General features: G+C 41.2%; 1 protein-coding gene across 2 annotated transcripts; it reads right to left on the bottom strand.

Moving 5' to 3' along the window:
• Positions 1–34,395: 34,395 nt before the first annotated feature.
• On the bottom strand, positions 34,396–70,597 carry si:dkeyp-34c12.1 (uncharacterized protein LOC570187 homolog). Of its 2 annotated transcripts, XM_017713200.2 has the most exons (13): positions 70,207–70,597; positions 68,816–68,909; positions 67,764–67,885; positions 65,385–65,483; positions 64,251–64,447; positions 61,495–61,558; positions 61,346–61,408; positions 60,935–61,063; positions 60,783–60,845; positions 59,187–59,447; positions 59,033–59,083; positions 55,226–55,414; positions 34,396–34,753 (listed from the first exon to the last, which is right to left on the bottom strand). In XM_017713200.2, exons 1-12 carry the CDS (start codon positions 70,366–70,368, stop codon positions 55,235–55,237), a joined length of 1,485 nt encoding a protein of 494 aa, XP_017568689.2. In that variant the 5' UTR covers positions 70,369–70,597; the 3' UTR covers positions 34,396–34,753; positions 55,226–55,234. The 2 variants fall into 2 exon arrangements, with proteins under 2 accessions (XP_017568689.2, XP_017568690.2); XM_017713201.2 differs by lacking the exon at positions 60,783–60,845.
• Positions 70,598–72,089: the final 1,492 nt, after the last annotated feature.

The following is a 72,089-nucleotide window of genomic DNA, read 5'->3' as shown; positions in this document are numbered from 1 at the left end:
CAACATTTGTTCATTTTTGTACATTTGTTTTTCATCCGCGCATGTGAACCAAAGTATTATTGATATGGCTAAACAATGCTGTAGCCTTTTTTTGTCTCCAGGCTCTTTCATTCTCCAATGTCAGACGGAGAAAACTTTTTGCTGTCGACTGGGTTTCTGCTTCTGTGATCCCTTCACGTTGTTTCCATTATGCTGTTGCTGGATGGATTTAGAAGACAAAACATTTTTTACACCCTTTTCTTTCTCTGCCAGAGGTAATGTCTCTGTACTCCTTCATTTTCACACAGACAGGTGAGACTGGGTGCAGAATGTAAAATGAGGTACCTTGGGAAAGATGACTGGGAACATGGCCTTACACTCATATTGAACTCCTTACTCCCTGTGTTCTCATGTCCAACAACCTGTAACGTCCTGGGGTTTTTTGGTAGTCCACCAAAACTTTTGCTCACAGATTTATGACTGACTTTTAATGTTGATCACTGGCTTATCTCACAGTTCTCTCCCCCAAATCCAAGCACCAAATGGCTTGGTGAAAAATTATATATTATACAGTCTTACCCCTACAGTGGTCAATCTGCCAAGACATGTCTAAGGTTTGCTTCTTTGGATTTAACTGGAGCTATGGTGATAATGTAGTTAACAATTAATAGAACCTTACATCCCACCAAACTGGACATACATCTAGACAAAATTTTGACTCTCAAGAATGTTGCTGCTACTGTTTTTAGCTATGCATAACATTATGCCATGCCATACACTGTTAGAAAGTGCACTTACTGCCAACATGAAAGTTTAACCATGCATTTGTACCCGTATAATCTCCATAGAAATGCACTGGCCATAGAATAGGATACTTTGGTGCAGCCGTACATGGGCCTATAATGAACATGTCCAATGCCAAGCACTGGCTAAATGGGTATAAAGTGGAACTGTGTTCTCTGGAGTGTTGGAGCTCCAATACCTTTGGGATAAGTTAGAGAGATGTTTGTGGTCCAGAACTAATCATCCAACATCAGAAACTGACCTCACTAATAATCTCATGAATGAATGCAAGCTAGTGTGAAGGCTCCACAGAAGAGTACAAGCTGTTACTTCAACAATTGGGGGGCAGACCCATTAAGAATACCCTTGATTTCAGGAGTCTACAACCTTTTGGACACATAGTATTTGGTTTGACTGGCTGTGGTACTTGCTAAGTGCCCTATAGGATGGCTTTCCTTTTGAGTTTTGGAACCTCTCAGAGGTTCTTCCTAATGTTTTTAGGTAGCTTCTCTTTGCGAATCTCTTGTCGCTGTTACTGGTTCTTCATGCTCTAAGGAAGGTTTCGTTTTGAATCCTGGTTCTTCACAGTGTTTCTACCACATGTTCTTAGGGAGATTTTCCTTTAGAGTCCTATATTCTTCCCAGTGATTCTTCCTTGTTCTCTTACAAACAGTTGGCTTCTTTCCATGTTTCTCATGCTGACCACCATTACCATATGAATACAGGGTCTGGAAGACATCTTTCTCCCTACCAGTCAATCCTGTCACCATCTTAAAAGAGGGGACCAGCTACTTTTAACATCACTCATTTTACTGGACTCATTTTCACATGGGATTGTTTGGAGAAATACATGTTTTAGTGGTGCTTGAGGATGAAAAAAATATTCTGAAATATTCTTACAGAAAAACACCAATGCTGACTGCATGAAGCAAAGGGTTCACCACAGAACAAAGGCCAGTTTTTAGGCTTACCATCAAGCCAAACTGCCACTCTAAAATGGTCAATTTGCTGTCAGTGATGTTTGCTAGTACAACCAGATACTGGGTTTATGTCCCATCTGTGAGCAAGTCATGTGGAAGACATGCAAGGGTTGTCTCAGTTCAAAAAGGACAGGTCATCAGCTTGTCCAACATGACACACATTAGGAACTTATGATGTCATTTTACCAAACACCAGTTGATCTATGAGGCCTGCAGTGTTTTTGAAACGAGCGGACGACTCCAAGAACCTAGTAGGAAAAAAATGCACAAAAGACCTCATCTGTTGGCAACTTTCAGTTCCATGTGTTCTCTGAACTGTTCTGAACGAAACCAGCTTCACCATATTATTGTGAACTGTCTTGACTGGAAGAACCACCTTGGATATTTTTGAGGCTTCTAAGAGTGAGAGTGAGCAGGGCCGTAACTAGGGACACAATTGTAATGAGGTCCATTTTCCAGAAATGTGACCTACACATCATAATGAATAAATTAGCTGCCGAATATTAGTATTACACCAACCATAAGTTTCTCCTTTAGGTTTTTTCCCTCTTTTAACCCATCCATAACTATTATGCACCCTTTCTTTTCATTTGTCCCTAGTTAACATTGAACTTTCTCATGCTTGTTGTTGTATGCTATGAGTAGGTAACACAGTACAGCTTTAATTTCTCATCTAATCGCTAATGTAGCCTATTAAGGAGCTTGTAGCCTAAACTGAGCAGCTACTGTATCTAGATAAAAGCATGCATTTTAAAAGCATAATCTGTTAATTGCACTCATAAACTCTTAGCTTTTCACCAAAAACGCTATATATTAGTCTACAGCATGTGTGCTGCATACCTGAATATCTCAAGAGGTCAAAATTACAGGGCTGTGTAGCATCTCACACAGACAGAAACAGAGTGGTTTAGTCTAGGCCTCAAACACAGCTGCTCTGATGTCAGCTGCTAAATTTCCTTCGGGATCAATAAAGTATCTATCTATATCTCTCGACCTATCTGAGAACCCGTCACTGCTCCCTGTGTAGTTGTGTTGCTTCTCCCACATTTAATCTCATAAAACCCTGTAAAACTCCTGAGGACCTCAGTGTCCTGATGCTAGAAGGTTAAAAAAGCTTTCCGAAACCGTGTACTGTTGGAAAAGTCTCTTCAGCCCACTTCCAAATCCGAAGGTGCCCGTTGTCCACTTACCATCGGTTCCAAGATATGGACCAAAGTTCCCAGAACCGACAACCAACCCTTTGCCTTGGGGCTACTTTGCTCCAATCCCAACCCATTTTGCCCCAAAACAGCCACCTGACCAAATTTTAGACACACTGTAATTTTTCTGAGCTGTTTTTTTAACCGCCATTTTCCCCAAAAACAGCCAATTGGGCGAATTTTGGGGATTTTGTCATTTTTCAACGTTTCTCAGCCTCAGGGAGGCCAGACTAGGCCAGGGGAGGTCCCTCCCAGGACCCCGGAGCAAAATCTCGCCACTGACTTTAAACCCTTATTTCTATTCGATGCAACCACCTATCACCCCGGGCCTGGTATCGTTTGGGTCTGGCCTTTCTAATGACACCAGTTCCAACCTCCTAACCTCCAGGAAACCGGAGTTATAAGCTGTGGAGCCTGAGGAACCGCATGTTCCTGACTTCGGGGGCTAATAATTTGGTGTTCTCATAGCTAGTTACAGCCATGAGAATGAGGATCTAAGAAACGCTTGAGTGTAAAGCCTCAACTTAAGGATGTCTCGAAAAAAAAGCCTAACACATTCATGACTTTTATGCAGGCCTTCACTTTAAAATGAAGCACTGCCAAGAAAATCTGATCTTGACCACATTCCTTTTTCTGATACGAACCAACCTGCGTCCAGTACTTTATGCTTCTTTAAGGGTTCTTTATAGAACCATGAACACTCCTTGAAACCATGAAACTGCATGATTAAAGGGTTCTTTGCATGGTTTTGAAGGGTTAAAGAGAGGTTTCCATATTTAACCATTTTAAAAAAGGGTTTTATTGTTATAATGTCATGCCCGTTACAATAGAAGAACCCTTTTTGGTGCTTTATAGACCCCTTTTCAACAAAGTGAAGTATAGAGCCATAACACACTCTCTCTATCAATCTGAAGAACACTTTCACGATGCAGAACCCTACAGAGCAATGTTAGATTGGACTACGTTTAAAGTTAAACTAGAAATCCTGCTTTTTGTGGCAGTGACTGCCTCATTCAAATGGCTAGGGCTGTCCAGGCCTTGGGTCCCACAGCCCTGCTCTGCAAGGATATTCCTTAAGGGGAAATTCCACTAGTGTTTCGGGATGTCTGCATAACTCAGTGATTGAGATGTAAACAAAGCTATTTAGAGTGGTTTGATGTGAAATAGTGCATTGTACTCGGATTTCCTTACAGTGGTGGTGATTGGAAATGGCTCACGGTGCCCATAAAGCAAATATAGTTATTTTATTTACTATCCTAAGCCAACACTGACCCTACAGGTTTAATGTGTAACATTAACAATTCTAGAATGGTGCTAAATCTGAAAAGAAAAAAAAAAGTTTAACATGGGTTTTATATTTGCCTTACAATGCCCTGTGTGTACATCTTCACCATTAATGTATGTTAAAATATATATTTTAGGCAAAATCTTTATCTTAAAACTATAGTAAAGCGATCAATGTATCTGAATGTATTTCATCTAATACCGTACTGTGAGACTTCTAGGGGCATTAAACTCTTTACAACATCAAAACATTCTGAATTACTTTGTTTACATTCAAAAGTGTCAGACCACCAATGATGGACCTGACTATTGAGAGCCCTTCCTGAATGGGGGCCCTCCAGCCTCTAACTGTGATGACTGCATTTTCTATAGCATATATTATCTACTTATCTACCTGTTGTTTCCATTATATCCCCACCTCACCTCAAAATAAAAGTCATTTGAGCCTCTGGTGCGCACAGCTATTGTGTTATTTCTACGTTGTTGGTCGAAGATGGCAGTTAGTTGCTGTTCACCAGTTTAGACCTGGGTAAATTAAACCAATGAAGGGATTTCACAGACAAAAGCAGTGGAGAGAGACAGAGACCAGGTTTCCATTCAAACATTTCACAAATATCATTTGCGTTTATAAATTTCTGCAGAAAAGAAATGTGAATTAAGTTGTGTTTCCATCGACAAAAGTTAGGCAAAGAAACGTTAGATGACATAGGCTACCATGACAAGTTGTTTTTGCTTTGAGTGGAAATGTCTTTACGGTCATGTGACATCTTTCTACGGACGTGTTGTTTGCAGCTCAAGCGCCAAGCAGGACGAGCAATGGCCCACCTAATGAAGGCTGAAATCTCAGTGCCATCCAGATGACCACCTTGCATTTGGGAAACAATTTCAGAATGTTGAGCGCAACCTTCGAAAAGCTATGCGCCATGATCGGACCATCCGTAAGGCCAGTTGCTCAGTCCACTGTCGCTCCCATAATCCCCCATGCAGGAGTGCAATAAAACACTATTCTAAGATTAATATGAGCGAACATGTCCACTACTCATCAGTTTGATAATCTATCATCACAGTGATTCAATCAATTAATTAAATCGATGTAATGATCAGTTACTAATCTCAGTGTTACTGAGCTCTGCTAAAGCCTGAGTAGACTGATAAATCAATGTGATCAGTTACTAATTTCAGTGTTGCTGAGCTCTGCTAAAGCCTGAGTAGACTGATAAATCAATGTGACGATCAGTTATTAATCTCAGTGTTACTGAGCTCTGCTAAAGCCTGAGTAGACTGATAAATCAATGTGATCAGTTATTAATCTCAGTGTTTCTGAGCTCTGCTAAAGCCTGAGTAGACTGATAAATCAATGTGATCAGTTATTAATCTCAGTGTTACTGAGCTCTGCTAAAGCCTGAGTAGACTGATAAATCAATGTGATCAGTTATTAATATCAGTGTTACTGAGCTCTTTTGATAGATTACACTATGTAACACAAGTTTTGTTCCCAGCTTTTTAATGTTATATTCCAATTGCTTATGTCTAAAACAAATTAAAAATTGCTTACATTCATCATAAACTTCGCTTTTGTGACCACGGCAACGAAAATTATGAATTTCTATTATAGAAACAGATGATTTTGCATCTTCTCATTTATACAGTCAGACTAAGAACACTATAAGCATTGCAAATTTACACAGATTACCAAAAACTGTTCAGAAGTGTGTGGTTTTCCGAGATTTATGACTATACTGCAAATCAGATTCACGAATCAATCCCCAAATATAGTCGCCCATCAAGTTCTCGTTATATTGTCCTTGGTAACGACATTCAAAGTTCATAATGTCCTGGTGGAAGCACTCGCCTTGCTCCTCTGAATAAGCTCCCATGTTCTCTTTGAACTTATCAAGATGAGCATCAAGGATATGGATTTTGAGTGACATCCTGCAGCCCATTGCAGCATAGTTCTTTATCAGAGTCTGGACCAGTTGTACATAGTTTTCATCTTTATGATTGCCTAGGAAGCCGTGAACCACTGCGACAAAACTGTTCCAAGCCGCTCTCTCCTTCCTATTCAGCTTCTTGGGAAATTCACTGCACTCTATGATCTTCTTGATTTGTGGTCCGACGAAGACACCAGCTTTGATCTTTGCTTCAGACAGCTTAGGGAAAGGATCTTGGAGGTAACTGAAAGCTCTCGACTCCTTATCTAGAGCCCTGACAAATTGTTTTATGAGCCCCAACTTGATGTGTAGTGGTGGCATCAGCACCTTGCGTGGGTCCACCAGTGGCTCCCACTTTACATTGTTCTTCCCCACAGTGAACTCTGTCCGCTGAGGCCAGTCCCGCCTGTGGTAGTGCGCTTTAGTATCCCGGCTGTCCCAAAGGCAAATAAAGCAAGGATACTTAGTAAAACCACCTTGGAGGCCCATCAGGAATGACACCATTTTGAAATCTCCAATAACTTCCCAGCCGTACTCATCATACTTCAAGGCACCTAGCAACATCTTGACACTGGTGTATTCCTCTTTCAGGTGCACCGAGTGAGCTACAGGAAGAGATGGGTACTTGTTCCCATTGTGAAGCAGCACGGCTTTGAGGCTCTTGCATGAGCTGTCTATGAAGAGACGCCACTCATTCGGGTTACAGGTGATACAGTGCATCCGGAAAGTATTCACAGCGCTTCACTTTTTCCACATTTTGTTTTGTTACAGCCTTATTCCAAATTGAATTAAATTAATCTTTTTCCTCTAAATTCTACACAAAATACCCCATTGTGACCATGTGAAAAACGTTTTCTCGAGAGTTTTGAAAATTTATTAAAATTAAAAAACAAAGAAATCATATTTACATAAGTATTCACAGCCTTTGCTTAATACTTTGTAGAACCACCTTTGGCAGCAACTACAGCCTCAAGTCTTTTTGAATATGATGCCACAAGCTTGGCACACCTATCTTTAGGCAGTTTTGCCCATTCTTCTTTGCAGTACCTCTGAAGCTCCATCAGGTTGGATGGGAGACGTCTGTGCACAGCCATTTTCAGATCTCTCCAGAGATGTTCAATCGGATTCAAGTCTGGGCTCTGGCTGGGCCACTCCAGGACATTCACAGAGTGGTCCTGAAGCCACTGCTTTGAGATCTTGGCTGTGTGCTTCGGATCGTTGTCCTGCTGAAAAATGAACCGTCGCCCCAGTCTGAGGTCAAGAGCGCTCTGGAGCAGGTTTTTATCCAGGATGTCTCTGTACATTGCGGCATTCATCTTTCCCTCTATCCTGACTAGTCTGCCAGTTCCTGCTGCTGAGAAACATCCCCATAGCATGATGCTGCCACCACCATGCTTGACTGTAGGGATGGTATTGGCCTCGTGATGAGCAGTGCCTGGTTTCCTCCAAACATGACGCCTGGCATTCACACCAAAGAGTTCAATCTTTGTCTCATCAGACCAGAGAATTTTGTTTCTCATGGTCTGAGAGTCCTTCAGGTGCCTTTTTGCAAATTCCAGACGGGCTGCCTTGTGCCTTTTACTAAGGAGTGGCTTTCGCCTGGCCACTCTGCCATACAGGCCTGATTGGTGGATTGCTGCAGAGATGGTTGTCCTTCTGCAAGGTTCTCCTCTCTCCACGGAGGAACGCTGGAGCTCTGACAGAGTGATCATTGGGTTCTTGGTCACCTCCCTGACCAAGGCCCTTCTCCCCCGATCGCTCAATTTAGACGGCCGGCCAGCTCTAGGAAGAGTCCTGGTGGTTCCGAACTTCTTCCATTTACGAATGATGGAGGCCACTGTGCTCATTGGGACCTTCAACGCAGCAGTAATTTTTCTGTATCCTTCCCCAGATTTGTGCCTCGAGACAATTTTGTCTCGGAGGTCTACAGACAATTCCTTTGACTTCATGCTTGGTGTTTGCGCTCTGACATGCAGTCAACTGTGGGACCTTATATAGACAGGTGTGTGCCTTTCCAAATCATGTCCAATCAACCACAGGTGGACTCCATTTAAGCTGTAGAAACATCTCAAGGATGATCAGTGGAAACAGGATGCACCTGAGCTCAATTTTGAGCTTCATGGCAAAGGCTGTGAATACTTATGTAAATATGATTTCTTTGTTTTTTAATTTTAATACATTTTCAAAACTCTCGAGAAAACTTTTTTCACATGGTCACAATGGGGTATTTTGTGTAGAATTTTGAGGAAAAAGATTAATATAATTAAATTTGGAATAAGGCTGTAACAAAACAAAATGTGGAAAAAGTGAAGCGCTGTGAATACTTTCCGGATGCACTGTAACTATAGCCTCGAATAGACCGGCCACATTGTTGCAGAAGCACAGTCCGTCTTGATGACTGAAGAAGGTGGAATAAACTTGGTGACGCTTCCTCTGACCTGTGACTTGGACGCTTTCATCTAATAAGTTCCATTGCTTGAGCCTTGATGTCAGAAGCTCAGCATTGGACTTGGTGAGACCAAGGTCTCTTATCAGATCGTTGAGGTCTTTTTGGTTAGGGTAGTATGGCTTCCGCTCCTCATCTGCACATGAAGAGAAATCGTGATCTTCAACATCTTCCTGGGTGTCTGACCTGCTGCTTTCTTTTGAAGGTGGTGTTGTTCTGTCTGGAGGTGTTGGTACAGGAATTTCAGGGCAGTGTGGTACTGGGGCAATAGATGAAGGAATGTCAGGATATGTTACAGGCTTGCATTTTTGCCAGTGCGACGTTTGGAAGGGTCCACCATGCAGAAGTAACAATTTGTTGAGTGATCAGTCGGTTCACGCCAAATTCTTGGGACAGCAAAATGCATGGCTCTCTTCTCTCCCCTGTACCAACCTATAAGCAAACAAAATAAAATTTGGATTGAGAATTTGATTTAGGCCTATTTCACACTAATGACTAGTGGTATGTGCGATATTAACACAGTTTGAAATCTGTTATATATCAAAGAATAAAATATATCTGTATATATTTGATATATTTAACTACGACATGTGAAAAGGTGTTAATTAAAGCTCTTTTAAACTTTAACTGATTTAAAACTTTTGCAAAATAAAAATTTAAATCTGCTATTTAAGAGAGTATCATTTATCCGCTTACCTTCAAGAGTTTCTTGCAGTGCTCACATGTGAAATGAGGAGCCCATGGTTTGTCTTGGTCACCAACAGGCATGCCGAAGGATGCTTTGTAGGCCTCACACATCTTAGCAGATGCTTCCACAGAGTACTTTTCGCCCTTGTCTTTATAAAATGGCCACATACATAGCAAAATGCGTCTGCTGGATGTATGCAACCTCTTGATGCCATCTAAATTGACTAAGTTGCTGTGTACTGTAAGGAAAAAGGATGTCTCTCCAAACTCGATAAAAATGGTCAATCTTTATTCCATGCAGTATCAAAGTACAAGAGTGTACTGAGGATTCAGCAGAGCAAGACTGATCACCCGGTAGCAGAGTAACACACAATATATACATTTGAAAGCAGTGGTCCTTCCTAAGCTCCTCCTGTAATGGTTGTGGGGTGAACTGTGCATACTGTCGTTATCAGAATCTGAATAGAGAATGAATTCACACCTGTCTGTCTAGGTCAATTCCCCTTTGTCTGTGATGGCTGTTGCCCACTTACTATGCAATCCCAATCAATTAGATCATGTCTCTCCGTCTCTCAGGAAGGGCTATAGTGGCCCTATATAACTGTAGTTATACAGCTACCTACAATTCTGTACAGTCCCAGAAAGTTCTAGATAATTCTGGACAGTTCTAGAAACTTCTTGATAGTTCTCACAATTCTAGAAGCTTCTTAAGTATCTGGAAATATGGCGAATATCCTTAAAAATAGATCAATTTCAAAATATCATTGTGCTGACCACAAAAGCAAAGTTTACAGGGAATAATAACTTTTTTCTATTCATTTAGGGTACAAACAATCAGGAAAACACACTTAACAACTGGGAACAAATTTTTTTTGAAAATTGTTACATGGTGTTATCAAACTGATGGTAGTGGACATGTTTGTGAGTATTAAGCTTAGCATCAGTGTTGTATTGCACTGCATGGGGGATTATTGGAGCAACAGTAGACTAAAGCAAATGGTGAGAAAAAAATCTGAATTTTTGTAACTTCTGTTGAATTAGAAGCCATTTTTTCCTAAAAGATATTAGCAAAATGACTACCTGAAGAAAACGTCCAACCAGCAACAGCGTGGAACAGTGAATTAAGTATTTAAAAAAAAAAAGATTTTCCCATGCGCCACGGTGTCTCATAAATATATTCCAAATATTTTCTGAATGCATCACCTTTTTATGTATTGTATTGAAGTACATTTAGCCGTCATCACTTTTCAAATTATTTTGCCCAGCACTGTCCGCTGTTTAACGCATACCAACCAACCTCATCAAGAAATACAGCATAATAACTACACAGTATGTTTTTCCTTTCCTTTATTTACTTGAGGGGGGGGGGCTTGGCACACTGGGCCCAACACGTGCTACGCCCTTGATTACATCCTAACTATTTCATTACTCGGAGATATTGAAATATCACTGGAATTCTTGAATGGCCAAAAGTCGACCTAAGTTCGGCCCTCTTCTTCTGAGAAACATTACAGCGCGTTCACAAACGCTCCAGGAACACGGCCTGGGAACTGCTCTGCTACGCGATGCTAGGAATATTTCTAATCTCATCAGCGTTTCAGAAACTGAATTATCCTTTCGCTGAGGGCAGAGTTCAGCGAAATGGAAACAGGTCTGCAATTATGAATTCTGGCCAGGGGAGAAGTAACCGTGATCGTTCACGCTAATTTACTGAGCAGCACTGCATGAGTCAGTCGTTACTGACGTCAGTGCAGCTGTTCCGGCACGCAGGTTCACTTAACTAATGCACGATGGGGATGAACAGGATTCTTCATGTGGCAGGACTGAGAGCCAGGGGTACGTCCATCTTTAAGAGAACAGTTTGCAGCCTAACCCTATTTTAACCCCTACAAATACCAGGCTTATTACATACGAAGCCTTATTATTCGGTAACAAACTGATTGAGCTATTCTTAGGTTATAGAGGTGCGTAGTGATACGTTCGATACTCTGGAGTTAAGGACAAAAGTACTGGCAAACGATTCAAGGGCTGCTACTACCATTTTTTAAGATTTTACCGTACGTCTTTAAATGATGCACAGTACCAGCTTGTAGCGTAGTTATCACGCTGATTGCATGTTTTAGTTGCTGCACAGCTGGAGCTTAAAAGGCCTGTTGAAGTACTAAAACTGGCCCACATATTGCAGCAATTAGCACCTCTACTGGAGCTTTAACGGGTATCACAGTGGGTTTTTTGCATCCAGCACCGACAATTCAGCAAAGCCTCTATAAAATAAATATATGAATTCATTTCTAAGATCGCGGATACAAGCGGCTGAAATGAGTTTCCTCTGCAGGGTGTCTGGACTCTCCCTTAGAGATAGGGTGAGAAGTTCGGTCATCCGGGAGGGAGTCGGAGTAGATCCGCTGCTTCTCCACGTCGAGAGGAGCCAGCTGAGGTGGTTCGGGCATCTGGTTAGGATGCCTCCTGGACGCCTCCCTCGGGAGGTGTCACAGGCAAGTCCACTTGAGAGGAGACCCTGGGGAAGACCCAGGACACACTGGCCTGACTATATCGCCCAGCTGGCCTGGGAGCGCCTCGGAATCCCCCTTGGAGAGCTGGTGGAAGTGGCTGGGGAAAGGGAGGTCTGGGCCTCATTGCTTAGGATGCTGCCCCCTCGACCCGAACCCCGGAGAAGCGGAAGATAATGGATGGATGGAATTCATTTCTGTACAATTTCTGTACATTTTCCTACTCATTCTCAACACACCTAGAAGTGCATTCTACACTCTGTGTAGACTTTTAGGTAGGTTTTTAAGAGCAGGGTTCAAACTGGGAGGGGTTCTGGACCTTTCATGAGGGTAAAGCCCTATATGTGCCGGCTCTTGAGGAGACAGATGCATGCCACAATTATATTTATACTTCTATATCTTTTTGTACTTCTCAACCATCCTCAATTCTACAGCATTACTCATCACAGTTATCTCATGCAATTTATATGTAAATAATACTGTATTTTGCCCTTCTGGTTGGATCCTGACTGCATTTCATTGGCTCTGTACTTGTGCTCTGCACAATGACTGTTGAATCTAATCTAATCGAAAATGGTTTATGGTTTTTGATATAAAACCACTGTCTTTACTAAGGAACCTGTGAAGAACCATCCTTCAGGGTAGATAAAACAGCAGAAAGACACTTTCCTGCATCGGCTTTAAAAGCTAATATACTGGCCGTGATTTGCTCAGAAAAAGTATACTGTGATGTAATATAATGTATTTTTATCATAATAAAAAAGATAAAGATAGAGGACATAATATTGCACAGCGTAAAAGAGGTGAGCATAGCCGGGTGAGCTACCTCAAAAACACCCGTTAGCTTAGCTAGGAGCCTATCACCGCAGCAAGTTAGCGAGCTAGCTGACCTTAAATGGTCCTAAAATGGTTCAGTTCATACCTTCAAGGAAGGAGCTTCTTTGTGGAAATGGAAGGTAATGTTTCTGAGACTGTGCCAGTGACCTGTGGTGTACCCCAGGGTTCAATTCTTGGGCCACTCTTATTTAATTTATATATGATTCCTCTAGGTGAAATCATGCATACTTATGGGATATCTTACCACAGCTATGCAGATGACACTCAGATCTACATGGCTCTCTGCCCAAATGACTACGGTCCCCTAGACTCACTGTGCAAATGCCTTGAGCACATAAACAAATGGATGAAACACAACTTTCTGCAGTTGAATAAAGATAAAACAGAGATTATTTTATTTGGGAATAGCAATGAAAGACAGACTAGCTGCCTATCTAGATTCGAGAGGCCTAAAATCTAAAGAACTAGTACGTAACCTTGGTGTACAAATGGACTCTGATCTCACTTTTAACAGTCATGTCAAAGCTGTCACCAAATCAGCTTTCTATCACCTCAAAAACATCAACAAAATCAGAGATTTTCTGGCTAAAGCAGACCTGGAGAAACTCATCCACGCCTTTGTTTCTAGTAGGATTGATTACTGTAATGGGCTCCTAACTGGACTCCCAAAAAAGACAATCAAACAGCTTCAGCTGATTCAAAACGCAGCTGCCAGAGTTCCCACTAGGAGTAAAAGAAGGGAGCACATCACTCCTATCCTTAAATCCCTACACTGGATACCAGCATGTTACAGGATAGACTTTAAGGTACTATTACTGGTCTATAAATGTCTTAATGGTGCAGGACCAGTATATTTATTAGATGTGCTCCAGCAATATGAGCCGGGCAGAACTCTCAGATCATCAGGAACTGGTCAGTTAGTGCAGCCTAAGGTAAAAACTAAACACGGAGAGGCGGCATTTAGCTACTACGCTGCTCTGAAATGGAACCAGTTGCCAGAGAGCATCAGAAGAGCCCCAACACTCGACACTTTTAAATCCAGAATGAAAACCTTCATGTTTGAGCCTTCAGCTCAGTTTAATCCACTTTTATCCTGTAACGGCACTCTTATCCTCATTCATTTAACTTCTTTATATCTATTGTTTTAATCATGTTTCTTATTTTTATTCTAATTTTTTATCTCCTTCTTTTAAATTTGATTAACTTCTTTTAAATCTATTGTTTTAATTATGTTTTTAATTGTTTTAAATGTACATACATTTTATTTTATTTACATTAATTACATTTTTCTGTATTTTTTCATTTGTAAAGCACTTTGAATGACCGTTGTGTATGAAAGGTGCTATATAAATAAACTTGCCTTGCCTTGCCTTGCCTTTAAGACAGGCTAGAGAAAATCCAGGTCAATGCAGTTTGACAGTAACATGGAACATCACTGCACTTAGTGTTACGGTTCTTCCGGCCTCAACTTTTAGTAGATCCTCTCCTGATTAGCACATTTTTAATGACAACCAATTTTAGCTAACACACTGAACAGGGAATTCCATAGATTTTTCCAGTTTTCTGCAAAAATTAATGCTAACAGAGTGAATCTGCGTGGGTTGGTGTGAAATAGGTCAAATGTCTTTACAGTGGTGGCGATAGGAACCAGGCATCACTATGACTACAACAATTTTATTTGCAATTCAGAACAACCAGTGAACTAGAGGTGGGCGATGTGGCGAAGCGTAATAACGATATGAATGAAAAAATATGAATGCTACTTGTATTCCTATAACTTTAAACACTTTGATGCACTAAATCCAATTCAACAGGGATATGTATGCCCTTTTTAAGTAAACATGCTATTGGGATATGATTTTTAGGTTCCGATGATATCTAGCAGATGCTCAGAAAAGCCTGTTGTGACATGTTGTTAGTAATTTATCACAATAACTGTGAATATTGCCATATTGCCCAGCTCTACACAGGTCTCTCTAGTTTTTATATGCAATACTGATAGAGGTCAAGTTTTCCATGGGGCCAGTTTTGCCTTACAATGCCCTGCATGTGCCTTTCGATCATTAATGGATTTAGAAATGATATATTTTAAAGCCACATCTTCTCAGAACTATCATAAAACGACGAGTGTGTATACATGCACTCAATAATCCAACCATAATCGGATTTCTGCAGTTACGCAATTATTCAAAGGGTCATGTAAACACCATACCCTGATCTAGAAACCCGATTAAGAAATCCGATAAAGAGGCTGGATTTTAGCTCAGTAATCAGATTTGTGCGTGTGTACCCTTACTCTGATTTCTTTCATATCTCTTAGTCTGCGCATGCGCGAGGTCAGACAGTGGCTGCGGCGAGGCAGCAGCAAAACACTTTTGGAGAGGCACTGAAACCAAACAGGAGATAAGGGATTGAAATATTCTTGATCTTCTAAATGATGAAAGTTCAGCATTAAGTTTGAGTTTTACGTTACTCTTAGGTCACGTCTTCTACTGTGAGTTTATTGGCTGGTTGCAAAGCAGAAATCTGATTACTGCCCGACTCACGTAGAGGCAGAGTTTCTCTGACTCATGCAAACGTGTTAATCTGATTTTCTGCAGTTATCGGACTATTGAGTGCATGTAAACGCACTCAATGTCTCAGGCCCATCAGGCTGGGAGGAAGCTTTTACAGGTGAACGTCTGGTTCCTATCACCACCACTGTAAACAACGCCGACTCAGTAAGTTTCTCTAGAACAGAGCATTTCACACCGAACCCCTCTGAATGGCTCTGTTTACATCTCAACAGTTTATTGCAACAGTAACAGTAACAACAGTTTAATTATGCAGATATTTTACAAATCAGTGGAATTCCTCTTCAACCACCACAAGCAATCCCATCTATCATCTGATTCTGTTTTTGGGAAGTTGGTAAGGTTGGTCTTCTCTCCTGTGGCACCATGATGAGGTGAGAGATGAAACTAAATCATTCAGAATAATTTGCAAAAGAAATTCATGCATAATTTCACGTTCAATTCCTATGAACGACACAGAACAAACACCAATCAAACAACGTCGACCTGCAGTGGCTTCGGATGGCCATTCTTCTTCGAAAGGCTTGCAAGGTTTCCTGTGTTTAAGCAGCGTCTGCTGTTGGTGCCAAATGTTAAGGATAACCATCTGCTCAGGGAGGACAAGTTAATTTGTCATTTTCTCCGTCCTTCTAACGGCGACTCCATCACATCGTTGGACAGGAGTGTTTCTCCTGCACTCCCCCACTGAGCCCGGTCACTGGGGCACGTTGGCCTGAACCTTTCCATCAAATGGGAGGCCTGGAGTAAATTTACAGTGTAGCTATCCTTCAATGAAGTTGGAGTTCCTCTTCATGCCTCCACTCTCATCAGGTAGAATGATAAAAGCTTCAGAAAACATTGTGGAAGAGGGATTTTTTTAGAGAAAACAGATCTAATTTTGAATGTAATTGATCTACTAAAGCATGTTGCATGGCTAACAATAGCAGTAGCAGCAATTAAAGCCTAAGTTTGTCCATTTTTTTGTCCATTCTTGTAGCTAGAGTTGCAAATACCGCATAAAGAAGACTACTGGAGATTAAATAAGAGCTCGACATGGTTTTATTCGAGCACGTGATGACGTAGGCATGCAGTTTGCATGGTGCTAAATGCTAACTGCTTGCTAGCTAACCTTATTCAGACAGCAGGCAAAACAGATCGTTTCTCAGATCAGATCTTTTGAGTCGACTGTCGCAAGCGGTCAGATCGGATTTGAGTGTCCAGACATCACCAGTCTATCTGCATGGGTTGCTGCGGTAACGATGTTGGCGTCGGTAACTATGTAGCTATGCTGGAGAATCGGATTTCAAACACGGATGCAGGAAAGATGGAGGAGCGTCATCCCGTCCTCCAAACTCTTCGAAATTGTCTGGTCATTCTACAGAAACGTCCATTGTTGTGTCCCTAGCGTTTACAGATATATTACAGTTGATAAACATGTTAGAGTTACCATTTATTTATATTTTAAAAATAAAAAAGCAAGTTATTTGAACAATTCTACCTTCTTGAGCCTCAATGTAGCAATATTGGTTTTTAAATCAATTGTCTAGAATTCCAAGCACTACGAAAGAGCTTGTGCCCACAGTCATGTGTGAAAGGTGAAGCCATATTTTGAAGAAAGAAAAAAAAAACACATTTTTCTGCAATTTAAACTGCAATAATCTCTACATGACTATGGAACATATCAGTTAAATGACATAAAGAACACAAACGGCAAATAAATATTACGAAATATATAATGAAAGGTGTGGTCCCCAGGAGTCACTGGTGTTACCGTGTAACGAAAAAAACCTGTCATTTTGAAATAAGTCGCACTGAGGACACTTTTTTTCAGTTATCAGAAATTTTCTCATTTAGCTCATGATTTCATATGAAGCTTGTAGTTTTACTTTTACAGCATTTGGCTGACGCTTTTATCCAAAGCAACTTACAATTTGATTATTTTTACACAGGTAGGCGAAGGTTGTGTTGGGAGTCTTGCCCAAGGACTCTTATTGGTATAGTATACGGTGTTTACCCAGGTGGGGGACTGAACCCCAGTCTACAGCGTAGAAAGCAGAGATGTTACCCACTACACTAACCAACCAACGTAGTTGACGTCACAGGTGTGACCGACTTTGTTCTTAGGTACTTGTGAAAAATAGAATACAAATGGATTAAATTACACATTTTAGTGGACATTCCATGACTGACAACGTGTGGTTTGATGTTGTGTTACCGTCTCTGGTGTTACCTTTCTTATGTGTAACACCAACATGGACTGGTAACTCCAGTGACACGTGACGTCTATGGAACCCCAGCACTTCCATGGCATCATCCTTGTTTGTCACATTGTGAGTGACGCAAAAGACATTGAAATTGGACCGGGGGCGTCCAGAGCGTCCAGACTGAGACGCATCTATAAAATTCCAATTTGCAGAAATGAGATTTCATGTATTTTTTTTTTGCTGTCCAGACAATCAAAAATCAATCTAGATATGCCAAAAATTGGACTTGGTCTGGCAGTCTGAAGGCTTATTGGCTCCAATGTCTTAATGGCCCCCAGCTTTTGCCACTGGAAATAAGCTTCTCAGGCACTAGAGGACCATTTGAAAAAAGCTTTCCTTCCACTTCCATTCATTTCAGGCAGTCTTGAGCACAATCAGTTTCATTTCAATTCAAAATTCAATGTTTAAAAAAAGTAAAATGTATAAAAAAAGCAACAGAAACAGGCCATTACATGACATGACTAAAGAATTTGTCATTTTATTTCATTTATTTTTTTGTATATGTAACCTTTTCCCCTTTTAATCTTTTTTCTTAGAATTTTTGGGGGTTTTATGTATTTTTTCCATTTATAAAATAACTATTTATTCATTAATTTATGCATTTCATTTGATTTAGGCTTCATTTTAAAACACCAATAAAAATGACAGGTTGTGATGTATTAGTTATAATAATTACAACATTTAACCTTTTACATTTTATGTATGTTTATAATGATGACACATTTTTAGCTGTTTGTTTTCACTGTTCTGTCTTTACTACAGCATTAACACAGCCGACTAATGATGGAGGAAGTCATAACTAAAACTCCCTATGTGGTGAAAGTGCCCGGTGTCGTGCTGAATGGTTGTGATGATGTATGTTCCTTCAACACGTTCACAAATATGTGCTGGGCAGCTCCTACAAACAGTCTGGCTGTTTGCGTCGCCGGCTAAGATTTGCGTCATTCAGGCGTCTCATGCATTCTTGTAGTCCACCGCACCAGAAGCAGATCAGGGAGTGACCCAGCTGACCTCAGTGGGGTGACGGGGTCCAGTTCATATATACTGTCAATGCCAAGGACTTTTGATCTGGCCTACCAGAAAGTTGCCTGACCCCTCCACTCCCTCAGCCAATGAGCACACATGTATTTCTATACCATTTCTGATTGTTCACCTTCTAGTTTTTCTCTGAAATTCGTAGTTTTGACAGACTTTTCATAGTTTTACACAAAAAAGTCAAACTACCGGGTTCCCCTCCAGTTCTATTACTGTGCAGGAGAATGTGCTAGCTTGCCAGGCAGACAGCTACCAGTAATGACAGCTAATTCAACACAATGACACTTTAACACTGATGACCAAAGGTACTAACCAATGTCCTTTTGATGTACGTTTAGTAATAATGTTACGGGAAAATAAATAAATAAATAAAAAGACAGCACTTTTATCCCAGATGTTAAAAAAATCAACACATCAAAATGCAATTTTTATTTCCAAAAAAAAGAAAGGAAAAAGAAACAGTTGCTAACAGAAGCAGGCAATTAGAAAACATGGCTAAATAAAAGTCTTTTTTTTTTATTGAACTTTTGTAATTGAGCTTTTTTTCTAGATTTTATTTTCCAGTTCATTAAATAATTATTCATGAATCTATGCATTTAATTTGACATATGCTTTCAAATACTAACACTTATTCTAATAATAATACATTACAGATTCTAATGTAATAATAATAAAAACCATAATAATAAAAAGAAGAAGAAGTACTTTTTATTATGTATTTACTTCATTTTTTATTATGATCATGACTATAATGCATTTTTAGCTAAGGCTGTTTTTACTGTGTCTTTCTCTCACTCTGTTCTCTAATTCTATAACATATTTCACACAACCAACTAATGATGAAGTCATACCTAAAAACCAGGCTGAATTCCTTAACAGACCACCATGGATTCCAACTGGCTCTTATCTAGTTTATGCTGGTCTACTGCTGGTGTAGCTGGTCACCCAGCACGGTCATGCTGGTTGACCAGCATACCAGCAAGTGCTGGTTTTGCTGATGACCAGCTATGCGGTTCTTATGCTAGCTGTTCTAGCTGGGAACACAACATGTAGCTAATAGCTACAAGCTAACAGAGCATAACTGCCTGTAGTATGTAGAGAAAAGGAGATGTAGAGACCACCGGTGGGAAGATTCCTTTTCACTGAATTTACAAGCAAGGCGAACCCATTTAAAGGACATCGTTTATCCATCTTATCCTAGCAATGTGCAAAAAAAACGAAGCTAACAATTTGCTAGCCAGCTGTTTTGTCTGTCTACTGTCCCCTGCAAGACAAAACACTTGGGCACTCCTGCTTAAAACTGAACTAAGCAGGCAAGATGGCCTCATTGCCTGGTCTGCTCATCTTTCAAGTCTCTAGAAAAGTGAGGAGATTGCACTTCTGGCCTGTTCCTAGCGCTAAAACTGTCAATTTCCCTGCAATCTGCCCAAAAATCCCTTCCCAGCGCGTTCCCAAAGGCAGTCTGGATGCAGCGAACACATCCCGTCTTTGAAAAAAGCTCATTCTTTAAAAAATGATCATCTTGCTCCCATAACAGAGCTAAATATGGCGTGACCGCATTCGCCAAACATGCTACATTCATCAACGACGGGGAGAGTTTCGCACGTCCTTTTGCTTCGGTGTTCGTTCTATAAACGGGTCACTCCAGACGTCCGTGACGAGCCTTAACAAGCTCCGCGACGGGCCGTGTTTTCGCTAAAACAACCCTAACTGCTCTCACAACACCATGGCCGTATTTGCTCCCCTTGTCAAGCTGTCAGGCTTCAGCGTTTTCTTCCCTCTGCCAAAATAAAGGCCCCACTGCAAAACATTAGTTCATAAAGCATATATGAATGTGTGTGAAAAGAAAGAGAGAGAGTGAGAGAGAGAGAGAGAGAGGGGGGAAAAGATGGCAGGCCCAAATGATTTAAAAACATTACAAGTGTTCACAGCCATTAGCAGCAAACCAAATCCGGCTCCTCAGCTGGCAGGAAGCAGGCCATTACCTGGCTGAGTGGCTTCCTGTGGTGACTTCTCTGAGGCAGACGAAGCCACAGACGGCATAGCACCTAGATTAGCCCTGGACCTGGAGACTGTCTGTACAGTCCTCCAGAAGCTAGACAGGCTGGTCACGGCGAAACCACTAGCACCAAATTAGCCCCAAATCTGGTTTTAAACAAACCTTCACAAAGTTTCATGTTAGCATAATGTGGCCAGGCTTTTGTGACCTCCACTGGAGTGACTTTGACATTGGTTATTAACTGAAGCTAGTCCTTCAGTCTGTGTCATACATGTCAAAACACATGTATGGTAAGGCTAATTAGCGTCCCTGCAGTATTCCAGTAGCATCTTGGCGCAAAGGCCTGTTGCCTGTTGTAGGAATAAATACTCATATTTGTAGCCTGTAAAAGACATTTCATGTTTTATTTGAAGGTTGAAAGAGGCTATAACTGTCACGGTTGGCTCCTCCCACTACTCCATGTGCCTTTTGTTTACATTTCCATCCATGTGCATTTGTTTTGGTTTTCTAGTCCTGCCCCTTGTTTGGTTACTGTCGCCACCTGGTTTCCTCCTGTCCCTCGTTAACCCTCTTGTATTTAAGTCCCTAGTCTAGTGCTGGTCTTTGTATTGGTCTTTGTTGTTGTTAGAACTGTTGTTCTGTCTGTACCTTAATCTCTCCATGCTGGCTACATGAACCTGGACCGTTATGACCCTGATTTTGGATTTGCCCTTACATCCGCACTCGCGTCCGCTACCTCGCTCCACGTCACAATAACATATCTTTCCATCCATGTTGCAGTTTAGCAGTGACTCTTTCAGCAAAGAATCCTGCCATGGAGCTGCTGCTGCTGCAGTTTTCCATTTCTAACCACTGAAATCTGGATAGACTACCACTTGTATTCATTCAGTGACGTGTCTAGAACTTGCAGAAGGCCTAGCGTGATGATGTACCTCAAGTTATGTTCAGTGAACCTTGAATATTAGAGCTATAGTCGGGTCATGAATGTCAAAAACTTCCAAAAAAAAAAACATGGAAAAAAAAAACCTCAGTACGATAATGCTAACTTTAGCTATGAGATTTCTAGCAAAGTTCTAGCACTAATATAAAGGAGACGCATTTTTTGGCTGTTAGAAATTAAGTGTGGACATTTGAAGCTTGTGACAGACATTCCATGTTTAATTTTAAGACTGAAGCAGATAAATAAGCTGGTTTACCGTGTCAGTTTTACAGTGACTCTTTCAGTAAAGAATCCTGGCCTAGCTGCTGTTGCTGTTTTGCATTTCTAACAACTGACTGAAATCCTTCACAGTACTCACAGTCAGTGACGTATCTAGAACGTCCAGAAAGCCTAGCATTACGCTATACCTTAAGTAATATTCAGTGAAGTTTGAATATCAGAGCTTGGCAGGGCATAAATATCAAAACTTTTCACAAGGGAAAAAATATAATGCTAACTACTGCTAGCACGCCTACGAAATTTCTAGTACAGCCTTAGCACTAATCTAATGGAGGTGCATTTTTGACTGCTCTAAACTAGGCACGTATATAGACATTCCATGTTTCGTTTGAAGATTGAGACTAATAAAATATTGCACCTTGTCAGTTCTACAGCAACTCCTTCAGTAGAGACTGAGCTCCTGCCACTGTTTTCCATTTCTAACAACCGACTGACTGAGAATACGAGCGGCAGTCAGGTTTCCGTGCCGTATCTAGAACATCCAGGAGGCACAGCAGTATGTTTTATATATACAATATATACAAATTATGTATATATACAAATTATAGTTATTATATTCGGTGAACAGTGAGTATTAGAGCTCACCTTCAGTTTCCGTCATAAATGTCAAAACTTTGTCAAAAAACAAGGGAAAAAAACTGCCGGAGTCTCTGCTGCTCTGTTATACTGTAATCTGTGGTCAGCCACTCTTTACAGAACTGACTCTGTGTTTTCATCTTTTCTTTGCCGAGTTGAACAGCTGCCCATCCTGTGCGCCTCATGCTGTTGGCCCTTCTGCCCTGATCAGGTGCCACTGCTCACCAGCCATCGGCTTGACCACCGCTGTTGCTGCTGCTGCATTATCATAAACATAAACAAATTAGCCACTGCTTTCTTTTTTCCCCCACTTTGTTCTATAAAACTTCATGGTAACAATGTTTGCTGACCAGAGGAGGATGGGTTCCCCTTCTGAGTCTTGGTTCCTCTCAAGGTTTCTTCCTCTTTTAGGGAGTTTTTCCTTGCCACTGTCGCCACTGGCGACGCTCATGGGGGCTCGGACCCGGATTTTTCTTTTCTTTCTCTCTGTAATGCTGATTGTTCTGTATAGCTGCTTTGTGACAACACCTTTCTGCTAGCACCCCAATGAGAAGAGGGTAAGAGAGGTGCATGGTTTTGCTGCTCTAGATAATGTATGGACAAGCTTGATCTAATGTTTTATGTGAAGCTTGAAAGAGATAATAGCACATTTGAACTTATGTACGTATGTAGCCGCCGCTGTTTCCCATTTCTAACGACAGACTGAAATCTGGCTAGGCTCTAAATCACAGTCAGTGGCATATCCAGAACTTGCAGAAGGTCTAGCAGTTATTGGTTCCACTCTATGTAAATTACAACATGACTGATTGATTCAGTCACATTAGGCCTTCAGTTCAGCTCCTGAAGTCCTAACCAGTGGGAGGGCTCACTTGTCTGCTTAAACACACCTGATCCTGATTGGACAATTTTCTGTTCGGTGATCCATGATTTTTAACCCCTTTGTTTCCAGGCAAAACCTAACAATTAGTATTACTACTAACTTGCAGAGTTTAAATGCAAAGCATTATATGTCTATGAATAAAGAGAATTACAGCCATGTATATGTTAGTTCCCAGAAATGCTTAGGCTTTCTTGCCCTAAAGCAGAGGTCACTAATAGGCTGACCGCGGTCCGAGTCCGCTGTCCTGGACCTATAACCGCTAAACTAAGAAGAATGATTTCATTTTGACGGGTGGTCCTATTTTAATCAGCGTATCATTTCTATTCATTATGGTACCAGGTTAACAGCCCGGGAGACCCACAGACCAATCGCATGCATTGTAAATATCACACATGACGCTACTCAGCCAATCAGATCTGTGCATTACGACGAGCGCCGAGACTCGAGTGAGTGACGCCACACAGGGGAGGGACGAGGTGTCGAAGAATGTATAAGGTGTTGATATTCCCACTAGGCTTCTTCAGCAAACAGTATATGGCACTGAATAATGCAAGTTAGACATTATGATGTTCTGGACCTTTGCTTGGGGAAATTTTCTCCCAATGGACTGTATTGAATTTGAATGAAATACCCCAGCATTCCCTCTGGATATATTACTGTGTAAGCTAGCTAGACGGACATCTACAAAGCCAAATGGATTCTAATAACAGCTAATCTGAAACAGTAAGACTTAATTTAATGCTGATAAACAAGTGTTAAGGCCTATTTAGCCTCTCAGAGCCCACTGAATTTTGACTAATATAGATCTACAGTGACCAAGATAGCTTAGGTGTAAAATTTAAGCGCAGGCTATAGCAGTTTATGATATGAATAGTGGTTCTGCTACTAATACCACATATCTTTTTCCCCTGTTTCCTTAAGTTGGCACATAAATGAATAGGCCTGCTCATGCATAGCACTAGAGCCCGTTAGCACAGCGTTACAAATGGCTAGCGTTCCTGTGAGTCATTCCTCTCCCCTTAACGCCTCTAGCCAGCAAATCCAACACCCTGCTAATTTATTACGAAGAGAAGGTGCAAAGCGCTCTCAGGCTGCTCACTGCACAGCCCCGGCAGTGTTCTTGGAGAAGCTGGGTTTTGTTGACCCCTCGTCTGTGCCAAGCTGCCATTTTCCTCCACTGTTTATGAAGCAAGAGCGGTGCATAGTTCACGACCGAAAACAGGAAAAAATCAGAATAACATAACACAGAATATGAAGCACAAACGGGCCCTCACTGGAGCGTTACACTGGAGAACTGTGGCTGCAGCCTGAACCGGAGTGAGGTGAATGTGAGCTCTGTTCAGACGGAAAGGGAAAGCATGTGTGCATGTTTTCAGCGGGCGGGAGGGACATCATTAAAGCACCATGGCGAGAACCGAGTCACAGTGTGAGTATGATGTCATAGCATAACACGCGAAAGCAGCTAGAAGCCGTAGCCGAGGCCGAGAACACGGAGCGGCTCAATTAAAAGTCAATCAGGCCTTCTGTCTCGCTGAAATGCGGATTTGTGTAGGACGACATTCCTTTCACTGACTCACTCGTTCACGCTACGGACACCAACACTGCAGGACTGTTTGCGTTTTCGCCACTTATAAGCTTTAAAAGCCACAGAGGGGGTTTTAAAAAGGTCAACTAAAGAGCCTCCGTATCTGATGCCATTATAGACATTGAGCTGACTTGGTTTAACAGTGACATCATCCAGGAATCCTAAAGCACCACATAGGGGCCCATTCGTAAAACAATGGACCAAAGACAAATTGGGGATGTGGCTGTATTCAGAATCAGCCACTCTCATTCAAACTCAGGCTAATTAGAAACTACTGTTCAACTACCATCACCTAAAGTCACTATGATTCACCCCAAATAAAGCAATTTCCTTATACCTTCTTGTTCGCATCCTACGGCAAAAGCCATGGTTCACAAAGAGCTGACAAAGCATGTACAGGATCTTACTTTTGAAAGGTATCGATCAGGATAAGGATACAAAAGAATTTCCAAGGCATTTCAAAGGGAGAATGGCAAACCTGGCAAAGATGACCAGGAAGCTGAAGATGAAGAGGAATGAGTACGAGGTCATGAGTACAAGGTAGAAAGTGGTAGATACTGGTAATGTATAAAGTGACATGTCCCTGGAAATACAGAACCTTGGGGAAAAAAGAGCCCTGGAACATAGTGCCCTGGGAACATAGAACCCTGGGAAAGCAGAGCCCTCATACATGGGTCCCTGGGAACATATAGCCCTGGAACACAGGGCCCTGGGAATACAGAACCCTGGGAACATAGTGGCTTCTGGACATAGAATGCTGGGAGCACAGAATCCTTGGAACATAGAACCCTGGGAACATTGTAAACTCCCCTCAAAATGATTTTACATGAACCAATCATTTTTCTTCCAATTTTAACAAGCTTAGCGGCCGATGTACCTCCAGCACATAAGTCTTCCAGCTTTCAAGCCATTCATGTGTTTGTTCACTTTCCTTGCTGAGGGTGGGTCGCAAATGACAATGAAAACAGTGGAGAAAAACAGACAAAAGATAAAGTGTTTCTACATCTTTTCTAGACGGAGGTAAGGACGGCACTGGCACCCACAAATGACCGCACAGTGGGCAGCGTTTGTTGGGCGAGTGTCATGTATTTCATTTCCAGTCAAAAATCCTATTAAGTACCATTTTTAACATATTTTTAACAGAAAATTACACAGATGCCTCAACAAATAAACAACATTTCCTGCATTTAACGTGAAGGCGAACTCGGAAGGTCGCTACATTTTCTGTCTTTTTCATTCATGACAGCTCGGCAGCAAGAGTGGACCTGTACTATTTAGCAACCCCCCCCACCCCCACAACCTCTGGCTAACTTGATTTTAAAAAGTCGGGCACAGCAACGTCAGTTACATCTGTGGTATTTTTGAAGGAGGCATTCATCAGAACAAACAAGGAACCTGGCCATAATCTGAGTCAGCCATGTTCGTAAGAACCTAAGATCTCACATTGGGGGGGGTCCCCAGAGAAAACGTATATATTTTACTGATGCTGAAAAATGGAGGCAAGAATAAGGGAGTGGTGGGAAAAGAGAGCATTGCTTCTTTGGCAGTGAAGTCTGTTCCTGGGGAAGCCGCCCAGTAAAAAAAACCCACAAGCTTACTTGCAAGATTCCCAAGCCTCTATGAAAGGTCAGGTCTATGTAGTCCAGACCTTCAGAAACATTATTTGGTAACACTTTATTTGAAGACTACCTACGAGACATCATAACACATGCATAAGCACTGAATAATGTGCTTAAAAGCGATGCCCAAGTCTTTGTGAATAGCTTATGTGACGTTTTAGGAAATAAACGATTTTGTATTGGTGTAAGGGATGGATCGTTCTTTTGCACAAATTCTGTTTATTTTATCCAAATAAATTATTGAACTTTGTGAATATGATATGTGAAACTTTACCGAATGGTTCAGTAGTGACTGTTTCGGTGGCGATCATTTCAGCTCATTTTTAGCAGAACTTAAAAATGACCAGCAAACACAGCTTTGAACAGATATCCACACAGTTTTCATTAAAACACTAAAAAATATGCTTAAGAGAAAATAAAATGTGTTTTGGTAGTGGCAATTCTTAATGTTGCACCCTGATTTTCAGATTTTGGAACACATTTTTTTCACTCAAGACAATGGGATCTAACTGCTCACCATGTGGCCATGAGGGCCCGGGATGCAGCATCACTTCCTTCTCTAACATGCAGGGGTGTGGCTAAAATAAGGCTCCGCCCAACAGACTAAAACCTTTGGTAGTGACATGAAAATGTGGGATGAGAGTTATGTTAATTCTCTAAATCGAAATATGTGAGCTTCACTTTAAAATAAATTAAAATATCTTTAAAAAAACTTTAAAAACATTATTTTCTACCAAAAATTTGGGGATTAGGGTTTGAGACAGACACCTCCCAACAGAAGGTACTCTATAAAGTGATCATTTGGGTATATTTAGATTCTTACTACCTCAATTAATGCCTCATGCTTAAATAGATCATAACATACAGGTCTGAATGCTCAATTTAATTCTTAATTAATTCATTCTTATTTATCCATTTTACTGTGGGACTGCAATTTGAGCTAATTCTGGAGTCATATCCATGTTGGTACTCTTCAAGTAAAGTGTTCCCTTATGCTTTGTCAAATGTTGTATTACAAAAGATTAGCAAAGACATAATAAGGGGAATTTGTTTGGTGTTCAGTTCTGTTTACATTTCAATCAAGTGTTCAAATGACTGATTTTGCTGTAAAGTAATAGCACAATAATCCAAATCTGCAGTATGTAGGACATGTGTCTGTACGATGGAATACTCCCAAGTTAAACCACAGCAGGCAGGCCTTACTGCCTTACAGGAAAAGAAAAAAAAAAACGTCCAGTATTCCAGAGTGCCATTTTCCTGGTCTGTTTGAAGTCTCGGGACGTAATTTATGGCAAACATCCTGGGAATCGGTCCCTTTTGTGATAATTGCATGATTTATGGAGGACTACCATGGCATTCAGGGAGACTTCTCTCCCCGTAAATGGCCATGTATTTACTTGGCTGGCCTGCATGCTGGGTATCCTGTTGCACTGCGGTCTGGGAGAGACTGCAACGGTGGACTGTTATGACTGGAGCGTCTCCTCCTTTTGAATCAGAAGAAGATGTGAAGGTGTTGGGTCCAGAGCTCCCGCACAGCCGAAAGGCCGCTGACTCACTGTCTGATCATCCGACGGCTGTCGGGCCAAACATCCCAACACGCTTCATACCAAATCGGCAGACAAGGTAGGCACACACTAAGCAAAAAGGGAATGGCGAGGTTCACGTCTCCCAAAGAACTCCCCACTTTTTATCCTGTCTGCTGTCGCACAGACCATCTGGATGTGGCAGGAGCGATGGGTTCCTGGCTGGACTGTTTGTTTTCTCCATTTCTGTTACTGCAGAGCCAAATGTGGATATACAGTGAGACTCTGAAGGGATGGACACCTCTAGATATCCTCTGTATCACGTCCTCTGAAAAAACTGGGTATTGCAGATGTTGGAAAAAGGCAGGAAACAGAACTACAGATGTTGAGCAGCATTGTCATTTGCAATTTGCGTTAATAGACGTTTTATCAGCGAGGAAAGATGAACTGCTCTGGTGCTACGGCTGAAACAAGGGGTGGGAACAAGTCACTGAGTTGCAAGTGACATAAGTAGAGATGCACCAATACCACCTGATCCTTTAGTATCAGCCAATACCGAGTATCCGATACTAACTCTATTATACCTGACTCACCTATAAATCCTGATATTTATACAACTAGATTTTAAAAATATTATATTTTGGTAAAATCTTTGTTCCATGTTACAAGAGAGGGTCCACGAGACCCCTGTGCTGAGTGATACAGCTTACCAACAGAGGCGAACATAAACCTGCGCTGGCTACCATCGTGTTAGGTGATGGGGGTTGGACAGGGCTTGCTTGCTATATAAACTACAGACTATCCTACCATTCCAGGCTGCTTTGCCTCTTTTCTTTAACACAGCATTTGCTGAGAGTAGCACTTCAGTTTTGTCCTTCAGACTGAAGGTATTTCCCTGCTAGAAGAACAGCATAGATGAGCATGGCTGGTCACCAGCCAAACCAGCATTTGTTGCGTTTTGGATGCAGGTAAGCTGGTCAGCACCAATGGAAGCTGATATGCCGGTCACCACCAAAACCAGCATATATTGTGCTTTTATGCTGGTATGCTGGTCAACCAGCATGGCCATGATGGGGTGACCAGCTAAACCAGAATCAAACCAGCATAGACCAGCATAAATGCTTGCTGTTATGTTTTCCAGCAGGGATTTGTAATGAAATGTATATTATTTGAGGCTGTGTTAAAACTGACAGGTTTTAAGTAGGACTTTAACAAAGTAGTTTAACAAAACTAAACTAGAACTGAAAAAGAGAGAGAGCGACCCATGTGACTAACTAATTCTGTGTAGGGGCAGCAAGGCCTCATGTGCTAATGATGACAGTTTAGTGGAGTATTTAGAGGGTAATATGTAGTTAATGCAAAGAATCCTTCTCTGATTGGTGTTCACTACTGAAATTTTGCAAGCTGGCACAGCATAGTGGGTGAAACTGCTACCTTCCACACAGGGTTTGATTCACTGGCAAGCACGTCATCCTAAACCAATAAGTGTCCTCCCAAGACTCCCAATGCTACATTCGCCTCCCTCTGTAGCAAAACTGTCAGTTGGTCTGGATAACAGCGACTGCCAAATGCCTGAATGTAAACTTCTGTCACAAGCTTAACTGCTAGTGAGTGACTAAGCATTTAAAAGCCTCAAATTGCTGCTGTCGAAAGAAAACCTCCGAAGTGTTAACTTTACAGGAAAAAGAAAAAAGCTACTTTACTTTTATTGTAAGTCAAGGGAAACAGATTTTCTTCAAAGTCATTGTGTGCCATTTCTTTTGGTCCATTCTTCACGAAATGAATGTACATGGTAAAGAACAACAGGTATTTTTAAATTATGTCAAAAGCTGAGCATATGCTGCCTACTAAGGTCAACTTAAGCATTTTAGGCTACCAAACTCCAGAACACTATGCAAAGATAAGCCTTCTTGCAATTTCAAGAATTTAACTGGGATAAGCATGTGGACATCTGACCATCACAAAGGAATGAGCCCATTCCAAAACCATGGGCATTAATATGGAGTTCCCCGTTGTGGCTATAACAGCCTCCATGCTTCTGGGAAGCTTTGTGAATGTAGGAATTTGTTTCCATTCAGTCAAAAGAGCATTTGCGAGGTCAGGCATAGGTGTTGGACAAGAAGGCCTGGCACACAACTGATGTTCCAGTCCACCCCAAAGGTGTTCAGTGGGGTTGAGGTCAGGGGTCAGTGCAGGCCACTTGAGTTCCTCCATACCAAACTCAGCCAACAGTGAGCTTGCTTTGTGCACAGGGGCCCAAATTGTTGACAAAAAGTTTGACACGTAAAATTGTCTGAAGTGTCTTTGTTTGCTGTAGCATTAACATTACTTCTCACTGGAACTAACGGGCCCAAACCCTGAAATACAACCCCAGCCCATTATCCCTCCTCCACCAAACTCTACTGCTGGCACGATACATTCTGGTAGGTAGCGTTAACCTGGCATCCACCAAACCCAGGTTTGTCTATCAAACCTTCCAGATAGGAAGGTATGATTTATTCCAGAGAACACATTTCCACTGCTCCAGAGTCCAGTGTTGGGGTGCTTTACACCACTCAAGTCAATGCCTGGCATTATGCATAGTGTTCTTAGGCTTCTGTGCAGCTGCTTGGCCATGGAAACCCATTTTATGAAGCTCCCAGTGCACAGTTCTTGTGCTGATATTGTTTCCAGGGGTAGATGCAGTTGATTGGGCAATACTGATTGACGCATAAACTTGATTGGATCAGATTGCTTACTCAAGTTTGGGTGTTTTGTCCCAAATATGTCATTGAGTTCTCACAGCCTGCCTCCCACTTCTAACTGATTTTACCCAGATCCGCATTTTTAACAGTGCTATTACTACAAACATCATGTTTTATCTGGCACAATGGAAGATGATGGACCAGTATAGGTCAGTTTTAGACAGAATTTTCTTAAGCTCCGGTTAGTTTCGGACACAGGCTGGATTCAGACAGAGAAATTGGGCTGTATTCAGGTTCAGACCAACATTTGAGGCCTGATTAAAGGTTTAGAGCAACTCTGCTTTTACTGTAGTGGGTTTAACTGCAGTCTGAACTGTGAAAGTCCTGAATCAAGCTCTGCAGTGGTCACCGAGCCATCATAATGCACAGGATCATGAGAACTGATTGTGTTGAGAATAAGAGGCCGCCAAAATAACGAGCTCTCAATCATCCGTTATTTTCAAGGCATCACTCATATTGATGGTTAATTGCTGTCTAATAGCGTTTCGGAGATTAATATCTGTTTTCGCTGCTTCGATGGAATGGCGCCGACCGGTGAAGGGTGCCTACTGTTGATACAAAAAATATTCAGTTTCAGTATTTGTAGCAAACATGGGCAAGGCCTCCTTCCTCACACGCTAACACTTCATGTGAATGTACGGGTAATTTAACATCAAAACACACACCCACTTTCTTCCCCAAACAAAAACCACATTCTCTTACATCCATCTAAGGAATCTCAGCAAATGTGGGCTGGAATGTATCCTTCCAATATTGATTACATTAAAAATTGAGAATTCTTATGACCCCTCATTCATGATGCTGAAGAGATATTCTGGTTTGGGTAAAAGTGAGCAAATTTATTTTAGCAAGGGTTGCATTTTGTTACAGTCCAAGGCTAGCAGTATATTTGCACTCTAGTCAGCAATTTCAGCTGTTGGATGCAGTTCTGAACCTCTATTCATGGATACGAGCAGTGCTTACAGTGTCCCTGTGTGTAAGAACCTTGAACAGTTGATTAATTCAAACTTTTTCAGTTTGCTAATGAATTTATAGCACAGTGAGATTCATCTCTGTTTTCTACCAGACACATGAACGGATACCAGGGTGTGTAGCTACAAGTTGCAAACAGGTTAAACATTGTGACAGCTGTCTGGTGCAGGGGCATCCTGGCTTGTTCGAAGCTCCATATACTGAGGAGCACATTGCACACTGTTTCATTTAGATTGCTTCATCCTACCGAGAGTTATTACAGAATATTTGGGGCCTCTTTCGAGTGAATATCTCTGTACAACCCTATGAATCGCACCAGATCAGGAATTTCTGGTTGTGCCTTAATAGAAAGTACTAGGTGTAAATCAGTATCTGGCCAAAAGCTTGGTTGTATTAGTGGATAACAGTTCACTGATCTCAAGTGTTTATCATCAGATAGTTAACTTGTCCTACTTTGTTGTCTTCCATTATATACAGATGACCTAAAACATTATGATAGACATGATCATAATCGCAGATGTAGCAAATGTGATACATTGTCACAACAGCACATGTCAAGGTCTGGGATATATAGATGGTAAGAAAACAGTCGATTCTTGTAGTTGACGTATTGGACGCAGGAGAAGAGATGTGAAGGTGTGAAGACTTGAGCGACTTTGAAAAGGGCTAAATCTCTACAGCCAGACAACTGCAATGGAAGAAGCCTGGATGCCAAAGGCTCAGTGATGCACTCATCAAGGCAATGAGGTCTATCCTGTCTGGTCCAAAGTGACAGAAGGGCTACTGTGTCAAGCCAAGGAAATTTTTAATGATTGTTTTGGGCCCTGCCATGTAATTGGCTGTGTAGCCGCAGACCAGTCAGAGATTCATTGCTAACCCCTGAAAGAGCCTGCAATGGACATGCAAGTGATGGAACCTGACTTTGGAGCAATGGAAGAAGCTCATCTGGTCAGACCAGTGCAATTTTACATCATGAGGATGGGCAGTTACAAGTGTGCCATTTACCTGGGTAAGTATTGGCACTGTGGGAACAAGACAAGCCAGTCGAGGGAGCATCATGCTCAGGGAAACCATGGGTCCAGGCGTTCATGTGGATGTCAAATTGACGTGTTTCATGGCAATGGTATTCCTGAAAGCAGTGCCCTCTTCTAGCACAACTGAAGAACATGACAAAGAATTGAAGGTGTTGTCCTGACCTCCAGAGTTCAATCCAATTGTGCATCTGCGTACTGGAACAAGTCTGATCTGTAGCAAAGGTACCTCACAACTTTCAGGAATTAAAGCAGGGTTCTGGAGGCCCAGTGTCCAGCACAGTTTCCCAGGTTTCCCTAATCAAATACACCCACTAAAACTGGCAATTAACAGTGTAGTGTAGCCAGGTGTGTTGGAGCAGTTAAACCACCAAACTGTGCTGGACACCAGCCCTCTAGGACCGGAGTTGTGCACTCCCGAATTAAAGGATCTACTGGTAACATCTTGGTGCCAGATACCACAGGACACCGTCAGTGATCTTGTTAAGTCCATGCTTTAGCAGCTCGGAGCTCATTTGGAGGCATGTAGAACACTACTAGGCCATAATGTTTTAGCTCATTGGAGTATTGACAGTAACCATCAACATTACAGCATAATGCCTTTAAAAAGACTGGCCTAGAGTAGCTACAGCTTAAGATATGTATGAGTGGTGGATATGCATTTTTTGACTGTCAGCTGACAAAGTCGAATTTACAAGTGGGAAACTCGGGATTTCAGTTGATACGAGTTTATCAGACATCACTGTAATGTAACCTTTCACCCGATGTGCTTCTATAGGACCAATAGGTCCTTTTTAATAGACAAAGAACAGCAGGATTAAAGTCATACTTTACCAAGTAACCTTCTGGTGCGCAAAACCTACTAAGAACTCAAACGCAGCATTAGTTCAGGAAAATAACCGGCGTCAATCAAAACGTGTTTGAGTTACCATTACCAAATTAGTTCCCTGACACTTGGCTCCCCAGCTGCCACGCTAATTCTGTAGACCACAGAATATGATGCCGTGTGACACTGTGCCTATATAAGCATTGTAAAAATGTATAAATAGTAATAATAATGTGTCATGCTTTTCATTTACACAAATGCTGCACTAATAAAAATACATTTGTATAAATATACTTTTAAAAGTAATGCAATTCAATAAATAAGACTTGTGTTATGTTAACTGTTTTATGTATTCATTCATTATTGCTCTGTTTTGGCCAATTGAAAGGGCTGTTTTCTCACACACATTTTCTAAAACATTTCTCCCTCAGGGTCACGTGGGGTTGCTTGACCTATCCCAGCTGTCATTGGGCAGAAGGCAGGATACATCCTGGACAGGTCACCAGTCCATCGCAGACAGACATACACATTCACACCTAGGGACAAATTAACATGTCCAATTGGCCTCTGACTGCATGTCTTTGGACTGTAGGAGGAAACCGGAGAACATGCAAACTCCAAACAGAAAGGACCCTGGTCACCCGGCCGGGGAATTGAAACCAGGCCCTTCTTGCTGTGAAGCAACAGCGCTACCCACCGCACCACAGGCTGTTTTCAATCAATAACAAATCTGATTGTGTTAACTCGTGTTAACTTGTTCTTCTTTTACATTTCACTCAAAGGAAAGCATGAACAAAAAGGCAGAATTAATGTAGACCTTGAGTGTCACTACTTTAAAGTCCTGCTGTAAGGTGAAGACACCACACTGCACCTGTTGTAAACTATGAATGTAGAACACTGCTCATGTGTGTTGAGGAATGTGTTTATTGTATGCTCGTCTTTACAGGACACAATTTTTACAAATACATCATGAAAAAAATCTCACTCATGCGTCTTTGAGGACAATGAAAAGTGCGGATGAGTCACATAATTACAAAAAAATGACAGGTATCAACTAAAAGAACAGACAGGCGATACAGCTTAGATGGATGCTGGCAGCACTTGTCGTCTGAGCCGCAGGCTCTGGGAGGGAATATTTGAACGGCAGAAAAGCTGGGGTGCGTATTTACTGACTGTCTGATGGGGGGAGGGGGGGGAGGGGTTTGCTCTTTTTCACTTCTGAGCACAGCACGTTTTTCCTGGCACAGCTCACAGTATTTGTCGGGGGGTTAACACAGGAACTCGCTCGCAGCCTGAAATCACACACATGTAGTCAGGAACATCAGACAGCCATAAAGACGCTGTTAAATGTTCTTAAATATAAAAGGAAACATAAAAAAATAAAGGAAAATAAATGCCTGGACTAGTTAGCTTTCATTATTAGCAGTGCTAGCATGTTTGAGCTAGACGTGGCTGTAAGACTCGAAAGACATGATGGGAAACAGCATTGTCCATTTTATCAGCTCCACTTACTGTGTAGCTGCAACTTTGTAGTTCTACAGTTACAGACTGTAGTCCATCTGTTTCTCTGATACTCTGTTACCCTGTTCTTTAGGGGTCAGGACACCATGGACCCTCACAGAGCAGGTACTATTTGGGTGGTGGGTCATTCTCAGCACTGCAGTAACACTGACGATGTGGTGGTGTGTTAGTGTGCGTTGCGCTGGTCTGAGTGGATCAGACACAGCAGTGCTGCTGGAGTTTTTAAACACCTCAGTGTCACTGCTGGACTGAGAATAGTCCACCAACCAAAAATATCCAGCCAACAGCGTCCTGTGACCACTGATGAAGGACCAGAGTATGACCAACACAAACTGTGCAGCAGCAGATGAGCGGTCATCTCTGATTTTACATCTACAAGGTGGATTGACAAGGTAGGAGTGTCTAATAGAGTGGACAGTGAGTGGACAGTGTTTAAAAACTCCAGCAGCACTGCTGTGTCTGATCCACTCGTACCAGCACAACACACACCAACACACCACCAATTTTAATGTCAGTGTGACTGCAGTGCTGAGAATGATCCACCACCCAAACAGTACCTCCTCTGTGTCCATGTGCCCTGACCACTGAAGAACAGGGTAAAAGGGCGCTAACAGAGTATCAGAGAAACAGATGGACTACAGTCTGTAACTGTAGAACTACAAAGTGCAGCTATACAGTAAGTGGAGCTGATAAAATGGACAATGAGCGTCGAAACAATGAGGTGGTCATAATGTTAGGCCTGATCGATATAAAAGATTTTGATTTAAAGAAACATCAACAAACTGCTACACCATTTCAGAAATGGGTTTCAATGTTGATTCATTACTTTTTTTTCTTTCTTGTGTCCACGTTTAATATGCAGTAGTAGTATTGGCCCCTGGTCAAATTATATAGCTTATTTTCAAAGTAATTCAGTACATAGGACACCCACATTTATACACAAATTCTAGTTGCTGTCTAATGAATATACAGCATATGTACCTTGACATCACATGCACTTCTATCAAGGCCTGTTCCTATATCAGCATTCCAATATCCATGTGCAAACCTAAAGACTGGGACACTGTGGGTCAAAAAAATAAAGATAAACCTGATAATGCTCTCGCAAATCCCACGTCAATCAACTGAAAAAAGTGATGAAATAGGTGAGAGTGCAAAATCCAGAAGGTTCATCCTAGAGGAGTTCTATCAGTGCCTGGCACCCCTGTTGCCTGACTCGGTGGTACGCCCCGCTCCCGGGTCTTATCCTGGAGGTTTATTTTAGAATACCAAAGCCATGAGCATCTCAGACAGTGCTTGAGCGTCTCAACTCCACAAATATTTCAGACACATGTTGGACAAATATTCGCAGAGGTCCCTTGCCAGTGTATACACTGCCCTACCTCTCATCTATCAGCTGTGAGACCTACACAGCAGGGTGAGCATTGGAGAGGGGCTACTGCAGAGACAAGAGAGTTCCCCTGCAGTGTCAAAACACCTCAGAGTGAGGCAAGAACCCCAGCCAACCCCCCTCACGTTGTGCTCTCAACTGCCTTTAGCTATTCTCCTTATACTATCAGTGCTCCTAGCATACTGTGAGGGAGTCTTATAGAGTACCAGGCTTTTGCGTCTGTTAAGAAAACTGTTGAATGCCCAATTTCAGACACCAAAAATTCTGATGATAACTGAACCGACTACATCAGGGGTGCATGACTCCAGGGTTCTGGAGGGCTAGTGTCTAGCACACTTTGGCGATTTACCTGCTTGAACACACATGATTATACTCATCTGTTAACTGCCAGGTTAAGTGGGTGTATTTGAGCAGGGAAACCTCCAAACGATACTGGACAGCGGCCCTCCAGGACCAGAGTTGTGCACCCCTGGACTACATGGTATCTGCTGTGAAAACCTCCAAACATCAATGCCAAAGGCTTCCCAAGTCTCAACACAGCATATAATAGATCTGTTTACTAGGCTCTTTTTAGGTGAACTCCAAGTAATCCTTGGTCAGCCATGATGCTGTGCTGGAGATCTCAGAGTCAAACCACTATGAAACATTTTATGTCCGACACCAAAACAAACACTACAGATCTTAGGGTTGAAAGGGACAAGCTAGTGGTGGACCACCAACTGTGGCTAGCCATCTGCTCTGTTGGTATCTCTGTTCGAGGAATGAGATGAATTTTTATATTCAGAAATACCTATAAAGCCAAGCAAATTAGAGTCCAAGCATTCTCAATGGCTTGAAACCTCAAGAGGTTACACATGCCGTGTCCTTTTCCATTCCAGAGCAGCCAAGTACAAGCCGCCTGCGACATTCACAAAAGCCACAGAATTCATTTAAAAACTGTTCACAGGAAGTCTTGTTTAGATACCACCAACATCGGATAATGCTCACCCACAACTATGGTGATATCAACAACATTCCCATCCTTAAAAGGGCCTCAACAGAACTAGATGCCCTGCAAGATACGACAACGATCTTGCTCTTTCCGCCACCCTCAGCGGCCGAAAACTAGACTGTATACAGTCAAAAGGCCAGCGTTCGAAATGTTTAGTCTGATAGGAAAATTCATTAAGCAGTTTTGTAGCAATTGCCCAAAACAACACACAAAGCAAAATCCTCTTGAAAAGAATGAGCAAACTGCACACGCCAATGGCCACAACATGGCCATCACTTCCAAACGAACACACCTCATTAGAGCCAAAGGTCTTGGCTATGCGGGGGTCTAGGAAGACATCCGAGGGGTGGATGCGCTGTGTCACCCCAACAACACCCTCTCTATCCCTGATCCCACGCGCGACAGAGTGTGTGTACTCAGACAGTGTCTAAATGTTTAGTCTCGTTTGTTTTATTCGAATGCTTTTCTGCTGCTCACTCAACAAACCCCCGTCTTCCCTCCACCTCCCTCTCAAACCACTTGCTTCCTGAAGGCATTCCTTGTGGAGAAGCAAAAACAAATGACTTCAGCTGCTTTTTCTGCTCTTTCAGCAAGGCTCGGAGAAAGCTTTAGAACACCAGCCCAACAGGTGTGACTTCTACACAAACCTATCCTACTCTAAGAACAGCAAATTATGAGGCACTGCTTATTTAGCTTAATGTAGCGTTTTCTATGTGACAGTAGATGGTGTCAAGAAGATGCGCTTCCATTCTGCCAAGCAAAGCATTCACTGACCTCAGCAGAGGGAGGTGATTTTAGAAATTATATTGTATTGTGTTACTCACAATATGAATTTGTAAATGTTATGTATATGATTGCATTGGTTACTTTTTTGCTAGCGAGTTTGCTAGTGATAAAAATTGTGATCTAAGTGGGATTCTGTTAAATTGTAACACTTTGCAAGGCTATTAACTCCACTGTATACACAACAACCTGTAACTGTGACCATCATCTGTGGATTATGTATACAAAGTGGCCAAATGTATGTGGACACCCCTCTTAATTACTGAGTTCAGGAGTTGCAGTCACATTCATTGCTAACAAGTGTATAGCCGTGCAGTCTCCACAGACAAACTTTCACAGTAGTACAAGTCATACTCAAGAGCTCAGTGACTTTAAACGTGGCACTGTCATAGGATGCCACTTTTACCACAAGTCAGTTTGTGAAATTTCTGCCCTGCTAGATCTGCCCTAGACAACTGCGAGTGCTATTAATGTGAAATGGAAGTAGCTAGGAGCAAAAAGAGCTCAGACACAAAGCAGTAGACCATGAAAAGGCAAAGAGAGGAAATGGTAAGAGAAAAAATATTCTGTTGCATTCCTCACTACAGAGCCCCAAACTGCCTCCTAAAGCATCAGATCACTGTGCGTGATGTCAAGCATCAGCTGGAGTGGTGTAAAGCACACCAGCATTAAACTCTGGACTCTACATAGCATCATCAGTAAAGTTTGGCAGAGGAGGGATGATGATCTGGAAAGGTAATGTTAACGTTACAAAGACATTTTAGACAATTACATGCTTTCAACTTTGTGGCGACAGTTTGGGGAAGACCCTTACTTGTTCCCACATGACTATGCCCCTGTTTGGTATGGAGGAAATCAGATGGCCTGCATAGAGTCCTGACCTGAACCCCATTGAACACCTTTGGGATGAATTAAAATGTCAACTTCAAGCCAGACCTTCTCGTCCAACATCAGTGCCTGACCTAATAAATGCTCTTTTGACTGAACTGGCATAAATTCCCACAGACTCACTCCAAAACCTTGTAGAAAGCTTCCCAGATGAGTGGAGGTGGTTATAGGCAACTTCATATTAATGCACATGCCTTTCAAATGGGACGCACAGCAAGCACAGCATCATGTAGGTGCTATGGTCAGGTGTCCACATATTTTGATTAAGTGTCATACATTTTATATTCTCTGTAGCTGTACTTTTTTTCTGCTCTCTTCAGAACAGGCAGTTAGCTCTAACAGGCTAACAGGCTTCAAAAGTATAAAAATAAGGCTGTTTCAAGCTTGAAATGGCTGCATTTTTACTTGATCTGCCACCAAATATGAACATAAAACACCACCAGCTTGGGACTAACAGTGAACTTGTAGAGAAGAGAATTTCCGCTCTGCAATGTCTTCTGGTTTGCTCAAAGGGGTGCTAGAGGGCGCTCCTGAGTGAGTCCAAAATGAATGGGTTGATATGGAGCATCTGAGCAAAATCATAGTTTAATCAATCGTCACGCTCTAGCAGTGAAGCCCGCCTTCTGCTGTCCAAAACCCGTTTGCTGTAGAAAAACGAAATGTATCGGTTAGTTTTCTTCATTTTTAATTTTAGTGAAATGCATCCTTCTACTTTCTAAAATTAAAGAAACATTCTGAGCGAGTGATTAGAAACTATTTTAACATTTTTCGTTTTTAACCGCTGAGCTCCATTCACTCCCATTCATTGAGGACTCACTCGCTGGCGCCCTCTGCTGTTTAGCCGTCTTGTTTTTGATATAACGAGAGGAATAGGAAGTGGCCAGGCTCCTCATAAACCGGCTCTGGCCCTAACATGACGTCAAAGCTAATAGAGAAATTAGCATGTAAGGGCTATTTATATGACGAATCACACTTACACAGAACTTTTCTATGTACTAATAGGTGGAGTCGCTACTTTCAAGATTTAATGACTATCTGGCTGTCAGTATAAAGTAAATTATTAAGTACAGGTGAAAAACACTAGAAGAGCACTTCATCACTGCAGCAGTTTTAGGCCTTTTACATCTTTCAGGAAAGGTCGCAGATTATTTAACCTCCTCCTTCCAGAGGGCCAGTATACCGGACATTCTTTCCCTAAGTTTTTTAGCTTTTAGTCTTTGTATTGGTTGATCATTTAATTACATCATGTAATACAGCGGCTGGCGAAACACATGCTCGCCGGTTGTTTCTAAATTATTCTGTATTTATTTCAGAAATGTTTTTGAAGTATATCCACCTAGAAGGTCCCACATGTAAAAGGTAAAAAGAGAAATATTAGATATTCATTTCCACATACACACAATTTGAGATAAAGCTTATTATCCAATAATATCAGTGTAGTATATTCAGCTTTAGTTTAATAGACTCACGCATTACAAATGACATTCAGGATTTTCGTTTATCTTGTTAAAAGTAGAATGTATTGTGTATTTAGAAGTGACAACAGAGGACCTATGAATTTGTAGATAATTTTTTTTTTTTAGTTATTTTAAGTGGAGGAATACATTGGACATTGCAGTTAAGCTCGTTTAAACTGCAACATTTAAAAACGTTTTTTACATATTCATTAATCAGGACAAAAGAGCCAAACTAGAAGCTGAACATTTACTTTGTTTCAGGACTTATTTATTAAAGTTTATTTACTGGACTGCAAATTGTTAGCATTCTTATTATAGTTATTATATATGATAACGTTATGGCTAGTTAACCACAATTCCAGCATTGGTTTTCAGGTTGTTAAACTATTAACCTGCACTCCTATCAGACGAGAGTTTGTACAGGTACGGTCAGACATAAAATCTGCAATTTTGATGACTATCCTGACAGCCTGTCCTTTATTCCTTGATACAGCACTTAAAGAACATCGATGAACACATAGAATGGATGCCACAAAATGGCACTTGCGCTGCCAAAATGTGTGCACATCTTTCTGGTGACGTTTCTCCCGAAACCTTCTATTACAGCTCTGCGGTTCGTTGAGGATTACGACAAGACCTCAACATTGTTTTCTTTGTGCTAAATTATGCCTCACTGTTCACATCAGCAAGACAACATGCTATAACACTAATATTCCCACAAGTCTCAGAGTCTGCATTAATAAAGCTCACGCTGCTTCAGAGATGATGAAACCCAGTGCCCCGCGTGTTCTGAATTAAGAGTTTACCATCTGAAACGCTGCAGCACAGCTACAGCAAAATGGGCCGCTCTGATTGCTTGCGATACTGATTCATGGTCACACCTATGGAGTGCTTGGCGAGTCTAATGTGGTCTGAAGCAGGCTCCAGGGTAATATTACTGTAATTCAGGGGGAGATTTAAGCGGAACATCAAATAACGCTGTCAGGTCGGTTCTCGGGGCCAAGGCTCTCTTTCATATTCAGGACTGAATTCAGGCTGGCAGGCCACAGTAGGCCGAGAGCTGGTTTCACACTTTGAGCTGGCTGGATGTTTCACATGCTGCCTGGATGGATTTGGCAGGGTCGCCGGCACATGTGGCATGCTTTTCAAATACTGAAGATGAGATCTTTCTTGTTTCGCTAATATACTTTTATGGGATTTGCTTTGGCCATGGACGTCAACATGCATCCATCTCCAAGCCAAACAGGCAGACATTGCAGAGGAGGGCTGGCAACTCTCTTGTCGACGACACCAACGGCACAGTTGTCTCGGACATGGTTTTGTATGGGTTATCTCGACTGCCCTTGGACAGCTCGCTGGCCTCTAGTGGCACCGCACCTAAAGGGTTAAAAAGTGTGGTTTGGAATCTCTGGTCGTTCCCGTCAAAGTCCTTGAACAACGTAATAACAATAAAAGCATAAGCCTACGAATGACTGCGGTTTAAATTATTTAATAGCTCTGAATGACCTGAGGTTGAATTCTGATACAGGCTCGGCTTCACGCTGCCGTCCTCAACAGAACAAAAGTGCTTTATTATGACTGGAAGGAAATCACTTATAAACAGGACGTCCTGGTGAACACAGACTAACACTGAAGGCAGGCTTTTCAGAAAGGAGCTCTGGATCGAGGGGTCAGCAGAGTTGAAATGATCAGATTATACGTTGGACAGAAGCAGTGTCGGATTCCTGAGATCTCTAGGACAGACGCTGGCCGAGGACTCACCGCTAATGCTAGAAAAACAACAGCTAATCTGCTACACTAACGCAAACCTCTCCCAGTGCTGCCCATTCATCATTATAATAGCAGCCTTTCAGAAGGCCCTGTTGTTGGGAGATCACGACTGGGAGCAGGCCTTCAGGGACTTTTAAGGTTACCGAGGGAATATGGGTACCTCACCATGCTCCTCACACGGTAAGACCTGATAGTTCTGTGTATTTTACCACTCCTGAAACCTCGGAATAATGCCGATGGTGTCTCAAAAGAAGATGCTTCATTTGAACACATTTTCCTCAAGAAAGAAAGAGAGTCTGGTTGCATGTCAGAGGGAGCTGGACCCGGGCGATACTTGCATGCTCAGTTTCCCACAATTCCAGGGGCTGGAATGTGCAGTGTCTTCTTGGCTGAGAGTGGTAAACAGGATTCCTTCCTCAATCTCAGCGTTGATGTATTTGATCTAAATCACTCGTACCAACTTAGAATCACAACTGCTGTGGAGCCTGGGTCGCAATATATCAGCAAGGATGTCTCCAAAGTATTCTAATCTTTCTAGATGGGCAAGGCAGAAAACTGGGCCACTCCAGAGAAAATTCAGCAGATCCTATTCCCATCCCTGACAGTGGCAGGTTTAGAGGTTAGCACCGAGATGGATAGAAGACATCACACCCCGACACCGATGACAGAGGACAAGACTTGGGCGGCATCCTGAAAGCGTAACTCCTTTAATAATCCCACCAGCTTCCCATCATAGGATTCAGTCAAATAAAAAAAAAAAAATCAGACAACCTTGTGCTGAAAGAATTACATGACCTCCAAGATCCACAAAACACTTGAGCCTTCAGGCCAGAGGAAGGCAAGGCTATACGCCTCAGACTTTGTTCCTGAGCTACAAAGAGAACTCGTGTCCAAAAATCTGGGCCAAAGACAGATCTGCCCAGGCATAAAGGTAGTAGACTCGTCCTTTTAAATTCCCCCCATCTCTCAGAACCTGTTTATTGCTTTTGCTCCCATCCAAGGCCAGCTGCGAGGAACTATCCGAGGATGCCTCGCACCATAAGAACTCCAGGAGCACCATAACACACTTCATCAATACAAACCCATGATAAACATGATGACTGTGATCATAACAGTGACTCGCTAAAAGAGCTGCATGTAGAATTTCCACATGTAAATGATCCTTGCAATTCGTGAAGAGATCACTATAAATCGGTCGCACACCAACCAACGATGGCCAAAGTTGATGTTTCAAAGGTCCCCACTGCCTGGGCTCCTTCTCAAATTCCTTTAAAATGCTACAGATATGTTTGTGTATATTGTTACAAACACCCTTGGCTTTGGCTTTCTGATGGTAATGAATAAATGAACTGGCTCAAACTGTTACACAGAGATTTGCTCTTATCATCAACAGCTGTAGTGGCCTGGAAGAAAAAAAAAACACTTAAGATCTGCCTATAATCAATAGAGAATTCCATTAATTTTTCACAATTTCCACGTAATACAACTGTTGGGATTTAAACAGTCATTCAGAGTGACCTGATGAAATGGTTCACTGTAGAGAAATGTACTGACTCTGATTTCACTAATGGGGTGCTGATAGGAACAAGGGGCTGCAATGTCTACAACATAAACACAGCCATTTTATTTGCTATACAAAACGAATGAACCTTCTGTTTGTAATGTCAATAATAGGAAAATGGTGGTAAATCTGAAAAAATAAACTCGCTTTAAGAACCACTTTGACTTAGTGTACATGTTCCTCTCCTCCATGAATATCTTTTCAAAAATAGTTTTTAGACCAACGGCTTATCAAAAAAATAATTGTAAACTATGTCCCAGGGAGCAGGAAGTGCATTCATAACTGTGTATATATTAACTTTCTGTAAAGGGGTTGGACATCTGGTTCCTATCACCACCACTGCGAACAATTCTGGCTATCTAGAATGAAGCGTTTCACATCAAACCACTTACAAAATGACTTTCTTGACAATTTGCTGGGCACATCGCACCCCTGGGCACTGCATCTAAAGACCTACAGTAAAATGCTGGAAATTATTTTCTAATACAAATATAAATAATGAAGTTCACCCTTATTTTGTAGAACTTCTGTGGTACTTTTGCTGTAAGATAAAAAAGATTAACTTAAAATTAAAGTGAAATTTAGAGTTGGAAAAGGGTTAATCTGTACCATGCACTCTATGAACCACAGTAAAAGTATCTCACTGTCTTCGTGAATGCGTTTAAGTCAATACACTGTGACGAAATAGGGTTGACCTACAGCCCTGCTGGAGGTAATCCCATGTCACTGCACTGTTTTGATATAAAAATACATAAAATATACAAAAAAAAAAGAAAACAGTACATAAGTAGATGTTTCCAAACTTGCAAACAAGCTGATTGGTTGAGAAGCGTTCTAACATGTTTTTCATAAACGTTGCATCACTCCGCTGAGGCACCGTTGCTAAGCAACGACTTTGACAGCTGTAGGAGACGCTCAAGCCATTTGAACGTTTTTATTTCTTACTTTGCCACAAACAGAAAATGGACACTTAAGATCACATCTGACCGACAGCTGATTTGGTCCGACTCCGAAGATGAGACAACACTAAATTCCCAAACTGCCGTCACCACTGAGCAGCTTTTCGGTCAACAGCTGTGACAAAAGAACAACTAAACAACCTGGAATCAGCCAGAAATTAACCCAACACCATTCGCCAAACTAAACAGGCTGTAAGGTCATTTCTGGCTGATTCCAGGTTGTTTAGCTGTTTTTCTATCACAGCTGCTGACTGAAAAGCTGCTCTGGGGAAATGACAGTGTGGGAATTTAGGGCAAGGAGCTGGAGAACAAACTTCCGGCTGTGCAGCGAGTGGGCGGAACTCGTTACTCCGACGTAGCAACAAGCTGCTTGTTAAGGAGCTATCGTTTGGCTGAAGGAGCTGCAAACATTAAAACAAACGCCGCATTCACGGCCCAGTTTATTAATTTCTTACTTTATTTATTCAACTGTTGTATTAAAGCAGTAGAACACTCGAGGGAGTGTGCCATCACGAACAGCATCATGGCTTTAATGATGTTATTTTGTGATAACCTCCCTCTCATGTTCTACTGCTTAAATATGACACATAGCATCCCTTTTAGTGCTGGAATATGATCCCCTTTTGACACAATTACACTGCATAGTGATGTTTACCTACCCAATTGAGGAACAGAAGTGCCTGAAACCACAGGGCGTGAAAAGAGAAACCGCGTAAAGAAAGCTGTGACGGCACGCTCTGATCCTCCACTGAGATCTGGTCTGAACTGCCGTGAATGTCTAGCCACCAGATGTTCATGTAGGCAAAAAGAGCAGGAAGCAAGTCACGAGGTCACCAGTGAAATGCTGAGCACACAGAGATCTTTTACTGTATGGAGGTTGCACTTCGTACCAATCGTGACTGATGGTGAGAAATGATAGTTAGATTTCACCCTTTGCCCTTGCTACGCCCCGTCTCTCTCTCTCTTTTCTCTTTCTCCAGGTCTTTGATGGCTGTGGATGATGGACTGAGGCATGTTGGTCCAGCTGGGCACTCTAGGACTGTCTGTTTGTCCAGCTCTTTGATGGCCACGTCTCTGGCTGATCTGCAAAGCTCAAGCCCAAGACATATCTGTCCGTAGTGGATAAACACAAAGACTCCACCGTCGCCACTCCAGGGCAAGGCCAAAGATCATTGAGAGTGGCCAAGAGATGAATCACATGTGGGTCATCCAGACCCCAACAGAGTCTGGAATAGAAGGTTCTCATCCAGAACTCAGACAGCAAAGAAACTACAAATACACAGAGTTGCTGGTTTATTAGGTTCACTTACCTTGTAGCTATACTTATTTTTATATATATGTATATCATTTTAGGTTTTTTTATTCTACCACACAGGTACACTTTTCAGAAGGCCTGGGACTCCTTATCAATTTATCGATAAATAACAGCTTGAAAAATAACTTGACTCTCAGACAATCCCTTCTTCATTTAGCTTTACAGCCTTTAGCAGTCACTGTTATCCAGAGCAACTTCCAATTTGATCATTTTACACTGGCAGGCGAAGGTAGTGTTAGGAGTCTTGCCCAAGGAATGGTATAGTGTAGGGTACTTGCCCAGGGTGGGGGACTGACCCCAGTCTACAGCTTAGAAGGCAGAGGTGTTAGCCATTACACTACACCAACCTCATCAAGTGAAGGGAAAACTGTAACGGAACCACTCACAACAAGCCTGCAGTGAGAACAGCAGCGGCAAGTAGTCCATCAGAATTATTAGACTAAGAGAAAGTAGAGGAGCTGTATAGCGCACAGATTCATGATTAAAAACATAATTAAATTCACTCACACATGCCATTCTTTGCATTGTACTGAGCCCCTAAAGTGAAATGATTAATAATAATGCATGGCCACAAATTACTATATTGAGGCCACACATTAAATTTCTCATAAATCGTTGTCTCAATGTAGTAATTTGTGCCCTAAAAATAGTTAATTGTGGCTTAATATAGTAACTCATAGCCTCAATATTGTAACTCATAGCTTCAATATAGTAAAATGTGGCCTTAACATTGTAACTCCTAACCTCAATTTAGTAACTTGTGGCCTCAAAATAGTTACTCATAGCCTCAAATTAGTAAATCGTGACCTCAGTACAGTTCCTCGCGACCTCAGTGCAGTAACTCATGGCATCAATATAGTAATTTGTGGCCTGAATGAAATTCCTGGTGGCATCAATATAGCAACTCATGGCCTCAATACAGTATACTATGACATCAATTTAGTACTTCATGGCCTCAATATACTATCTCATGGCATCAATTTAGCAACTTGTGGCCTCATTACAGTAAGTCATGGCCTCAATATTGTATCTCAGATTGTCAATATAGTAACTTCAGGCATTAATATAGTAAGTCAGGGCTTAATACAATAACTCATAGCCTCAATTTAGTAACTTGTGGCCTTAATATAGTAATTCATGGTGTCAATATAACACCTTGTGGCTTCAATACAGCAACTCACAGCCTCAATATAGTAAGTCATGGCCGCATTGAAATATAGGCTCGCACGCCAGACTGGATAGGAAAGGGCCATTTGGCTGATATGCAAAACAGCCAATTCACACTTCTGGTTGGCAAAAAAACAAAGTAGGATCTATCATTTTCCTGGTACCTTCAGTTTCAAACACAATTCAGGAATAACTTTTTAAAACGGGAGACTGCTGGGATAGGCTCCAGCACCCCCCCGCGACCCTAAGAAGCGGCTTAGAAAATGGATGGATGGATGGATATTGTGACGGTTTCCTGGCCCAGTGATTAGACCTATAGCTCACTCTTAAAGGCTTTTTTAACTTGATAAGTAATCGTTCATTTGGCATCGGACAGAGTGCCAGTTTGGGAGGTGAGATGCTGAGAGGGGTGGTGATTTTGGTGATTGTGGTTTGATGGACATCTGGAATACTCGCTTTTCTGGTGTGTGTGTTTTTTTTTTTTTTATAAGGTAATGACAACTAATCAACTGCTTTTAAATTAAAATTTAATGCTTTTGGTTAAAATGAATAGGCATGCAAACCCCAATATATCATAGCCGTTTCTGATTAAATGGCCAGTGATTGTAGGTGCAAGGTGTCCGTGCCTAATAAACTGGCAACTCCGTGTATAAACGTACATACAAAACTCATAACATTGAATATGCTGTGGTACATGTCTTTACTGCAGCCTGCAAGTGAAATATAAGCCATTATGAACATGAAGGTCTGGGATATGTTATAACACTGAAAAAGTGTGGTAAAAAGTACACTAAGTATAAAAACTCCACTCTAAAACCCGAGGCACAATACCCCCGACGCCGCTGAGTCAGAGCAAATCTGGAAGACATTACTGCCGAGACAGTTTCAACAGAAATCTTAGAGTCATTTTGAAAGTGCTACCCATTTCAACACCAATCTTTTCGGATCCAACAGAAATGTTGACTTAAGCTGTTTCCACTGGCGTAATAAAATCACAGAGGACCTGATTATGTTTACCACAACCTCTGATATCTAGCCTTGTACTACTTTTCTTTTTTTAACTTCTCTCCTTTTTTAAGCCTCCGTTGTCGTCTTGTGTTCTCTATTGACCTGTTTAATCTTTTCAGCTCCTTAAGACCACCGGTGGTCCCAAGCACTTCATAACTTTCATATTTCATAAGCTACAGTCATTCGTAACTGTCTACATCACCATCTATTTGACTGGAAAGAAAGTTTAAACCCTTTAAAAGAAGCTGAACGGAGTTTGTTTTTCTACTGAAAGTCGACCCACAAATCTTCACTATAAACTATAAACAGACGGCGTTTCTTCACTGATCTGCTCTGTAAAAAAAATATTGCTTATAAAATAATACAAAAGAGCCTCTGAGATTTTTGGCTTTCAGCAGTAAATTGTAAGGGTATAACAATATGTGTAGATCATAAAACACGTTCTGTTAATTTGAGGAGCTTTTACAAAAAAATAAATAAATATAAATTGAGATTTATTTATTGCAGTTACTGAATAATTTGCCTTACGATTTGGTCACATATATTCAGGGTGAATTCAAACCAAAACACACCCTGGATAATAAGAGGAATAAAGGAATACCAGACTAATAATAGACAAAACGTACAGTTTCCCTAATTGTGGCTAATCAGCCTGGACTTTTTCGGGTCCAGGTTTTGTGTGTGAGATATAAAGTATCTAACAAGCAATACTGAAAGCAATACTCACAATACGATATTATTTAAAGACTTCCATGCTAAGTAACCGCAAAATAACAAATAGCATTATACTGTAAACTACTATTCTGAAAGGAAGTGGTTTTGTTATATGAAGTTTGCACTTTGTTCATCTGTTTATAGAAATAAAACTGAACTGTGAAATAGATACATTAACATCCAAAACAAATGTTGTACCCACACTGACATACACTCACCAGCCACTTTATTAGGTACAGTAAGGTTGGACCCCCTTTTGCCTTCAGAACTGCCTTAATTCTTCGTGGCACACATTCAACAAGGTGTTGGAAACGTTCCTCAGAGATTTTGGTTGGTTATTTGAGTTCCTGTTGCCTTTCTATCATCTGGAACCAGTCTGCCCGTTCTCCTCTGACCTCTCACATCAACAAGGCATTTTCATCCACACAACTGACCGCTCACTGGATATTTCCTCTTTTTCGGACCGTTCTCTGTAAACCCTAGAGATGGTTGTGTGTGAAAATCCCAGTAGATCAGCCGTTTCTGAAATACTCAGACCAGCCCGTCTGGCACCAACAACCACGCCACGTTCAAAGTCCCTTAAATCCCCTTTCTTCCCCGTTCTGATGCTCGGTCTGCACTTCAGCAAGTCGTCCTGACCACCTCTACATGCCTAAATGCAGTGAGTTGCGGCCGTGTGATTGGCTGATTAGCTATTTGTGTTAACAAGCAACTGAACTGTGCCTAATAAAGTGGCTGGTGAGTGTAGATTAAGACTGAGGTGTTTATGCTTGGTCTCCTCAACAATCTGATGGAAAATCTGTTTACACGCACAAAAGTAATCCAATCCAAAATGACACGCATGTGCAAAGAACCACTTAGTGTAGATGTTACTATGACAGCGAGCATCACGTGAGTCCAGTCAGAGTGAGATGAGCAGCAGTGAGCAGTGCTTGTGTTTTTAACTGCTTGTCAGACTCAGGAAAACGTCCTTCACATGTCCTTATTAAAGAAGGCCGAGAAGAAGACGTCGTGTTCTGAGACACATAAGCTGGACGTCCGTCCCACCGCCGTCTTTTAAAGATCAGAGCATGAACTTCATCTCCTCTGCAGACCACTTTCTGCTCCGCCGTGTTGAACGGTATAAACTCTCACTGTGACGTGATGCACATGCAGAAAGTACTTAAACTTTCCGATAGGGAATTTAATCGGATACAGACGTTTACACGGATATTATTCTTCTATTTAATGGATTATTTACAGGGTTACCCACCTCGTTCAATCAAACGGAAACTGTATTCCAGACTAGACTATTCCGATTGGGCTATTAGTCAGATTATTAAAGGATTATTAGGCTGCATGTAAACGTGGTTATTAAAACAGGGCTTAGTCTTTACCCATTTAACAAATTTCTAAAATACTGTCCATTTCTAACAAAAAAAAAAATTTCCACCCAAAGAATTTCTTACCAAAAAATGCTTCAAAATGTTGATGTAGGCTATTTTATGTATTTTTACGGAAATTTTCCTATTCAACTTTAGAAGATAATTTTTTTGCTGACAACAGAAATGCTGCGAATATATGGCTGTTGTCGGAACAAAACCTTGTATCTCCAGAATGGTAACTTTACAGGAGAAGGAAAAAACATCCTTTACTTTTAATGCAAGTCAGTGGAACGAGTTTCTTTTCATTTCAGTCATTTTGGGCCATTTCTTTTGGTCCATTCTTCATAAAATTTACAGACCATGTAAAGCGCAACAGGCAGACAGGCAAGAGTTATTTGGTACAAAATTACAGATTTTTCTTAGGCGAGGTTGTTGGGAAATAAAAACTGCACATTTTTAAAAAAATGCATTTTAACATTGGTAATTTGCACAGACAGCTGAGGGAAATGTAGCTGGTGCCTCCACAGATGGAATCCTTTCTTGTGGACGGATAAAAAAAAAAAAAAAAAAAAAAAAACACATTTTGGGCTTCATACATATTGCTATTCATACACATTACACATACATACAGTCTCCAGCGACCCACACAGAACCCTGACCCCAACCCCACTGAACACCTTTGGGATGAACTGGACTTTGAACCAGGCCCTCCCAACCAAAGTCAGACCATCACACCTCACAAATGCTCTTTTGTTTGAATGTCTCTTGTGGAAAGTTTCCCAGGACTGTTATAGCTACAAAGGGGGGCAACTCCATATTAATGCCCATGGTTGTATCCGTGCCCATCTCTAAAATTGATGCTATTTTAAACCCTAGATACTGTGATATTACAAACTTATCAGCCACATCATTAAGTGCACCCCCTGTATCTACACTCCATTTTATCAGCTCCACTGACCATACAGGTGCACCTGGTGGTTCTACAATTACAGGCTGTAGTCCATGTCCTGTGTTTGATCCACTCGAACCAGCATTATCATCCACTAATACTGCCACCACCATGTTAGTATCACTGCAGTGCTGAGAATGATCCACCACCCAAATAGTACCTTCTCTCTCAGGGTCCCCTGGGGGTCCTGACCACTGAAGAACAGGGTAACAAAGTCTGCAGAGAACCGGACTACAGTCTGTAACTGTAGAACTACAAAGTGCTCCTATATAGGATAACATCGCCTACCTCTATATCACTGCAGTCGGAGAAGAAAACCTCATATCTTCATTTTTGACGTTTTTCGGTTTTTGACATAATTTGAAAATACCTGACGTCCTTTACATTGTGTGTAAACTTCATGAAGAACGGAGCAAAAGAAACGACCCAAAACGACTTGGAAAGACGTCTGGTTCCATTGACTTACATTCAAAGTAAAGTAGGTTTTTTCCTTCTCCTGTAAAGTTACCGTTTTGGAGATACAAAGTTTTGTTCCGACAACAGCGACATGACTGTATATAAGCGTGCACTGCTTCTCTAACCCCTTAACTACATTAGTTACCTACATCGACTTGTCTCGCCTGTTTGAAAACATTTGGGTTTAGGAGTTTGTGGTGAAAGTAAAACTGTATGGGCTTTAAAAAACTGCAGTGTCCATTAATTGTGTGACAGCATCTTGAACAGAAGGACGTGTTTACGAGGGAAACTGGTTCGAGTATAAACAGAGCCAAACCAGCTGAAACAATGAATGAGCGCTGAGCGTCTGTAGAGCTTCACATCAGCGTGCTGACAGGCACCAAGCACAACAAACACCACTCTCACGCTCTTATTAAACACATTACCGTGACAGGCCAGTTTAAGCAATTTAACGGTACAGAAAGCAGCACACCCGGCGGTTCTCCCAGCAGTCTGGGAGACCACGGAAAGGGCCTGGGAGGGTCAGTGGGATGCAGGTGGTTCAGCGGGGTCGCTGCGAGGAAGTTTACGACACCTCAGATGCTCCAGCTCTGTGTTTGGACGTGCGGTGATGCAGGGCTACTTTAAAAGCATTCTACCAGGCCACGAGGAGCGCAGCCGCCGGACCGCTGTGCAACAGCATTCACTCGCCTGGAGACGAGAGCACACAGACAGAGACGGAGACAGAGCCAGCGCTGACCACAACACCGCACGGCCTGACCAGCGCGCAGGGAGAGACGACGACTGCCTCACAGATAAAATCACACGTGACACAAACACCGACAGTGTGGAATAAACAGTGTTTATGATGGAGAGAACAAACGTCACTCCTCTCCTTCAGGACGATCTTTGGAGTGCAGGGTAAAGAGTTTGGAGGAGGGAGAGAAAGAGAATTAACAGATAAAGAAAGGAACTAAGAGAGAAAGAAGGAAATGAAGGAATAAAGAAAAAAATGAAGAAAGAAAGAAAGGTAAGTAAGAAAATAGGAAGAAGAGACAGAAAAAGAGGAAGGATGGGAGAAAACAAAAAGAAGAAAAAAAAAGGGAGGTGAAGTGAGGAAGGAGATCAGAAAGAATGGACAGGTATAAAAGCAAAGAAGAAAGAAAGAAAGGACGAAAGAAGGAATTAAGGAAAAGAAAAAAAGAAAAATACACAAAGAAAAAAGGAAGGGAGAAAGGAAGAGCCCAAGACGAAAGGACAGAGAAAAAAAACTGAATGTAAGGAAACAAGAAAAAGAAAAGAAAAAGAAAAGAAAGAGCATTTCTGTTGCTCCATCTTTCCTTTTTTTCACTCCACTTTTGTCTCTCCTTCAAAAGAAAGGAAATAAGAAAGCAAGGAAATGAGGAAGGACGTAATTATGAAAAAGAGACAGAAAAAGGAAGGACAGGACAAGAAAAACGAGAGAAAGAAAGACAGAAAAGGGGACAGATAGGAGGGAGGAAGAAAGCAGGGGTGACAAACAAGAAAAAAGGACAGAAGAAGGAAAGAAACATAGAAAAGGAGGAATAGAAGTACAAATAAAAAGGAAGAAAGAATGAAAGAAAGAGGGAAGATTGTCAAACATGATTTTTCTTGATTTTTCAGTTTGTGTTTCCACTGTATGTCCTGCGCTTATGAGGACTTTACTGTAAGTTTATATAAACAAGTCCTTTTATCAGTATTACTGCCGACTGCTGTTATTGTTATTGTTATTGAAGCTGAATTTGAAACATGTCCTGTACGTTACATGTGAATCAGCCAGGCCAACCTTTCGAGTGGACGGCTTCATCACTCCAAGATCACTTTAAATGCAGAACCAGGTGTGACCACAAGAGGGCAGTGAGTGAGCTGCTGATTTAAACTGGCTCCACTCACCTGACAAAAGGTAGGAAATAACAGAGGATTGAAATGCTGACCGCTCATACATACAGTTGTATGGAAAAATGTACAAACGACGGATTTTTGTACTTTTTAGTGCACAATTTCTATTTATTTGCTGATCTGATTTTCACATATTTGGAAGCAAAAAAACCAAAATGTGCCTTAACTTTTGCACAGGGCACATGGTTTATATTCCCCAATATGTTAAATTGAGTGAACAAAGAGTAATTAAGCACTAAAATGTGCACAAGTGAGCTCTCTGTAGAGAAATCAAAGGGGTTCCCACTTTGGCATATGACTGCTGTCGGAAGAAAACCTCGTATCTCAATTTTTGACGTTTTTCAGTTTTTGACATAATCTGAAAAAGCCTGTTGTTCGTTACATTGTATGTAAATTTCATGATGAATGGACCAAATGAAATGGGCCAAAATGACTTGGAAACACGTCTGGTTCCACTGACTTCCATTAAAAGTGAAGTAGGTTTTTTCCTTCTCCTGTAAAGTTACCGTTTTGGAGATACAAGGTTTTGTTCTGACAGCAGCGATAGGACTGTATAAAAGTGTGCATTGCTAATTTAACATGAAATAATTCAGGGGGAACAACTTCAGTCAGAAATATTGCTGTTCTATTAAACAGGGCCACCAATAACACACCTGATTGGCTCAAATCCATCAATGAGGACACTAAAGTTTAACGAGGCACAAAGTGGTTCTGACGCTAGACTGCAGCTCAGGATTTTCCCACTCTGCACCTTTTCTGATCTTTAAAGACAACAAACTCTTAAAAACCATGGTTCTTCAAGGGTTCTTTTCGAAAAGGGTTCTTTATAGCACCTAAAAGGGTTCTTCTACTGTGACAAGCTTGACATCCTAACAATAGTAGAACCCTTTCTTGTGCTCTATAGAACCATACCCAAGATGTTCTCCATCAGTCTAAAAAACCATTTCACGATGCAGAAAAACACTATCATGCAAAGGGTTCTTTGAGTGTTCAGGGTTCTACATACAACCATAGAACCCTTGGAGAACCATCTTTTTAAAGACTGTAGGTAAAACCATTTGCTAGCTGAAAAAGCCATTTTTTGGAAAAATGGCTCTATATAGCACCGAAAAGGGTTCTGCTATTGTTACGACGTCAAGTTTGTCACAGTTGAAGAACCCGTTTTGGTGATCCACTGGACCATTTTCAAAAACAACAGCACGTCCTCCATCAATCTGAAGAACCATTTGCACGGTTCTTTGCATGGTGACACGGTTCTTCAGATTGATCTGGCATGTGGTTTTGAAAATTGTGCTATACAGCATAAAATATAGAACCCTTTTTTTTTTTTTTAAAGCTTCTATATAGAACCATCGACAGACACAACACGTTTCGAATCAATCTGAAGAACCACTACACCAGGCAAAGAACCATTTAAGCATGAAATCCAAATAGAACCATGGCTTTTACTTAAGAACCCTTAAGAATCCATCTTTTTTTATGAGTTTACTTTCTGACCTAAAAAACTGTCCTAAATGAGGCGTCCAGCAGTGACCCAGCATGTGCACAGATGGAGATGGACCTCTGCTGTACCTCTGATGGTTATCTCCGTCTGGAGCCGCTCGCTTTCTGAAGAGCCGTCTCACTTTGGCTCTGACTCTTTGTGGCGATCCTTTTCGAGCGGCGGAGGGTTTCGGTAGCGCTCTCGGAAGGACTCGGTGGAGCTTTCGTGGGCTTGGCCGCCTTGCGGGCTTTCGCTGTAGCCCGAGTTGCTTTTGATGCCTGCAGAGAGAGTAAATAGGAGCCATCAGTAAAGATACAAAGAGGTTTCTTTTAGGGCTGCACGATACTAATATAAAGCTGTTGGATATCACGATGACGACACGAGAACCAATAATAATGTCTCTCTGGGTGGATGTGACACAAGGGCAGACATTTCTGCAACGTGACAAAAATCGAACTAACCGCTCTTTAAAAAAAATCTAAGTACTAAATTACAAAAGCAACATTAACTATTCTTCAAAATAAAAAAAATTCAATACTAACAACTACTTACATCAGAACTGCAAGCATATTATTTGTTCACTGAAGGGCTAAAAACCAGTCGGCATTACCTCAAAAGCTTTTTCTCTAGCAATAACGCGAAATTGGGGCAAATCGGACTCCCCCACTTTTGAACAATGGGTAGAAATTGTTGGAGAAATTTATGTACTGAAAAAAATGACTTACCAGCTTCGACTGAGGGGAATAATTTTTGATAATAACTGGAGCAAATGGACAGTATACGACGTCACAGAAACAAACAAGGATGAATAAACCGGAATAAAAGAACTGTTAAACATACTGTAATCTTTAACACACAATCTTTCAACTTTCGGCAACCTTGGTGGATTTAATATTTTTATACTCTTATTTTGTTATGACATTATTACTGCTATCTTTTTTTTGTTATTATTTATATATTATTTTATTTATTTGATTTTTTTTTTTTTCCCTTTTCTTTCTTCCGTTAAGGACACGGAGATCTTTAGTACTATGGATGTTATAATTATCATTTGTATTTGTGTCTTTAATTCTTTAAAATGCTTTTTGTGCATATTGTGAAAAATAAATCTAAATAAACACTTAAGTATCAAAAAAAATGTTTCTCTAAAGGCTACAAACCAAATAAATACATATTCATATTTTATATAGGAACACAAAACAAATACATACTCCTGTTTCATTTCATCTTTTTGTTTAGGTATTAAATAAATAGTGTGGTGTCAGACATGCCAGTTGTATTTAGTTTAAAAATAACACTGTTCTTGCTTTTGGTTGAGTGTAGTTGGGTCTCGTGTTCTTAGTTGTTTCCAGATGTTTATTTTGAAGGACTTTGGGGGGCATAAGGTAGTGGACTTTAGTACTTGAGCTGACCATCAGAAAAAGAGTAGAGCCTGAGCAGCCTGTGTGCTGCATGTTTTCCCCTTTGCTGCGACTGTTTTTAGTTGAATTTCCATTAAAATTGTAGTTAAGTGTCCATTAAAGCTGAGTTATGGGAACATTTTAAGGTCTCAGTGTGTGTTTTGTAGTTGAAAGTGTCAGTTAAAGCTGACTTATGGGGACATTTTAAGGTCTCAGTGTGTGTTTTGTAGTTGAATGTGTCAATTGAAGCTGACTTATGGGGACATTTTAAGGTCTCAGTGTGTGTTTTGTAGTTGAATGTGTCAAAGCTGACTTATGGGGACATTTTAAGGTCTCAGTGTGTGTTTTGTAGTTGAATGTGTCCATTAAAGCTGAGTTATAGGGACATTTTAAGGTCTCAGTGTGTGTTTTGTAGTTGAATGTGTCAATTAAAGCTGACTTATGGGGACATTTTAAGGTCTCAGTGTGTGTTTTGTAGTTGAATGTTCATTAAAGCTGACTTATGGGGACAATTTAAGGTCTCAGTGTGTGTTTTGTAGTTGAATGTGTCAATTAAAGCTGACTTATGGGGACATTTTAAGGTCTCAGTATGTGTTTTGTAGTTCAATGTGTCAATTAAAGCTGACCTATGGGGACATTTTAAGGTCTCAGTGTGTGTTTTGTAGTTGAATGTGTCAATTAAAGCTGAGTTATAGGGACATTTTAAGGTCTCAGTGTGCGTTTTGTAGTTGAATGTGTCAATTAAAGCTGACTTATTGGGACATATTAAGGTCTCAGTGTGTGTTTTGTAGTTGAATGTTCATTAAAGCTGACTTATGGGGACATTTTAAGGTCTCAGTGTGTGTTTTGTAGTTGAATGTTCATTAAAGCTGACTTATGGGGACATTTTAAGGTCTCAGTGTGTGTTTTGTAGTTGAATGTTCATTAAAGCTGACTTATGGGGACATTTTAAGGTCTCAGTGTGTGTTTTGTAGTTGAATGTTCATTAAAGCTGACTTATGGGGACATTTTAAGGTCTCAGTGTGTGTTTTGTAGTTGAATGTTCATTAAAGCTGACTTATGGGGACATTTTAAGGTCTCAGTGTGTGTTTTGTAGTTGAATGTTCATTAAAGCTGACTTATGGGGACATTTTAAGGTCTCAGTGTGCGTTTTGTAGTTGAATGTTCATTAAAGCTGACTTATGGGGACATTTTAAGGTCTCAGTGTGCGTTTTGTAGTTGACTGTTCATTAAAGCTGACTTATGGGGACATTTTAAGGTCTCAGTGTGTGTTTTGTAGTTGACTGTTCATTAAAGCTGACTTATGGGGACATTTTAAGGTCTCAGTGTGTGTTTTGTAGTTGACTGTTCATTAAAGCTGACTTATGGGGACATTTTAAGGTCTCAGTGTGTGTTTTGTAGTTGACTGTTCATTAAAGCTGACTTATGGGGACATTTTAAGGTCTCAGTGTGTGTTTTGTAGTTGAATGTTCATTAAAGCTGACTTATGGGGACATATTAAGGTCTCAGTGTGTGTTTTGTAGTTGAATGTTCATTAAAGCTGACCTATGGGGACATTTTAAGGTCTCAGTGTGTGTTTTGTAGTTGAATGTTCATTAAAGCTGACTTATGGGGACATTTTAAGGTCTCAGTGTGTGTTTTGTAGTTGACTGTTCATTAAAGCTGACTTAAGGGGACATTTTAAGGTCTCAGTGTGTGTTTTGTAGTTGAATGTTCATTAAAGCTGACTTATGGGGACATTTTAAGGTCTCAGTGTGTGTTTTGTAGTTGACTGTTCATTAAAGCTGACTTATGGGGACATATTAAGGTCTCAGTGTGTGTTTTGTAGTTGAATGTGTCAATTAAAGCTGACTTATGGGGACATATTAAGGTCTCAGTGTGTGTTTTGTAGTTGAATGTTCATTAAAGCTGACTTATGGGGACATTTTAAGGTCTCAGTGTGTGTTTTGTAGTTGACTGTTCATTAAAGCTGACTTATGGGGACATTTTAAGGTCTCAGTGTGTGTTTTGTAGTTGAATGTGTCAATTAAAGCTGACTTATGGGGACATATTAAGGTCTCAGTGTGCGTTTTGTAGTTGAATGTTCATTAAAGCTGACTTATGGGGACATGTTAAGGTCTCAGTGTGTGTTTTGTAGTTGAATGTTCATTAAAGCAGAGTTATGGGAACATTTTAAAGTAGGCTATAGACAACTCCAAAGAAAAAGTGTGGACACAACAGTACAGCCCAAACTGATAAATCTGATAAATTTTTGTTTATGTTATGTACCTTTGAAGAAAAAAAATGTCGGCCAATATATTGGATATTTCAGTTTTTAAATCCTCAAATATCAAAATCGGTATTGTCTTAAAAATCCTGTATCGGTCAGGCTCTATATTTCAGACTCTCGTAATATTAAATGATCATTAAATGATGAGACATAAGCAATGAATGTATTCGAGTCTGATCCGCTGTCGAAAAAAATGCAGAAACGGTCTGTAAAGAAAGCAAAGAGACCTGTGTTTCTGGTGGCTGAAGATTTTGCTCAGTCTGTCCAACCGTGTGCAACTAAGGAAGAGAAAAAAAAACAACAAAAAAAAAAAACATATTTTTGCATATTATTTATAGAACACACCCAAAAAGAGTTTTTAATATCTGCATACAACTGCACCTCGACTGTGCTCATATCTGTTGAGGCTTTTTCCTTTGGAGGTTTTCCTTTTGCAGGCATTTTTTCCTTCGCAGGAGCCTTCTCCTTGGGGGCCTTCTCCTTGGGGGCCTTCTCCTTGGGGACCTTCTCCTTGGGGACCTTCTCCTTGGGGACCTTCTCCTTGGGGACCTTCACAACACCATCAGCAAGACTGGCTGTGGCTTTAGCCGTTCTGGGGGCCTTGTGGGCTCTCTCTGCAACCCGAGACACTTTTGGGGCCTCCTAACAGAATCAACATGACAACCCAGTGGTCAGTAATGAGGATACAGTATGGACATACTGGGCTTATTTCACTCTTGACTGTCAAAGTAATTTAATGTAAAAACACTTTCATCCAAGTACCCTTGGACCATTTCCATTACTCCATTCATCATGAAATGATGAAAATAACACGGTGTAAAGGCCAACTTGCATTTTATTTAAATAAAAAAACAAAACATTCTAGCATGTATGTCACCGGTGACACTGAAAGCTGTTTAAAATGTATGTTTATTATTTTATTCTTATTTTTATAAGATATCTTTATGATCTTGTCTCTTAAAATAATAAAAATACATTTCAAATTCTCTTATTTTTATGAAGTATCTGTACTATCTTGTGTCTTATTTTTATAAGGCATCTTAATTATGTTGTCTCTTATGTTGATAAGACAACTTTATTATCTTGTCTCTTATTTTGATAAGGTATCTGTATCATCTTGCCTCTTATTTTTATAAGGTATATTTATCATCATGTTTATGATAAACGTCTATATTATCTATTGCCTTGTTCTTTAATTCTAATTAAAAATTAACTAGAAAGTAGAGTTAAAAAAATGCATTACTGTGTCTGATCCAATCGTACCAATGCAACACACACCACAACCGATGGTGCTAAGCATTTCAGTAGGCAGCATTCTACTGGCATCCACCAAACCCAGATTTGTCCTTCAGCCTGCCAGATAGTGAAGCGTGATTCATCACTCCAGAGAACACATTTCCACAGAGTCTAGTGGCTTTGCGCTTTACACCACTGCAGCTGACACTTGGCATTGTGTGTAGTGATCTTAGCGGAGTGTGCATAAAAACTCATTCTATAAAGCTCCCAATGCAATATTGTGCTGATGTTGCTTATAGAAACAGCTCTGTGGTGAGTGATGCAACAGAGTATACCATGTGCTTCAGCATTTAATATGAATTTGCATGGTGTATACGCTGAGCTGTAGCTGCTCCTAAACACTCCCATTTCGCAATAGCACTTACAGTTGTCTAGGGCAGATCTAGCAGGACAGAAATTGCACTGACTTGTGGCAAAGGTGGCATCCTATGACAGTGATACATTTAAATCACTGAGCTCTTCAGGACAACTAATTATACTACCAATGTTTATCTATGGAGATTGCATGTCTATGTACTTGATTTTGTACACCTGTTAGCAATGGGTGTGACAATAATCTGCACTCAGTAAATAGGAGTGGTTTCTACATGCTTTCGGCCACGTTGTGTATTTTGATTGATCAACGACATTTGGGTCGATGGGGAAATTAGATTAAATGAACCAAAAAGGGAACACACTAACCTCTGTCTCTGGAGGCTGGACATTTTGGTCTACGGGTTCTATCTTCGATTCATGAGCCCTCATCTAACACAAGGAAAATAACCGCATGTATAATCTTAACTGAAATGCTGCATTTATCAGGCTTTATGGTAAAATATTGTACATAACTGCACCTTGCTCGTGCTCGACGCCTTTGGGGTTTTTTCCTTAGCGGGTTTCGGAGCACTGGAAGCTGTTTGAGCTTTTCCAGTTCTGGAGGCCTTGCGAGCTCTTCCCGTTGGTTGAGCTGTCTTTGAGGACACCTGAAAGACAAAAAAAAACTCCTTTTGGTTTATGTGGTGTTTTTTTTCCTCCTTGCACATTCCTTCATGTAAAATAAATAAATAAATAAATAAATAAATAAATCATCACTCATTAGGAAACAAACCTGAGCACAACCCAAGCCTGATGTTGTACATGACAAATTGTTCCAACTCAATATCTTGATGGTGCCAGTCTAGCACGGGCTGTTTGCAACAACTATTATTTTCATTTTTCCTATTTTTTTTATTTATTTTTAAGCCATAAAAAATGTGACCACTGACCTCTTTCTCAGACAGCTGGGCTTTTAACTCTGTCAGTTCCATTCTCAGGACCTCTATGTTTGCCTGGAAAGGAAAAAAAAAACACTACTGTCTGGTTCTGAACGGAACGGAACCCTGAGGATTTAACACTATTTGGGTGCAGCTGTCACCTTGACTATGTTGATGTTCTTCTGGCAATGGTCCATTTCCTTCATAGCCAGCTCCTCCCTCTCTCTAGAAGAAAATGTCGAAATTGTGCTTTCCAGGATAATAAATAACACAGAGACTTTTTCTAAATGCCCAACTGGAAGCTTTCTCTGCACTAACGCATCTTCTTGAAGCTAACCATCAACCTGTTCTCAAGCTCAGTCAGGTAGTTTACAGCTAAAACCACATGGCTCTGCAATACAGATATGATCAACTTCACCATATCATTTGATTAGTGTATTATAACCAATAATTAACAAACTCATTGCTAAAACTCAGAGTACTACTTTGATTGAAAGTCATTCCGAGTGGTTTGGTATGAAAAGATCCAGTTTAGAGAGAGCCAGAATTGTTCACAGTGCTAGTTAAGAGGCAAAATATTCCCCTCTAAAAACATTTTTCATATTTTCCAATTTTTTGCCATCATTACAATTCCAAATAAATCTCAGAAGACATGTAAGTCCACTGCTGGTTTTGGATAGGACATAAAATGGCTATATTTGTGTTGGACATGACCCCTGGTTCCTATCACCACCACTGTAAAGGAATCAGAGTTTCTCTAAAATGGAGCAATTCAACACTAAATGCCTTTGTTTACATCTCTTCTCAAGAAATTCTGAAAAAACTGTTGAATTCAGCTTTATGTGTTAAGGCCTACTTAATTGTAAAGGAGGAGACTGGTCACTGGTTGAACTATGAATGGGAAAGCTTGTAATACTCAACATTTGTCTGTTTATGCCCATCAATATAATGAGCCAATCAGCTTGCTGCTTAAGCTGCAAATGAGAAGTCTAGTCTTGTATGAGTGGAAACAACTGCCTGGGGTCACCGCCAACATGGCAGTCAAGTGGGCAGACTCCTATAAGGACTTTTTCTCTCCCCATCTGCCCAATAAAAGCAGCACAGCACCACCTAGTGAATTAAACTACCAACTGTTCAAAGTTAAACTTCTCTTCCTAAGACCAAACTGAGGAACAGAACAGCATAATTATTTTATCGAAAAGGCAACCCCATTTCCAAAAAAGTTAGGATGCTGTGCAGAATGTAAATAAAAACACAATGCAACGATGTGCAAATCAAGTAAACCACATTTTTAAAGGAAAACACTACAAAGACAACAAATCAAACGTTAAAACTGAGACATTTTATTGCTTTTTGAAAAATACATGCCCATTTTGAATTTGATGTCAACAACATGTTTCAAAGAAGTTGGGCCGGGGGCCTGTTTACCGCTGTGTTTCATCACCTCTTCTTTTAACAATGCTCTGTAAGCGTTTGGGAACTGAGGACACACTGCTGTAGTTTTGAAAGTGAATTCTTTTCTCATTCTTATTTGATACAGGATTTCAGCTGCTCATCATTTCGGGGTCTCCTTTGTTGTATTTTTCATCTCATAAAGCATCAAATGTTTTCAGTGGTGACAGGTCAGGACTTCAGGCAGGTCCGTTTAGCGCCCCATTAATGGTGCCTTCAAAGATGTGCACATCACCCATGCCATGCACACTAATGCACCCCTATACCATCATGAACACTGGCTTTTGAACTGTGTACTGAAAACAAGCTGAGTTGTCTTTAGCTTCTAGGACAGAGTGTCCATGGTTTCCAAAAATAATTTCAGACCACAAGACACTTTCCATTTGGGCTCAGTCTATTTTAAATGAGCTCAGGCCCAGAGAAGGTGGCAGCATTTCTGGATCATGTTTATATTTGGTTTCTGCTTTGCATTTTTGAGTTTTAACCTGCATCAAGTTCTTTGATGATTTCTGTAGAGAAACCTTGTTCTTGAATTGTTGCACCATTTGATCATGCAATCTTTCACAGAGTGGTGAACCCCTTCTCATCTTTACTTCTTAAAGACTCAGTAGGGAGAGAATTGAGCATCCTGACACCCTGGTGGATAAAGCTGTCCCCCAGTCGGCTGGTCCTGGCCGGAAGACTCCACAGTCTCCTTCCTGATGGCAGCAGGCTGAAGAAGCTTTGTAGTGGGTGAGTGTGATCACCTGCCATGCAGAGGGCTTTCCAGGTGAGACGGGAGCTGTATCTCTCTTGGAGGGAGGGGAGGAAGGTGCCACCGATCTTCTCAGCAGCTCTCACGATGGGCTGGAGTGTCTTACAACAGGACATGGTGGAGGTGCCATACAACACGGTGATGCAGCTGGTCAGGATGCTCTCGATGGTACCTCTGTAGAAGGTGCACATGATGGGGGCTGGGGCTCTGGCTCTTCTCAGTATAGGCACTGATGAGCCCTTCTGGCCAGTGATGCTATGCTGCTGGCCCAGGAGAGGTCCTCTGTGATGTGCACGTCCAGGAACTTGGTTCAACCTCTCCACAGCAGCACTGTTGCTGCACCGTGCTGGGTGCATGTTCTCCTGAAGTCCACAACGTCTTCTCAATGTTCAGATGGAGATGTTGTGCCTACACTGCAAGGCCAGGCGGCTCAACTCGCTCCTGTAGTTTGTCTCATCGTTGTTGCTGATGAGACCCACCACAGTCATGTCGTCCGCGAACTTGATGAAGAGGTTGGAGCTGTGCAAGTGTCCCAGTTTTTTTGGAAATGGAGTCGTACTTCAAAAGAGCGTTATTGATTCAAAACAAAAAATTGTTTTTGACAGTTATTGCTATACCACCCAGGCTTGAGAACACTAAGTCCCTTCAGGACTGGACTTCAGCATCACTGCTGCATTCACAACCAGCGGACTCACATGGTAGGTTTGGTACCTGATCTCCTGAGCTTTGGCCACTTCTCTCTTGAGATGGTCGACTGCCGAGGTTTCTTCATGGATGGCATGCTGCACATCCCCCAGCTGGAGCTGCGAAAGCAGAGCTTTATCTCCCAAACCTTCCAGCTGATTAGGAGAACAGGAACGCAGGCGAACATCTCGACACAGCTGCAACAGACGCTCACAGGACAGAGTCTATAATGCAGAAGTGAGCATCACAACACTGTTGATATTGCCTATATTATGCACATTACACATAAAAAAATGAAGCAACAATAAGCATACCAGTGTTTTTTTCCACTGATGTGGTGGTGGTGTGTTAGTGTGTGCTGCGCTGGTGTAAGTGGATCAGATACAGCAGTGCTGTTGAAGCTTAAACACCTCAGTGTCGTTGCTGGACCGGGAACCAAACCTATCCAGCCAAAGTTAACAACATCTGTGACCACAGATGAAGGACTAGAGGATGACCAACACAAACTGTGCAGCAGCAGATGAGCTACTGCCTCTGACTTTACAAGGTAGGAGTGTCTAATAGAGTGGACAGTGAGTGGACAGTCAGAGTTTAAAAACTCCAGCAGCACTGCTGTGCCTGATCCACTCTTACCAGCACAACATATATTAACACACCACCACCACGTCAATGTTACTGTGGTGCTGAGAATGATTCACCATGCAAATAGTACCTGCTCTGTGAGAGTCCATGGGGGTCCTGACCACTGAAGAACAGGGTAAAGTATGCAGAGTTTTCCATTATATATTTACACCTTCTTCTGCGAGTTTATTGGCTGGTTGCAGAGCAGAAATCCAATTACAGCCTGACTTATTTAGACCCGGAGTTTTCTATTATCTGATTACTCAAGTGTACGTAAACAGGAACAAATCACTGACAAAATCAGATTTTCCAATTTTCCAACACACTCACTGTTAAGACATTAGCATTATTTTGAATCCAACAGCCAATGGGAACAACAAAGTAGTACATTCTTGCCTAATCAGAGAAGCTTCACGGAGCGAGAGCCGTCACATGAACACATTTCCAGGAACACAGTCGCATGGTTTTGACGAGAGGAACGGGATACTCACTCCCCCTTTACACTGGCAACAGAGACTGAACACAATGACCATATCTTACCTTCGAAAGCTCGGTCTGAAGCTTGTCTCGAGAAGCGATGGTCAGCTCCAGCCTCTGAGTCTCCGTCTTCAGAGTCTTCAACACCTCACTCAACTCTTGCTGTAAAGAGAGGAATGATTTATTTCTGTTAAGTCATTTGGAACGATGGAACACAGAGAGAATGGAGTTTCATTCCCTGGTCATTCTTACATGAACGGATGTTCCCCCACCCCTAGGGAACAAACGACCAGACAGGTACGTCAAAAAAGAGAAGATTAATTTTTAATTTCGTTTCATTTCGCTGGCGGCACAATTACTCAGATAATAATACATGCAAATTTGGGCTCTAAGAGTTTGCCATTTTAATTTATCATTAAAGGGTGCATCAGAGAAGAAATGTGTGGAGAATCTAACAACAGTAAAGTTAACTCAGTTTACATGTGCATGAAAAAAGCAAGTAAAGTATCTTTACTAACTGCTGTTAAGGCCTGTATGATCCTTGATAATCGTGTAGTCAGTTTCACGTTCGCAAACGTGGTTATATTGAGTTACTAGTTTGTAGCTGCTGTAATCAGCGCTTAGTCGTTAGCATTGTGTTTACGTGTTTACACTGAGCAGATGACGTTATTGTCGTTTTTACTTGTTCATTTTATAGCTGTGGACCCTGTCCCACACATACACATGCCGTCCAATTGATGCTGCAGCCTTTGATTATAAATGAAGAAAGTTTATCTGCCACCTTGATCTCGGATCTACACCTAGAGTACAGTAGTACAGAAACATCCTTACCCCTGCTTTTTAAGTTCTATTAATTTTAAGGTAAAAATGACCAAAAATGTCTGTTGTACACCATCAGGGAAAAAATTGTTGCTCTCGAAACACAACCTTGTATCTCCCAAACGGTAACTTTACAGGAGAAGGAAAAACATGCTTTACTTTTAATGTAAGTCAATGGAACCAGACATCTTTTCCAATAATTCTGGGACGCTTCTTTTGGTCCATTCATCATAAAAATTATGCACAAAGTAAAGTGTAACAGGCATTTGCAAACTGTGTCAAAAATTGAGATACAAGGTTTTGTTCTGACAGCAGCGATTTCCTGTATAAATACAGCTTTGTTCCCCAAGATACAATGTAAATACACCCTTAGCAATGGTCTTAAGCCTCAACTTTGTATGTTAAATGAGTTTTAATGGTACACTACATCAACCTCCCAGGTGAAGAGGACAAATCTGTACCTTTTTATAAGCTAATGTTTCTAAATTGAAAAACAAAGTAAAATCGTGGAGTCAAGATGAAGAATATGGAATCAGTGCTCATATGGCCCCCGTATAGACACTGCACTGATTGTTTGGACCTTTTAGAAGTTTTTTAAGTTCTGCTGGTAGTTTTTCAGGCTCTAAATGACCTTAAAGCTCCTGTACACCTCAGAATGTCTCTCTGTTTATGTTCCAGGACGTGATCTTAGATTTGAAGGTACTGGGCTTCTGCAAATACTTTCCGCAAAGCAGAGAAAACATGAAGAGATTCTGTTATGCTTCTAAACTGAGGAAATCTTCTTTTATTAGTTAATTAGATTTGAGGATTTTATCTTCTCAGTGCTCACTTTTAATGACATATGAAAATGTATCTCTTTAACTTTACAGTCATTATATTATGTGGTTTACAGTTAATACTCATACTGTCGTCGATTACTGTGAAGCTTTATCAACTGTCTGTAATGCAGAGGCATCAAACTGCTCAGCCTCCCTGGGAAAGTTTATGCCAAGGTTCAGTAAATGAGACTCCGACCGATCATCGATTGAGGAGGAACAATGCAGATTTCATCCCAGCCATGGAACAATGGACCAGCTTTTCACCCTCTTGCAGACTGTTGAGGGAGCATGGGAGTTTGCCAACCCCATCTACATGTGTTTCATGGATTCAGAGAAGGCTTACAACCATGTTCCCTGAGATATCTTGTGGGATGTCCTCCGGGAATATGGGGTGCCAGGGCCACTGCTCCGGGCCACTCAACCTCTGTACACCCAGAGTGAGAGTTGTGTTCATATACTCGACATTAAGTCAAGCTGGATTCCTCCCGGTGAGGGCTTACCAGGCACGGCCTACTGGGACAAGACCCCGGGGTCACCTTAGGACCCGCTGGAGGGATAATATCTCCAAGTTGGCATGGGAGCGGCTCAGGGTCCCCTGGAATGAGCTGGAGGAAGTTGCGGGGGACAAGGTTGTCTGGGATTCTCTGCTTTCATTACAATACACCGCTGAGATAAATAGCTTTTAAGAAAATACTTTAAGAGAAAAACCTTTTTAAAAACAACAGGAAAGACATCTGAAAGGCATTCACTCCCATCTAAGCTGGACAGTCAGCAAAGCATCTCCAAAGCCATCCTCTTTGCATACCTGCAGTTGCTGGACCCGTTTCTGCTGCTTGGCCTGGTAGACAAACTCCAGATCTGCGTCCGTCCACTGGTAGCCCTGCATGCCCTGGATGAAGGCGTCAGGGTCAGCGTCCCCCATCTTCGCTGGATATCCGCGCATGCAAGACATGTAGTGAACACAAATGCAGACTTTATAATTACTGCTGCTACAAAGTTTTTCCCATGTATGATATAAAGTGCCAGAAGCCACTTAAGTCCCATTTGCTCAGGAGGTCTGCTGTTTATTATGCCACGTAATTCCCATTCTCCATTCCTGGAAAGCCACGGCACTGCACAGGTCCAAAACACCTAATTTCATTCAAGAACTGTCCTAACCGTGCTCTGCCCACAAATGTCTTCTTTCAAATTTTGCTTTTATGCTAATGCTAGTTCAATTTTGTAAACAAAAAAAAAGAAGCATATCCATTTTTTGGGAAGGGGCTGGAACGTTAGGTGTAGTGCACAAGGCTTCCAGTTAGTTGAGAGGTGCAACTCATTTAGTACGTACTTTAACAAAGACGTTGCTTCAAGGGTTCTTTCGGAAAGGCAATGCTTCTATTTAGAACCACGAGTTCTATAGGTGGGCGAAGTTTAAGTGATAGAACACGAGAGGGAGTGCGTTATCACCAAATACCATCACGACTGTGATTTAGTTGCCATAGATCATGACAGCCGTGATGTTATTCATGATAACACACTCCTTTCCTCAACATGCAACTTGTTGTTATGTCAGAGTAACGGGTTCCGTTCACTCGCTGCACAGTCTGCAGTAAGCTTTGCCTTCTGAAGTACAGACTGAGCCAAAAACTGCCGCAATATCAGGTTCGGCTCAGTTTTAATACTGATCTGAAAAAAAGTGACAATGTTGTTTTGTTCCAGCCGGTCTGTAACTCTGAAAAACAGAGAGATGGGTCCACATTCTCGACCGCTACTTTAGATTTTAGCATGACACTGAGCTCCAGCCTCCCCTCTTCAGCACCCTACGTCCACCTTCTACAGAGCTTTGTGCTACACAGACAGCAGGAAAAAAGGCACCTGATGCTGACGTGATGCTGGACCTGCGAATCGATTTCCTCTCCTCCTTCACAGCAGGACTCAGTACTCCATCTGGCCTGAAGGGGGCGCTCCCCTGAATTAAAATATTGAGAAAATTTATTGAATTGTTTGGTAAATCACTCGTCAAAGCAAAACTCTAATTTGTGGCTACAATATAGTAACTCCTGGACTCATCATAAACATTCTTGGCTTCTATATATTAATTTATGGCATCATTATAGTAATTTGTGGCCTCAATATATTCTTCTGTGGCATATTAATTTGTGGCATCAATATAGCAATTCGTGGCCTCAATATATTCTTCTGTGGACTATATTAATTTGTGGTCTCAATATAGTAAGCTGTGGCCTCAAAAAGTAATTTGTGGCTGCAATATCGTAACTCCAGGCCTCATTATAAACATTCTTGGTCTTTATATATTAATTAGTGGCATCAATATAGTAAATGGTATCCACAATATAGTAACTTGCGTCCTCAATCTATTATTTTGTCGCCTCAATATAGTATGTCATGGTCTAAATATAGTAAATTGTGGCCGCAATACATTAATGTGCGGAAATCTGTGATCTCAATATAGCAACCTGTGGCCACAATCTATTGTTTTGTGGCCTTAATATAGTCATTTGTGGCCACACTAGTAACTCGTGGCCCCAACATAGTAAAATGCGGCCACAATCTGTGGTCTCACTACAGAAATCTGCGATCTCAACATAGTAACTTGTGGCCTCAACCTATTATTTTTTGGCCTCAATATAGTAATTTCAGGCCACAATATAGCAACTCATGGACTCAATATACTAATTTGTGGCCTCAACATAGTAATTTGTTGCCTCAAAGTAGTAAATTGTGGCCTCAACATAGTAAAATGTGGCCACAATATATTCATCTGTGGTCTCACTACAGAAATCTGCGATCTCAACATAGTAACTTGTGGATTCAACCTATTATTTTGTGTCCTCAATATAGTAATTTCAGGCCACAATATAGCAACTCATGGACTTAATATGCTAATTTGTGGCCTCAATATAGTAATCTGTGGTCTCAAAGTAGTAAATTGTGGCCTCAAAGTAGTAAATTGTGGCCTCAACATAGTAAATCATGTTACCTTAGGGACTCCATACTTATAGACCACTAAATTTTTTACATTTAATCTTTTGTAGTGTTTGTTTGTTTGTTTGTTTTTGCACCAGTCTTACTTCACAGGTGCTCACATCTCTCCCGCTTTAGCTTCAGCATTTTATTTCAGACTAAAACAGATGAACACAGGCCACAGCTCAGCTCAGCCCCGCCGCTGACAGACCTCAGACAGAAGCTCTGATGAGCTCAGCTGGATTCTCACTTCTCCTGGCGCCGTCGTGTGTCTGACCCACCTCTGCCGGAGTGTCCTCCTCATCCTTTATTCGGCTGTCGGTGTCCCCGCTCCTCCGGCGGGGCTGTGGGGTCGGTGTTGACGGTGGAGTTCGCTGCAGTTGCCTGCCGGCGGGGATGATGTTTAAACGCTTATTCTCTAATTTCACACTCCCGGACTCCATCGCAGCTCCTTCCCTTCGGCTGCGCCGCGTAGCCTAGCGTGCAGTAACAACAACGGCGCGGGGGCCTTCCTCGGGTCACGACATATATTTAGTTCATTTTTCCTTTACGAGGTCCTGTTTAAGGCCTGTTTTGAGAGGAAAACCTGACCGAGAAAACTTTGGAACCGGGGAAAAATGACAACACTTTAAAGGCGCTACACTGACTTTCCTAGCGCCGTGAATGGGGCAGTTACATGTACTGTCCGCTAGATGTCGCTGCAGCGCCGTAAAAAAAAACACCATTCCTTTCTCGCTGTTTTCTCTCTTTTATCGATTTTCACCTTTTTCTCGCCTTCTTCTTCTTTATCTCCATTCTGTACTTCTCTTTCTTCTTCATTTTTCACTATTTCTCAGCCTTAATGGAGCGTCGTTCTCCAATCGCAAGAGCTGCAGTTTTTCAAAATCATAGTTCACTTTATCAACAACACTGTCTGAAGTTTTAATTGGGAGAAATTGAACATTATAACACAGAGCATCTGAACGGCCTGTAGCTGAGTTTGTGGTTGGTTAGTGTAGTGGGTAACACCTCTGCCTTCTACACTGTAGACTGGGGTTCAATCCTGGGCAAACACCCTACACTATACCAATAAGAGTCCTTGGGCAAGACTCCTAACACCGCCTTCGCCTACTTGTGTGAAATTGATCAAATTGTAAGTCGCTCTGGATAAGAGCGTCAGCCAAATTCTATAAGTGTAAGTTAGACCAATCAGAAGCAACCGAACCTCCATGTGTTGTGACATCACAACCACATCTAACTGGGAGTCTGGACCACTAAATTCAGGGGTCAAGCCAGAAATCAAGGGGGGTACTCTTGTCTTCTTGGCCAAGAAAGTAGTCCTGAACTTATTATTTATATATATATATATATATATATATATATATATATATATATATATATATAAAGTAATGACAAGTTAAAATTCACAATATTAGTCAGAAAAATGTGATATTTTCCCATTTTACCATGCAAGGGCCAATTTTAATATAAAATGGTTCTGTTTAGACCTCATGGTTCCAAATTAAATCATTTCCTTTGCTAAAGAACCTTTGAAGAACAACCTTTTAAAGCACTGTTGCACCAAAGAACTCAAAAATGACACAAACTGGACAAAGTAGATAAAATAAATGAATAAAAAAGGATAAATAAACAGAAAAATTAAGCTTACAAACTTTTTCTTTTTTACTTTAACTTTATAATAGAAAAGGTTAGGCTTCTATTGCAAAATGAACATTCTTTTTAGACCGAATCGAATGTTGGCAATTTACTGTTATACTGGTCTGGTGCTGGTTTAGCTGCTCACCATGTATGGTCATGCTGGTTGACCAGCATACCAGCATCTAAAATACTACATATCGCTGCTGTCAGAAGAAAATGGTCCATCTCCATGTTTGTCATTTTCCAGTTTTCTACATAATTTGAAAATACTTTTTGTCCTATATATTGTGTCAAACTTTCATGATGAATGTCCCAAAACAAACGGCCCAAAATTGTGAAATACGTGTGGTTCCATTGACTTACACTAAAAGTAAAGTAGGTTTTTCCCTCCTCCTGTAAAGTTACCTTTTTGGAGATTGTCGGTTTTGTTCCGACAACAGCGATATGCTGGCTTTGCTGGTGACCAGGCATGCAGGTTTATACTGGTTTGTCCAGCAGGGCTTGCAGGACTTTTTATGGGAGGTAA

Source organism: Pygocentrus nattereri, chromosome 25 (genome assembly GCF_015220715.1).
Source record: "Pygocentrus nattereri isolate fPygNat1 chromosome 25, fPygNat1.pri, whole genome shotgun sequence".
NCBI classification, from domain to species: domain Eukaryota; kingdom Metazoa; phylum Chordata; class Actinopteri; order Characiformes; family Serrasalmidae; genus Pygocentrus; species Pygocentrus nattereri.
The sequence above is the reverse complement of the archived record's forward strand: the minus strand, read 5'-3'. Positions and strand labels throughout refer to the sequence as shown.

What these genes read in the sequence shown, in the direction of transcription:
- si:dkeyp-34c12.1 (XM_017713200.2), bottom strand. Translation starts at nt 70,368, where the DNA reads ATGGAGTCCGGGAGTGTGAAATTAGAGAATAAGCGTTTAAACATCATC. An exon ending in AACGGGTCCAGCAACTGCAG is followed by an intron (nt 65,484 to 67,763) that starts GTATGCAAAGAG and finishes CTCTCTTTACAG; the next exon opens with CAAGAGTTGAGTGAGGTGTT. An exon ending in CAGATATGAGCACAGTCGAG is followed by an intron (nt 59,084 to 59,186) that starts GTGCAGTTGTAT and finishes TCTCTTCCTTAG; the next exon opens with TTGCACACGGTTGGACAGAC.